We start from the raw sequence: 65,598 nt of genomic DNA, 5'->3' as shown, positions 1-65,598 counted from the left end.
CTCAGAGGATGGGGGTGAAGGCTGTGGGGTGGGGCTGGGAATGAGGGGTTGAGGCTGGGAGGGGGGCTCAGGGCTGGGACAGGGGTTTGGGGTGTGGGAGGAGTCAGGGCTGTGGGTGCAGGCTCAGGTCGGGCCAGGGATGAGAGGTCTGGGGTGCAGGAAGGGGCTCTGGGGTTGGGGGGTGCCTCAGGGTTGAAGATTGGAGTGCAGGCTTACCTTGAGTGCAGTCAAGGGTGCAGAGGCAGGATTCCTGACTGTCCTGGCACCGTGGACCATGCTGCGCCCCAGAAGCAGCCAGCAACAGGTCTGGCTCCTAGACAGAGGTGCACAAGCGGCTCCGCGTGGGTCTCACCCGCAGGCACCGCCACCCCCAGCTCCCATTGCCTGGGAATCGGCCACTGGGAGTGCAGAACTGGTGCTCGGGGCTGGGGCAGTGCGTGAGCAGCCCCGCCTAGGACCTGCTGCTGGCCACTTCCGGGGCACAGCGTGGTGTTGGAACAGGCAGGGACTAGCCTGCCTTAGCCAGGCAGCACTACTGACCGGACTTTTAACGGCCCCGTCGGCGGTGCTGACCAGAGCCGTCGCAATCCCGTGCCTTACGTTCCACGACCCAGTACTGGGTCGCAACCCACAGTTTGAAAACCACTGTTTCACAACACATCCCTCTGTGGTAGGGGAGTATTATCATCTCCATTTTACAGATGGGGAACTGAGGCTAAGTGCCCAGTGTTACACAGAAAGTCTGTAGCACAGCAGGGAATTGAGCCTCTGTTTCCCAGAGTCCTAGGCTACTGCCCTAACCTGGGAACCATGAGGGTGATGCGTCCTAAAATAACACGTAAGATGAATGATCTTTTGAGAAATATCAGTATAATCCCTCTCTCTTTCACATAGGTCTTGTCTTCATGACACTGTAGTGCAAATTAGAGAGATGTAATTTCTAGAGCACTCTTATGTGTTGTGCTCTAACTGCCCTGTGTAGACCATGTTGGCACAAACTAACAGGTACCTAGTTCATGTTGATGTCGTCTCTTTTCAGAAAGGACTACATTCATATGCTTTAGTTACTTTTTAGTTCATGCCAGCATGGTCTACAGGGGGCAGTTAGAGCAGAACATAGGAGTGCTCTACAATTCACACCCCTCTAGTTTGCCCTGCTAAGCCATGTAGACAAGGCCTTAGATGCAGATAGAAGCCCCATTGGCTGCAGGTTCCTGTGATTGGAAAGTCCTAGATCAGTTACTTTGGTTTCTCAACATTTCTTAATTTTTTTTTAAAACTCAACTATAAATTGCTCCCTAGCAACCGGAATAGATTAGGTGACATTGTTACTTATATAGAGCAACTACTATTGAATGGATGGAATGAAGTATCTGCCCCATCTTTGAGAGGTCAGTCTCATCTAGGGCTAAGACTACAGGGAAAGGAGTTGCACTAATAGAGATCATATCCTTTGGATAGATGTTAAACTAACCTGTATTTGGCACGTCTATAGTCAGAAGAACATAAGAACGGCCATACTAGGTCAGACCAATGGTCCATCCAGCCCAGGATCCTGACTTCCGACAGTGGCCAATGCCAAGTGCTTCAGAGGGAATGAACAGAACAGGTAATCATCAAGTGATCTATAGATCCATAGTCACCATCATAGTGTTTAAAGTTAGGCACCTAAATCCCTAGTTACTCCCTCCGAAGTGGCCTGATTTTCAGAGGTGCTGAGTACCAACAATTCCCATTGACTTTGAGTGCTCAGCACCATAGAAAATCAGCTCACTTTTATTTATGTGCCCTAATATGGATTTAGGTGCCTAATTTTAGGCACTTGTTTGAAAAATTGATCACAACACGAGGGGTGCTGGAACAATTTTTATAGTGGAGGTCCTGAAAGCCATTGAACCAAACTTTGTAAACCCTGTATATAATGGAATCCACTTCAAACCAGGGGGTGTGGCAACACACACACACCCCTAGTTCCAGCACCTATGCACAGCACAGAATGTACAACACAAAGAACATGCATGATGCAGAACTATCAGAGTAGGATCCTTACCATTTCCTCCCCTTTTAAAAAGATATAACAAAACATCTTTTTGGTAATATGCTGTGATGTTTTTCTGGAGGTGGGAGAATAGTCTGTAGTCTTAATGGAACATAGATTCATGGACTGAAATATGATCCTGTATCTTGATTTGGTATTTCCAAGAACATAAGAAATATGTTTAAAGGAGAACAAAGTTGAAATTGATATAAATTGGTGTGACTGGGGTCCCAGTGCGGGCCAGCTGAGGTCACTCAATTAGGGTGAACTGTAAAGAATGGGGCAGACAAACCCCAAAGCTGGTGGATAATTCAATACTTAGATTTACCAAGCCAGCATAAAACAGCTTCTTTATTACCTCACTGGTTGTTCAGAAACCAACAACACAGTTCCCTCAAAGCAACCGAGCCTCAGGCCTCCATCCAGGTACCCAAGTCAAATATGATGAAGATTTTTGAAAATCTTATTTCATCATATAAAAGAAAAGGTTCTACCAATCCCAAAGGATTGGACACATGACCTCCCAGGTTATTGAATATTCCAGATCTTACCCGAATACCCATATACAGCCAATTCTTATTAACGAAACTAAAATTTATTAAAAAAGAAAAAAGAGAGAGTATAGGTTAAAAGATCAATATACATGCAGATATGAGTTCAGTTCTTGAGGTTCAGGTACATAGCAGAGATGGTGAGCTTTGTAGTTGCAAAGAGCTCTTTTAGAATTTAGTTCATAGGTTATAGTCCAAGGTCCAATATCATATTCAGGGCGGACCAGTCAGCACTGGGATACCAATCTTGTGGCCTACGCTTCCCCTGCATCTGAAGCATCAAGCAGATCTGAGATAAACAGGATCAGGACCCAAGGGTCTTTGTATACAGTGTTCTAGCATACAGTCTTGGGTAAACAATAGGCTTTTGATGTAACCTTCTGTTTTCTGAACACCACCAGTAATTAGTTACACAAATTAACATAGGGCAATTTATTCATTAGGCAGTCTATCACAGATTTCAAAGGGACATATAGACAATGACATTATTTCACCCAAGATTCATCTAAATGTTAATATTCCCTCCAACAAAAAATCTTCAGAAACAGACTCCAACAAGAAACGGCAGAATTGGAATTAATTTGCAGACTGGACACTGTTAAATTAGGCTTGAATAAAGACTGGGAGTGGATGGGTCATTACACAAAGTAAAAACTCTTTCCCCATGCTATTTCCCCCCCTGCTGTTACTCACACCTTCTTGTCAACTGTTTGAAATGGGCCATCCTGATTATCACTACAAAAGATTTTTTTTCTCCTGCTGATAATAGCCCACCTTAATTAATTGGTCTCATTATAGTGTGTATGGCAACACCCATTTTTTCATGTTCTCTGTGTACATATATCTTCCTACTGTATTTTCCACTGCATGCATCAGATGAAGTGGGTTTTAGCCCATGAAAGCTTATGCCCAAATAAATTTGTTAGTCTCTAAGGTGCCACAAGTACCCCTCATTGTTTTTGCTGATAAGGACTAATACAGCTGCCACTCTGAAACCTAACAATATAGGTTTGCATTTCAAAGTTCTAGCCTATTTAGCATGAATGGCCCTAATTACCATTTCTAACATATCTTTAACGGTTGGCTTTGGGTTAGTTAGCCTGCAAGCTGTTTAACCCTTTCCGGCCATAAGTTATATTTTGTATAAGATTTGCTGCAATTATACAGCAGTGGTAGCAATAATGATTTGCATGGTTATATTTTAATTAGACAATGTCACAACTGGCCATCCAGGGGCAGCGCTGGGGGGTGTGTACTTGTGGGGGCTATAGCCACCCCAAAAGTTTGCCTTAGCCACCCTGTAGCAGCTGCCACTTTCCAACCACCCAGCTCTGAAGGCTGAGCAGAGAGCATGGATGCTGCTGACTGGGGGCCCAGATCCAGTGGCAGCAGAGAAGTAAGCCAGGGAGGAGGACCCTGGGGGCCCCAAGAGCAGCCTTGGTCCATGTCGCCACCTACTGGGGTATTCTATCCAGGGCTGGTGGAGGGTCAGGACTCCCTACAGCTGCCCAGACTGACCAGCTCCAGAATCGGGCTCCTGGGCCCCACCCCCATGGTCTCTACTCCCTAAGAGCTCTCTCAGCCCCAGAGCCAGCTCCCCTGCCCAGGCAGCTCCTACCTGCACTGCCTGGCTCCGGCTTCTGGCCTCTGAGCTGGCGATGGGATGGAGTCATGGTGGGAGCAGGGCTGGTGAGGGGGGTGGGGTGTCATGTTGAAGGGGAGCACAGCCCGTCAATTTTCTGTCTGGCCCACCTCAGCCCCCTGACCTGGAAGAAGTTGGCATCACTCCTGTGGCCATTAACAAGTTTAGGTTTGAAATTAGATGAAGGTTTTTAATCATCAGAGGAGTGAAGTTCTGGAACAGCCATTGAAGGGGAGCAGTGGGGGAAAAAATCCTAACTGGCCTCAAGAATGAGCTTGATTATGGAGGGGATGGTATGATGAGACTGCCTACAATGGCATGTGGCCAGTTTGTGACTGGTAGTAGCAAATATCTCCAATGGCTGGAGACAGGACACTAGATGGAGAGGGCTCTGAGTTACTACAGAGAATTCTTTCCCAGGTGTCTGGGTGGAGGGTCTTGCCCACATGCTCAGGGTCTAACTGATCATCATATTTGAGGTTGGGAAGGAATTTTGCTCCAGCTCAGATTGGCAGAAACCCTAAGAGTTTTTTGTCTTCTTTTGTAACATGGGGTCACTTACAGGTATAAGCTAGAGTAAATGAAGGATTCTCTGTAACTTGAAGTCTTTGAACCATGATTTGAGGATTTCAGTAACCCAGCAGAGGTTAGGGGTCTATTACAGGAATGGGTGGGTGAGGTTCTCTGGCCTGCGATGTGCCAGAGGTCAGACTAGAAGATCATGATGGTCCCTTCTGCCCTTAAAGTCTATGAGTCTGAGTCTAAATGTGTGTATTAAAAATGCACTTGAAATAAGGCTGGTTATGATAATGATGACTATTACCTGTTACTCTCATAAAAATGCCCATAAAAATGACAGATGATAAAACTGTTCTAAACAGCTATCAACTATTTGATACTATAATTGCAAATTTTATACGCTCTTACATTTATTTAAATCTGTGTTAAAATCCCCACTTTTCTCCATATTACAAAACCATGTTGACCTTGCATAACTGATAGTTTGTAGGAACAAGCTCCCAGACAGAGGCCTACAGAGAGCTGGGTGGTCGCATGGTACTTAATACTCTTGTTTCTGGCTCCTATCTTGCATTAAAAGAAAATTTAGATTATATTTGAGATATTTAGATCCAAAGAAAATTTTACAGCACAAATGTTCCCAGGGCTATTAAATCTGCATAGTATTTCTTCATGTTAATTAATAAAAATAGCCAGGTCATATCCAATGAGCTTCAGTTGTTTGTATTCCATTTATTTTAAAATAAATAATTGTTTATGTGCTGAGATTTTACTGCCCTATTTTCAGTCAGAAATTAACTTTCATGACATACAGTTTCATAAATAATTTTTTTAAATGATGTGTATGTATGTGTGTCAGAATGATAACCACAATATTTATGGTTTTGCCTTCTTAAATGGGAAAATATCTTTTATAAAATTAGCTGTGTGTCAATGCAGTGCCTACCCGCTAACTTGAGGAAGTGAAAAAAGGACTAATTCTAATGCATCCATTTAATGAACATCAGAAAGAAGCAGAATATTGTAATCCATTAAGTTTTCAAACATAAATGTTTGAAATACATTATTAAAAACGAAATAAATTCTTATTCACAAAGCTTCCAGTACAATTTAAGGATAGATGCAGAAAGCAATTATATTAAAACAACATGGTTTGAATGTCATTATAAGGATGTTTGAGTGCATGAAAATTCACGTTTAACTTAAAAAGCAAACATTTGCAAGTCATAGTTAAAGATCCGCAAGCAACTTTAATTCTGACTTTATATCACTGGCCATCATCTAGCTCTCAACCAACAATCCCTTTGTCCCAAGTACAATTCCTTTGATGACATCCATGTTTCTGATATGGATTGCAAGACCTTAGTCACCACAGTGTAAATAAAGACTAAGAACTAGAGTTAATAAGATTACCTCAGTAATAGAGTTACAGTATTTTGGCTCCAATTCATCTAGGAAATATCAATAATTTACCATGCTACATTTATATAATAACTACCACCATCATTATAAAAGGGCCACCAGTCTAAACACTAAAAGAAAAGGAATGCTTGTGGCTCCTTAGAGACTAACCAATTTATTTGAGCATAAGCTTTCATGGCTCACGTCATCGGATGCATGCAGTATTTTCCACTACATATATCCAATTAAGTGAGCTGTAGCTCACGAAAGCTTATGCTCAAATAAATTTGTTAGTTTCTAAGATGCCACAAGTACTCCTTTTCTTTTTGCGGATGCAGACTAACATGGCTGCTACTCTGAAAGGAGTCTAAACACTATTTACATTGCTGATTGAAAGCAAGAAACAGAAACATTTGACTCTTTTGTATACACTCAGGAACCAGCGCCATCTCACAGCAACCATTCCACTATAAATGAAAGAGCCGAATTTATATCTTCCACCAAAATACCTATCGATTTGAACAACCTGCGTCTTTGTAATCTCTTGATATGTTTCAGATACTGTATCATAAAAGAGGTAGATGGTGGGAAGGGATACTGTACAGGGCCAGGATTAAGGCTATGTGTAGCTAGGGATGACTTGAAAGTGTTTGGAATTGAACCTTAACCATGAATTTTTAGACTTTAATTAATTAATTATTTTTAAATGTCAGTGTTCTACTTTTTTAATCTATCTGACATCTCTCTACAAACACATCTGTGATATAGTAGTGGTATGCAGTCTGCAGGGTCTTTTCTGAGGAGAAACTGCCCTGGTCCCTACTAGCCTTTATCCTGGGGATGACTGAGGGCTGGTTCTGGCATGACCACAGCTTCAGGACCACTGTAAATTGCACCTGTCTGCACTGGCCCTAAGGGGGCATTCTGCCAATTGAGAACTGATGGAGTGCAAAGACACGCTGGCTATGCCCCCAATCCTATGTCACCTATTCACTAACCGAGGCTGGGGTAACAATCCCTAAGAAGTTGTCTTTATGGCCCCTTTGCACTGTCGGAACATTACCCAAGGTACTCCCTCAGATACGTTCAAGTCCCACTGGAGCACTCCTACGCACATTTACACACACCTACATACAACCACAAAAGGAGAAGTAGCTACAACTACAGCTCACTGTGCCTGACATAGTTTGCTTGACAAACACTGAATAGAAGGATGTTGTATACTACTGCGGAGATTACTATATAGATATAGAGCAAGGTTTTTTAAAAAATGGGTGCCTATAGTTAAGCTCCTACAGTCATATTTAGGTCATATTTGAAGACATGGGAGCTTCATGGGAGGTCTTTTGAAAATCAGGCTATTTGTCTAAATGTGGTTTTAGGAATTTAGCTTTAAACAGTCATTTTAAAAAACATCGTGGCCACAATTGTTAGTTGTTAAGTTATTGTACTTTTCTAACCTAATAGTACTGAATGCCAAGATTCCCTTCTGGTCATTGGTTTGGGATACAGTAGTTATTTTTGACCTAGTAATTCTGCCTTTGCTTTCAGTGGTACAGTTTAGTAATGCAGAGGTCTGCATTTCAATTTTCTTCTGTCCTTCCTTAGTTGAATAACCCATAGGCGACACAAAGAATGATAATTTCAAATAAAATCAATTATATAAAACCACGGCTATTTCCTCAGGCTTCTTTTTCCTTTTAATTATGCTTTAATTTCAGAAACTGAATGTAGGAAAAAGTGGTTAAGGAATAACAATGTATTGACATTTGATAAATATGGAAGAATTAATTGGAATGTGACTGCTTTTAGCTGATGTTGATTTTCCTGGAACAATCTTGGGATAATAATGTCCTTGGTGGAGCTGGAAGAGCATGATCACTAAGCTGTACTGTGCCTTGCTCTCTTGCTGTCAAGGTACTGGTACCTTGTGAGTAAGGGACCCCTAGATACTGTCCTAATTGATGGTTGGTAGCAATATGAAAGGCATTGAGATTTCTGGGCCACTTTAGTGGTCACCCGTTGGCACTATGCACAGTATTCACAATATGCGTTGGCCTGCTAGTGTATCCTTCACTGAAGAAACGGTGGCAACAACAAACCAACTCTTTTTCGCTGTCAGTATCCGATCTTATGTAGGGCACGTGCCAGATGAATAAATTATCTGTGGAGTATCCAACAGACAAACAATTGTCACCTTACTAGGCTATCCAAACTTCTCTGCTAACCTGATATGAAATATCCTTCTGTAGTAAAAAGTGGGTTTACTGTTTTATATTAACCTCCACCACAATAGCCAAACTGGCTTTGTACATCAGGGGGAAAACATGGGAAGTCCCTCTATGGTTGCTTCTAGGGCCACAGGCTCAGGGCTCCTTAGTTGACACTGAAAGCTTATTTATGCCCCTATTTATTCTTTTATGGGGCTCCAGGATACCGGGAGACATGGCTTCCCTGTTACCATTCTCCTTGGCTGGTCAGTATTCCTTTCAGCACTTGGGTTTCAAATTTTAGGTCACTGTAAACCAGAGTCAAGAAATCCTTCCCCAGAGTTTTGGTCCGCCACCTCCTCTAACTCATAGCACTGGGAGCAAGTGGATTCCACTGATCTTCTTGCTTTTAATAAACTACTGGACCAAGCCCATGCTCAGCCCAGCACAGTCATGGACACTAATCTCACTGCTGTAAAGGCAGCCACTCCTGTATGTTGGATTTTGGCCATGTTGTAAAGTTTAATATCTCATAGATAACATAAGCTCTCCACATTGTTCTGGGACTGCTACAATTACTAAGCCTCTCTGCACTAGAGTTATGTTTTCTCACTGCAACCACTCCATGAAGATCATGAGGCTTTGGGCTTCCTGATTCCCTCTGCAGTTTAAACACTAAAACAATCAGTATACATATGGATGTCCCCTTGCAAAATGATCCAATTTCCCATGGAAGGAGAAACAAGATAGAGCCAAAATTTTAACTGATAGGCTCTTCTCCATATGTATAGAAATGCTTCTGGGGGCCCTTTTACTCCTTCTCAATAATTCTTTATGTTTAGTGTTGGCAGGGATAACATGAAATGAGTGGTTCCTTCCTAGTCTCTTGTGGTCTTCCATTCTGATTCCCTTTTTTAGTTGATTTCTTAACAATTTGCCAGCTGTATATTTCTTAATGGGGCATATGACTTGATGCTCTGGTGGACAGGATCATTTCAAACTTTTATGTAACACTGTTACTGTCTGAGAGCAAGGAGCTGAATTCTAGGTTGGAATCCTTAGTTCTAGAACTACCAAGTCTCTACCAAGAATGATGTTCTTCATTTGGTTACAATCTTTCTCATGATGGCAAGTTTTAATGGTCTATGTGCAACTTGATCGTCCATGGTCAGGTTGGGACTCCATCTTTCGAATGTCACAAAGAAGGCTTTATTTCTGACTATTCCCACTCTTTGCAAGAACTGTCTCTGTTATTACTAAAAAAAACAGGAGTACTTGTGGCATCTTAGAGCCTAACAAATTTATTAGAGCATAAGCTTTCATGGGCTTATCCATCTTCATTTTGGATACTCCATGTAAGTCTTGCTCTATCGAGCAAGTGGCAAAATCCCACTCCCTAACACCCTATGTGATAGATCAAGTGAAATGTAGCAGATAGGAGACCAGTTCCTCCTGGCTTGGAAAATAAAATGCCTGTTGGAACCATACATTCTATTGCTCAGACATTAACAACAATGAAAAAATGTTTTTCACGGTCTAAGAGGGTTTGCACAGCAGAAGATCAAACTCAAAATAAATCAGGCCAAGGAACAGAAAGAATGCTCTGTCCAGCTGAAAGAGGTTTTTTTATTCACTCACAGTTTCTGCTTTCCCAAAGAAAGGTTCTGACTTCTAAGGCAGACTACATCATAATTCCAGGTTCCCCACAACACACGTCTTTTAAATACCTTTGGGGAATAAAAGAATGTTCTACAAGTGGGTCCAGACACACTTTCCTCATGGATGGGATCCCAGGCAAACCCTCCACAAGAAGCATACAGATGTGGTGTTTTCATTGTTCAAAAATCGATCGACCGTTTTCTTACCAGCTGCTGGTTGGGGTGTATAGAACCTATCACATTTGAGTTCAGATCTGAACTTCCCCAGAATTCAATGGGGTTTTGACCTGCTGTTGCAGTCAAAGTCCACCTTGGTTTTTAACATTCTTGAAATACTAGAGGGAGGATCAGTAGCATGTTTGGAGTAGAGCAGAGCAAAGACCTTGAGAACCACACTAGTAATATTTGATATATTATATCTAAACACAAAGTAATGGCTGCGTGGCTCATGGTAAAAAATGATTAAAATAAAGGAACGTAGGTATGAACAGAGTATATTGCTTACATAGAAGATTCTTTTTTGAACTTAGTCGACATCTGCAAGAATTTTAAAGCAAGATTAAAAGAGAATGCTATTGTTGGAATTCTTAAGGGTCTAATTGTAACTTATGAATGTTTTGGTTATCTTGGGTGAATTGGTTCTGGGATGAGGTAATAAAATAGATTAAATAATGTTTTGGAAATTGACATTACTAATGACCCAAAAATCAGTTATCTGGGAACTGGCAGTCTAAATGGACTGCATACAAAGTTCTTTTTAAGAACAAGAGCTGTAGAAAAGATCATGATACTATAATAAAAGAAACTAACATACAGCTAGAATGTTGTAGACATCTGCACTAGGCTAAGGGAACTGGCAAATTTTTCCTGGTTATTGGACTACGATTGTTTCCAGTCTATGAAAACAATACTATTCACACATCTAAAAAATCAAAGATAGATTAACATTTTAATGTAATCTTTGAATGAAAAGCACAATGAAATAGGAAACCATGTAATACAACAGGATGTCAGATGAGTATCAAGATCTGAGAAACCAGAACTGAACTCTATGCGTCTTGGGATGTTCATTAAAATTATCTGGTTCTAACTTTTGCTACTGTAAGAGTAATTTCAACAAGAACTAATTTTTTGATTGTAAGGAGCCATGTACACCCTTGAGCCATTCACACAATTCTCATGGATATCAATGACACAGTGATGTGTAGATCAATTTATGATGTGGCCCATAATCTTTTTAGAAATATGATATTTATAAAACACATTCCTAGTTCTGTTGAATTCCCCTATAAGTCCATTGTCTTGGGAGCTACACTAGCTACAGTATTAAAATAGCTGATTTGTCTGGCAGCTACAGGTGTAGTACAATGAAAAATATTATTAGGCATGTAGCATTAGGCATTAATTTTACAAAGAATAAACAGGAACCATATTGAATGGCAACATCGGTTGAATGATCAGCTCTGTAATGTCTTTCAGATCCATCTGCTGAACGTGCTTTCATTTTTATGTTATAGACATGTTGGGGTTTTGCAACACTTGAATTCCTGAAGATATTACGAATGATAATGGAAACAGTACTAGCTATATCTCCTGTTGTATAGTTTTGAGAGCATCAGCCTTTTGACTTGTCTGGTTCTTTATTTTAGACACTTCCCTCTAACAGATGTTTCAACACAGCCCCCTCAAATATGCTCCCTCTTTTCCATCACTGAATCTGGTGTGGCAGACTGTGTACAAGCTTCTGTGTATCAATGTACAAAATCTTCCAGACTTCTGACATCTTTAGCATTGTACATTGTTCCTACCTATGCTAGTGAGGAAATAATTGACTGACGTTTTTCTTTTAAAGAAAATTTGTGTGGCTTATCCTCTGTATGTCCCCACCTAATTCCTTCCCCATCCCCCTCCATTGCATCCCCACTACTGTCTTGGAGTCAGATTTTCAAACCTGGATACAATGGGCATGTCCACAAATGTTCACAGATCCGATGCACCAGAAAGTGCAAGAGTTTGTTTACACAAATCAGCATTTGTGTCAGGGATTTCTCTATACGCGCCCATCCCCACCCCCCGAATCCCCTCCCCCCCTCAGTTACATGCAGTGTTGCCAATTTAGTCGTTGGTTGGAAATTTGAATTGAAATTGAAACATTAATACACACTTTAAAAGCATATACAGTATATGATAAAATACTTGTACCTGAGAAAGCATAATAGGTTTGAAAAGTATGAACAAAGACTAGCTTCCTCATACAGCTGTTATTTATGACAATATCAGCACATTTGTTTCAGCTATATTGGCCTACCTAATAATTTCAAATTATTATTTATAAGCAAGGTCTGAATGAGCTCTCCCCTGACAGTGGTGATGGGCCAGGGGTGGGTGGAAAGGCTTCAGGACCAGATTGTATTTACATGAACACACCTACTCTGCCTAGGTATCCAGCAGACAGAGTTTGTTGCCCAAGTGATCAATTTTGGCTGGTGTTAGGTTACAAATCACTCAAGTATTAAATGTGGGGGTTATGAAATGTTGTTATCCTTATTGTATGAGTAAAGGGCAGCAGAACCGTACTTAGCCTGCCTGAATGAGGGGGTCTCCCTCAGTGCATAATTTGTGTGAGGGTTGCCAGGGCTGAGCCCCAGCACCTCGAGGCTGGGCAATTCAAAGCCCTGGGACCTTTGGGTTTTCACATCAGTTATGAAAGTAACAAACTTGCTTGAGCCCCGGCACCTCTTTTGTTTCAAATTAAGCCCTGGTCACCCTCAACTGAACTGCACTCCCTAAGCAGGAGGTTTGGATGCCATATCCTAGTGAAGAGAGAGAGAGAGGGTGGGACACAAGTGTTTTGCTTGGTGGTGTGGGCTCTGCCTAAGAGTCACAATATGACCTGCCCCTCTCTCCTGATTGGAGATAGAGCTGATTAGGCTCCATAGAGAGTCTTTTGGTTTGTTAAGTGACTGCTAGAGCTGAAATCACTGATAATCAGGTCTAAGGGCTTTCTGAAGAGGAAATCTCAGTGAGTACTGAGGAGAGTTCCTGATTCTCTTTGACAGGTTTCAGAGTAACAGCCGTGTTAGTCTGTATTCGCAAAAAGAAAAGGAGTACTTGTGGCACCTTAGAGACTAACCAGTTTATTTGAGCATAAGCTTTCGTGAGCTAAAGCTCACTTCATCGGATGCATACTGTGGAAAGTATAGAAGATCTTTTTATACACACAAAACATGAAAAAATGGGTGTTTACCACTACAAAAGGTTTTCTCTCCCCCCACCCCACTCTCCTGCTGGTAATAGCTTATCAAAAGTGATCACTCTCCTTACAATGTGTATGATAATCAAGGTGGGCCATTTCCAGCACAAATCCAGGGTTTAACAAGAACGTCTTGGGGGGGGTGTAGGAAAAAACAAGGGGAAATAGGTTACCTTGCATAATGACTTCGCCACTCCCAGTCTCTATTCAAGCCTAAGTTAATTGTATCCAATTTGCAAATGAATTCCAATTCAACAGTCTCTCACTGCAGTCTGGTTTTGAAGTTTTTTTGTTGTAATATCGCAACTTTCATGTCTGTAATCGCGTGACCAGAGAGATTGAAGTGTTCTCCGACTGGTTTATGAATGTTATAATTCTTGACATCTGATTTGTGTCCATTTATTCTTTTACGTAGAGACTGTCCAGTTTGACCAATGTACATGGCAGAGGGGCATTGCTGGCACATGATGGCATATATGACATTGGTGGATGTGCAGGTGAACGAGCCTCTGATAGTGTGGCTGTAGCTCACGAAAGCTTATGCTCAAATAAATTGGTTAGTCTCTAAGATGCCACAAGTACTCCTTTTCTTTTTGCGAATACAGACTAACACGGCTGTTACTCTGAAACTTGTCATTATGCAAGGCACTGCATTTAGCTGTATGGAGTGGAAATCTATCAACTGCATGAAAAAACTTGTACAGATACAGACAGACATCATCTTCCTTTCCAAATGTAAACAGATGGACAAAAGGACTGAAGGTAAAACATCCATTACAATCTACATACCACACAGACTATGCTGACAGCTTGTGCCACACGCTCTCAAAGAAACTGCGGAACCACCTGATCAACATCCTCTACAGCAAACAGGGAAAGATAAAGAATGAGCTCTCAAAAATGGATACTCTCATAAAAGTCCAACCTTCCACACAAACTTCCTCGTGGCTGGACTTTACTAAAACTAGACAAGCCATTTACAACACACACTTTGCTTCTCTACAAAAGAAAAAGGACACTAAACTTTCTAAAGTACTACATGCCACAAGGGGCCACAGAAATGGTTCCCTCAACCCACCCAGCAATATTGTTAACCTATCCAACTATACTCTTAGCCCAGCAGAAGCAGCTGTCCTATCTCAGGGCCTCTCCTTCTGCCCCTCCACCCCCACGAACATGATACAGTTCTGTGATGACCTAGAATCCTATTTTCGACGTCTCCGACTCAAGGAATATTTCCAACACACTTCTGAACAACATACTAATCCACAGAGACCTCCCTACCAACACTACAAAAAGAAGGCTTCTAGGTGGACTCCTCCTGAAGGTTGAGACAGCAGACTGGACTTCTACATAGAGTGCTTCCGCCGATGTGCATGGGCTGAAATTGTGGAAAAGCAGCATCACTTGCCCCATAACCTCAACCATGTGGAACACAATGCCATCCACAGCCTCAGAAACAACTCTGACATCATAATCAAAAAGGCTGACAAAGGAGGTGCTGTTGTCATCATGAATAGCTCGGAATATGAACAAGAGGCTGCTCGGCAGCTCTCCAACACCACTTTCTACAAGCCATTACCCTCTGATCCCACTGAGAGTTACCAAAAGAAACTACAGGATTTGCTCAAGAAACTCCCTGAAAAAGCACAAGATCAAATCCTCACAGACACACCCCTAGAACCCCAACCTGGGATATTCTATCTACTACCCAAGATCCATAAACCTGGAAATCCTGGGCGCCCCATCATCTCAGGCATTGGCACCCTGACAGCAGGATTGTCTGGCTATGTAGACTCCCTCCTCAGGCCCTACGCTACCAGCACTCCCAGCTACCTTTGAGACACCACTGACTTCCTGAGGAAACTACAATCCATCGGTGATCTTCCTGATAACACCATCCTGGCCACTATGGCTGTAGAAGCCCTCTACACCAACATTCCATACAAAGATGGACTACAAGCTGTCAAGAACACTATCCCCGATAATGTCACGGCTAACCTGGTGGCTGAACTTTGTGACTTTGTCCTTACCCATAACTATTTTACATTTGGGGACAATGTATACCTTCAAATCAGTGGCACTGCTATGGGTACCCGCATGGCCCCACAGGATGCCAACATTTTTATGGCTGACTTAGAACAACGCTTCCTCAGCTCTCGTCCCCTAACGCCCCTACTCTACTTGCGCTATGTTGATGACATCGTCATCATCTGGACCTATGGAAAAGAAGCCCTTGAGGAATTCCACCATGATTTCAACAATTTCCATCCCACCATCAACCTCAGCCTGGTCCAGTCCACACAAGAGATCCACTTCCTGGACACGACAGTGCTAATAAACGATGGTCACATAAACACCACCCTATACCGGAAACCTACTGACCGCTATTCCTACCTACATGCCTCCAGCTTTCACCCTGACCACACCACACGATCCATTGTCTACAGCCAAGCTCTGCGATACAACCGCATTTGCTCCAACCCCTCAGACAGAGACAAACACCTACAAGATCTCTATCAAGCATTCTTACAACTACAATACCCACCTGCAGAAGTGAAGAAACAGATTGATAGAGCCAGAAGAGTTCCCAGAAGTCACCTACTACAGGACAGGCGTAACAAAGAAAATAACAGAACGCCACTAGCCCGTCACCTTCAGCCCCCAACTAAAACCCCTCCAACGCATTATTAAGGATCTACAACCTATCCTGAAGGATGACCCAACACTCTCACAAATCTTGGAAGACAGGCCAGTCTTTGCCTACAGACAGCCCCCCAACTGAAGCAAATACTCACCAGCAACCACATACCACACAACAGAACCACTATCCCAGGAACCTATCCTTGCAACAAAGCCCGTTGCCAACTGTGCCCACATATCTTTTCAGGGGACACCATCACAGGGCCTAATAACATCAGCCACGCTATCAGAGGCTCGTTCACCTGCACATTCACCAATGTGATATATGCCATCATGTGCCAGCAATGCCCCTCTGCCATGTACATTGGTCAAACTGGACAGTCTCTACGTAAAAGAATAAATGGACACAAATCAGATGTCAAGAATTATAACATTCATAAACCAGTCGGAGAACACTTCAATCTCTCTGGTCACGTGATTATAGACATGAAAGTTGTGATATTACAACAAAAAAACTTCAAAACCTGTAGTTCATCCAAGGATTCCTGGAGTCAGGGAGAGGCCCCCAGGGCCTAGTCTGTCAGCCTGGTGCTTGGCCCCTATCTCTAAAATTACTGTTTGAATTATAGGAACCCCCATTGGCCCCAACTGAGATTGGGGTCCCATTGTGCTAGGCAGTGTAAGAACACTGTGCTGCCCCCAAAAGCTTATATTCTAAGTATGTACTTTATGTACACAAATACTTGGTTAATTATCAAATACGACTGACAGCTCAAAACAAGTGTTTTACCCTGACTTTATAACAAAATATTTCTTTTAGGAATATGTCTGACAATATCCAAGGATATCCCAGGCAGCTAAATTCTGACCATTTTTTTTCACTTTATGACTGGCCTTCAGTTCTTTCGGTTTCCAATCATCAGCATTTCTGAAACGGGAGCTAACCACAGCTGCTAGAGTAACCTCTTTTGGCCACAAGAGTCTCTCTGCATCGAGAACAGAAACCGAGAGTGAGCTTTGTGGGTGCATTGTATGCTGCCACCACCTTTCCTTTCTCATAGTGTAAGGCTAGAAGGGACCCAGAGATCTTGTAATCTGACCTCCTGTATCGCACAGGCCATTAAATTGCACCTAGCTGCCCTGTGTTGACCCCAGTAACTTGTGTCTGACAAAAGCATAACTTCCAAAAGACATCCAGTCTTGATTCAAAGACATCCAGACATGGAGAATTCCCTCAGCAGTTTATTCCGAAAGTTAATTATTCTCACTGTTAAAAAATTGTTTCCAATTTCTAATTTGAATGTGTCTGGCTTCAGTTTCCCACCATTGGTTCTTCTTCTGCCTTTCTTTGCTAGATTAAAGAGCCCTTTAATACTCAGTATTTTCTCCCCATTAAGATACTTCTATACCAGGGGTGGGCAAACTACAGCCCGTGGGCTGCATCCGGCACACCAGCCATTTTAATCCGGTCCTCAAGCTCCCGCTGGGGAGCAGGGTCTGGGGCTTGCCCTGCTCTGGCACTCCAGCCAGGGAGCAGGATCGGGGACTGCTCCGTATGGCTCCCAGAAGCAGCGGCATGTCCCCTCTCTGGCTCCTATGCATAGGGGCAGCCAGGGGACTCTGCTCTGCATGCTGCCGCTGTTCCAAGCATCACCCACGCAGCTCCCATTGGCCAGGAACCACGGCCAATGGGAGCTGCAAGGGCGGAACCTGTGGACAGGGCAGCATGCAGCAGAGCCGCCTGGCCGCGCCTCCATATAGGAACTGGAGGGGGAACATGCCACTGCTTCTGGGAGCTGCTTGAGGTAAGCGCCACTCAGAGCCTGCACCCCTGAGCCACCCCCCCGTGCCCCAACCCCCTGCCCCAGCCCTGATCCCTCTCCCACCCTCCGAACCCCTTGGTTCCCAACCTGGAGCACCCGCCCGCACCCTGAACTCCTCATTTCTGGCCCCACCCCAGAGCCCTCACCCCCTACTGCACCCCAACCCCAATTTCATGAGCGTTCATGGCCTGCCGTACAATTTCCATACCCAGATGTGGCCCTTGGGCCAAAAAGTTTGCCCACCCCTGTTCTACACTGTAATCAAGTCACCTCAAAGGGCTTATCTTCACTACAGGGAAATCGACACTGCTGCAATCAATGCAGCAGGGATTGATTTAGCAGGTTTAGTGAAAACCCCCTAGATCGATGGCAGGGCACTCTCTAGTTGACCCTGGTACTTCAGCTCGCTGGGAAAAGTAAGGGAAGTCGTCTGGAGAGCATCTCCCATCGATGGAGCACAGTGAAGACATTAGGGTAAGTCGACCTAAGCTACGTCGACTCCAGCTACGTTATTCACGTAATAAATGTAATGTAGTAATGTAATTTAGGTCGATTTACCCCGGTACTGAAGACAAGCCCTCAATCTTCTTTCTGATAAGGTAAACAGATTGAGCTCTTTAAGTCTCTGATTGTGAGGAATTTTCTCCAACCATCAAACCATTTGGCTCTTTTCTGCATCTTCTCTAGTGTTTCAACATCCTTTTTAAAATATGGCAACCAAAACTGTATGCAGTATTCTAATTTCGGTCTCACCAATGCCGTATATGGCAGTGAAATTACTTTGCTGCTCCTGCTCACTATTCCCTTGTTTATACATCCAAGGATCACATAGCCCTTTTGCCACAGCATTGCATTAGGAGATTTGAATTGTATTCAGTTGCTCATCCACGATGATCCCTAAATTCTTTTCAGAGTCACAGTTTTCCAAGAGACAGTCCCTCTTCTGGAGTTATGGCCTACATTCTTTGTTCCTAGATGTGTAATTTTGCATTTGGCTGTATTATAAGGCATTTTGTTTGAATGGGGCCAATTTATCAAGCAAATTAGATCACTCTGTATGACTGTCCTGTCCTTATCATTACTTACCAATCCACTAATCTTTGTGTCATCAGCATATATTATCAGCAGTGATTTTATAGTTATTTCCAGATTAGTGATGAAAATGATGAACAGCATTGGGCCTAGTACCAATCCCTATGGCCTTCCGCTAGAAACACTCCCATTCTGTGAGTAAGTGCTTGTTGAGATGTGGCAGCCAGTTTTTAATCCACCTAACATGAGCTTTTTTGATATTATATAGTGCTAATTTTTCCATGACCCTTCCACAGTTTGATGAATTAATAAAAATTTAGAAAATGATGGTCTACTGCATTTTAGATACGCAGGATTCCAGTTTGTACAGAACATAATTAAGGAATCCAGGCCTGAACCAAAGTCAAATGCAATTAGTGGAATAACTAATTGACTTGAATGGGCTGTAGATCAAGCTCTGTATCCCTGATTCAGCAGGGAATTTAAGCACACACCTATCTTTTAAGTACATGAGTAATCCCATCCCCATGTGGCGAGGCATGTAAACATGTGTTTTGATGTTAGTTGGATGTAAACATGTGCTTAAGTGCCTTGCAGGATCAAGGCCTATGTGACCTGATTATATTTTATTTAAAATGTGAGGAGAACAGTATCTCTCTTTCTGTAGGACTAAAATAAGTAGCTAAATTAAGCTTGAATTTGCTATTTTGGTTTATACAATGTTTTTGATTTAAATGGTTGTCTCTGCAATAACAAAAAGATGGTAATCTCTACCCCTAGGAGTTTATTCTGGGGCCAGTCCAGATTACTGTTAACAAGGAGTCTGATATTGATGACCATACTTATAGTGATGTATTTATTCTATATATGTAGTGCCATGAAATTATTCGAATATTGATATACATATTTGACAGCCACTTGGGTGTTTTTTTCTTTCTTGGTGGTTCTTGTACCACACTAATCTGTTTTCTTTTACAAATCAAATCTTTTTCAATCAATAAAAAACTATTTTTTATAAAAATGTAAAGAATGAGCCAAATATGACTACCAAACTACATTTCCTAAAGGGGCATTGTGAAGGCTCACAAGCCCCCAATTTAATCATCCTTTCTCCAAAAATTACATTTGTGCTTCAAAATATGTCCCTAAAGAGTGCAGGGGGAAGGGAGGTGGGTAAAATAAGTCTGCAACAATCTTAAAATCCCAGCTCTTAAACTGGATGGACTCAGATAAATGGAATGCCTTACGGTTTGCTCATAAGAGCCGACACATTAGAAAGAGACAAGAGAAGGTTTAAAGTTCACACCATGCTCAAATCACGAGTGTTTGTGTTATGACTGCAACAATCCCAATGTCCTTTTGTATTTCCTGCTTCTGTGTTTTATCTTTATAGAATGTTAAACTTTTGCCATCATTGCAATAATTAATGAGAGTAGAAATGCCTTAAATAAGTAGGTTCTGGTTAATCTGGGGCTATATTTTTTTTCTGTGGCAGTTCATTAAGGTTAAGTCTAAATAAAAACAAGGAAATGTTTCTGTGCCATCTACCCAGGAACTGAGCAGGCACCGAGCCAGAACATTTGCCTGGACTTTCATTGCTGCAGTTACTATCAGGTGCAAGCTGCATCTAAAGTATTTGATTTTCCCTAGCGAAAATCTCAACCTTACCATTTGAGAGAGTCAGTCCTAGTTTTCTACTCCTATTGTAAATAGAACTTGTTCGTTGTCGTGAATGGAAGAGTTATGATCCCATTTAGTAAACACTCATTAAAGATGGCTTTTTTCTATTTCTCCTCGACAGCTGTATTCTATCGGTTTGCTAAGGTCTTTTATTCTATAAGGGTTACACTAAGTATGGTTAAGAAGAGAATCTAATCACATCTAATTCTGGTTTCCCCCACCCACCTACCCACCCCTGGTACAGTGACGTGCCAGTGTACCTGAAGGAAGGCTAGTGGTGTTTGTGCCACTGTCCTCCCTTTTGCGGTTTTGCTGGGAAAAAGCAACTTTACGTTATGGTTGTGCCTCAATGGGAGGTTGCCTAGGGGATCAGCACATCCCTTAGCTGCAGTGGCCTCTTCCCCATTCCCAGCCAGTGCTGCTCAGTTTTGATGAAGGGAGAGGATTCTAGAACTTTATATGCTGTTGCAAATCTCCTCTGGATGGGTGCTGTGCTGCCATAGCCCAGGGTTAAATCTAGCCTATTGTGTTCACTGAACACAATATCTGAACACTGAACCTGTAGCTGCCCAGTGACGTGCTGGAGAGGTCTCTCCAGGGCTCCCTGCCACGAAACCAGGGGTGGGCAAAATTTTGGCCTGAGGGCACATCTGGGTATGGAAATTGTATGGCAAGCCATGAATACTCATGAAGTTGGGGTTGGGGTTTCGGAGGGGGTGAGGGCTCTGTCTGGGGGTGTGGGCTCGGGGGTGGGGCCAGAAATGAGGAGTTCAGGGTTCAGGAGGGTGCTCCAGGCTGGGAACTGAGGGGTTGGGGGACAGGGGTGGCTCAGGGGTGCAGGCTCCAGGCAGCACTTCCCTCAAGCAGCTCCCGGAAGCAGTGGCATGTTCCCCCTCCAGCTCCTACACGGAGGTGTGGCCAGGCGGCTCTGCTGCACACTGCTCTGTCCGCAGGTGCTGCCCCTGGAGCTCCCATTGGCCGCGGTTCCCGGCCAATGGGAGCTGTGGGGGCAGCGGTTGGGGTGGGGGCAGCATGCGGAGCAGAGCCCCCTGGCTGCCCCTATGCATAGGAGCCAGAGGGGAGACATGCTGCTGCTTCTGGGAGACATGCTGAGCGGCCCTTGATCCTGCTCCTCGGCTGGAGCGCCAGAGCGGGGCAAACCCCAGACCCCGCTGCCCAGTGGGAGCTTGAGGGCCAGATTAAAATGGCTGGTGGACCGGATGCGGCCCACAGGCCGAAGTTTGCCCACCCCTGCACTAAACTAAAGGGAGGGTTGGGATTATTTTCATCGTTCTAATGGAGTTCCTTCTCTGGGTACTGCTAAATCATCGTTGCCAGGAATGCAAGTTCTCTTTAGGACTCACAAAACTACTCTGGAGAACAGTTATTTTTTTGCCTTTAGAATGCACCAGATTGCACCAAATGACAAATATTGTTAAACAAATTTCCCAAGGGAGTGGAGGAATCTCCCCCCGCCCCTGGGTCTACCTACAAGATATTAACATGTATATATTCCAGAGCAAATTTCACAGGTTGGGTGCTGTGCTCTGGTGTCCATACATCCAGTATATTATTGGGGAAAAATGTGTACATATACCCAGCAAGCGTACATAACATTAGTAAATTAATCTATTCCTTAGTCCTCCTCTCTGCAAACACTCACACCACCGGAACACAGGGGGTTAGCAGAGAAGCAGAGAGAGAAAACAGCAGGAACCTACTGGCACCACACCACTATATCAGTGCCAAATTCAAGAGCCTTTTTTCTCTTGCTTTCTTCTGTGCATGTGCTATGCAACTCTCAGCCAGACCCTAGTTTGGTATTTGAGAAGTTTGAGAAAGTACACAGTAAGATTGTCTACTTGCTCTATTATTGTTTATCAGTTGAACATCTGTCCCTCCAACTTTGGGACCATGGAAGATTTTCCTGGAAACACACTCAGGAAGGTCTCACTGGAGCATGCTTGCATATTCACTTCCTCTGCATGCTCTCTCTCTCGCTCTCTCTCTCTCTCTCACACACACACACACACACACACACTTTCCTTTTACTTACTCATGTGCATCATCCATGACTACCCACCCATACAACCACAAAAGCAGAAGCAGCTGCAACTGAAGTTACATACATTACAATAGGGTAGCAGTGACTTGTATACCAAAATGTAAATTATTTGGCAAATACGTCAGCTATTACGAAGTTACAAAATAGTGGTGTTAGAACCACTGGATACAAGTATCTGCTGAATCTCCAAAATTTACATCTGATTCATTCTAAGGGTATGTCTACACTACGAAATTAGGTCGAATTTATAGAAGTCGGTTTTTTTGAAATCGGTTTTATATATTCGAGTGTGTGTGTCCCCACAGAAAATGCTCTAAAGTGCATTAAGTGCATTAACTCGGCGGAGCGCTTCCACAGTACCGAGGCAAGCGTCGACTTCTGGAGCGTTGCACTGTGGGTAGCTATCCCACAGTTCCCGCAGTCTCCGCTGCCCATTGGAATTCTGGGTTGATATCCCAATGCCTGATGCGGCAAAAAACATTGTCGCAGGTGGTTCTGGGTACATGTCGTCAGGACCCCGTTCCCACCCTCCCTCCCCCCGTGAAAGCAAGGGCAGACAATCATTTCGCGCCTTTTTTGTCTGCTGCCAGCCAAAGATGTAAAGGATCGATGGAGTGGGTCAGAACAAGACATAGACCAGATTTGTTTTGGACTCATTTTCCTCCTCCCCTATCTAGATCACACTGCAGTCAGTCACAGAGAAGGCGCAGCGAGGTTAATCTAGCCATGTATCAATCAGAGGCCAGGCTAACCTCCTTGTTCCAATAAGAACGATAACTTAGGTGCACCATTTCTTATTGGAACCCTCCGTGCAGTCCTGCCTGAAATACTCCTTGATGTACAGGCACACCCTTTGTTGATTTTAGCTCCCTGAAGCCAACCCTGTAAGCCGTGTCGTCAGTCGCCCCTCCCTCCGTCAGAGCAACGGCAGACAATCGTTCCGCGCCTTCTTTCTGTGCGGAGACGCCATACCAAGGCAAGCATGGAGGCCGCTGAGCTCATTTTGGCAATTAGGAGCACATCAACCACCACACGCATTATCCAGCAGTATATGCAGCACCAGAACATGGCAACGCGATACCGGGCGAGGAGGCGACGTCAGCACGGTCCCGTGAGTGATCAGGACATGGACACAGATTTCTCTGAAAGCATGGGCCCTGCCAATGCATGCATCATGGTGCTAATGGGGCAGGTTCATGCTGTGGAACGCCGATTCTGGGCTCGGGAAACAAGCACAGACTGGTGGGACCGCATAGTGTTGCAGGTCTGGGACGATTCCCAGTGGCTGCGAAACTTTCGCATGCGTAAGGGCACTTTCATGGAACTTTGTGACTTGCTTTCCCCTGCCCTGAAGCGCATGAATACCAGGATGAGAGCAGCCCTCACAGTTGAGAAGCGAGTGGCGATAGCCCTGTGGAAGCTTGCAACGCCAGACAGCTACCGGTCAGTTGGGAATCAATTTGGAGTGGGCAAATCTACTGTGGGGGCTGCTGTGATGCAAGTAGCTCACGCAATCAAAGATCTGCTGATATCAAGGGTAGTGACCCTGGGAAATGTGCAGGTCATAGTGGATGGCTTTGCTGCAATGGGATTCCCTAACTGTGGTGGGGCTATAGACGGAACCCATATCCCTATCTTGGCACCAGAGCACCAAGCCGGCGAGTACATAAACCGCAAGGGGTACTTTTCGATAGTGCTGCAAGCTCTGGTGGATCACAAGGGACGTTTCACCAACATCAACGTGGGATGGCCGGGAAAGGTGCATGACGCTCGCATCTTCAGGAACTCTGGTCTGTTTCAAAAGCTGCAGGAAGGGACTTTCTTCCCAGACCAGAAAATAACTGTTGGGGATGTTGAAATGCCTATATGTATCCTTGGGGACCCAGCCTACCCCTTAATGCCATGGCTCATGAAGCCGTACACAGGCAGCCTGGACAGTGGTCAGGAGCTGTTCAACTACAGGCTGAGCAAGTGCAGAATGGTGGTAGAATGTGCATTTGGACGTTTAAAGGCGCGCTGGCGCAGTTTACTGACTCGCTTAGACCTCAGCGAAACCAATATTCCCACTGTTATTACTGCTTGCTGTGTGCTCCACAATATCTGTGAGAGTAAGGGGGAGACGTTTATGGCGGGGTGGGAGATTGAGGCAAATCGCCTGGCTGCTGGTTACGCGCAGCCAGACACCAGGGCGGTTAGAAGAGCTCAGGAGGGCGCGGCACGCATCAGAGAAGCTTTGAAAACCAGTTTCATGACTGGCCAGGCTACAGTGTGAAAGTTCTGTTTGTTTCTCCCTGATGAAACCCCCCGCCCCTTGGTTCACTCTACTTCCCTGTAAGCTAACCACCCTCCCCTCCTCCCTTTAATCACCGCTTGCAGAGGCAATAAAGTCATTGCTGCTTCACAGTCATGCATTCGTTATTCATTCATCACACAAATAGGGGGATGACTACCAAGGTATCCCAGGAGGGGTGGTGGAGGAGGGAAGGAAAATGCCACACAGCACATTAAGCACAGCACTTTAAAAGTTTACAACTTTAAAATTTATTGAATGACAGCCTTCTTTTTTTTGGGCAATCCTCTGTTGTGGAGTCGCTGGTTGGCCGGAGGCCCCCCCACCGTGTTCTTGGGCGTCTGGGTGTGGAGGCTATGGAACTTGGGGAGGAGGGCGGTTGGTTACAGAGGGGCAGCAGTGGCAGTCTGTGCTCCAGCTGCCTTTGCTGCAGCTCAACCATACACTGGAGCATTCTGGTTTGGTCCTGCAGCAGCCTCAGCATTGAATCCTGCCTTCTCTCATCACGCTGCCGCGACATTTGAGCTTCAGCCCTGTCTTCTGCCCGCCACTTACTCTCTTCAGCCCGCCACTTACTCTCTTCAGCCCTCCACCTCTCCTCCCGGTCATTTTGTGCTTTCCTGCACTCTGACATTATTTGCCTCCACGCATTCGTCTGTGCTCTGTCAGTGTGGGAGGACAGCATTAGCTCGGAGAACATTTCATCTCGAGTGCGTTTTTTTTTCTTTCTAAGCTTCACTAGCCTCTGGGAAGGAGAAGATCCTGTGATCATTGAAACACATCCAGCTGGTGGAGAAAAAAAAAGGGACAGCGGTATTTAAAAACACACATTTTATAAAACAGTGGCTACACTCTTTCAGGGTAAACCTTGCTGTTAACATTACATACATAGCACATGTGCTTTCGTTACAAGGTCGCATTTTGCCTCCTCCCACCGCGTGACTACCCCCTCAACCCTCCCCCCTCCCCGTGGCTAACAGCAGGGAACATTTCTGTTCAGCCACAGGCAAACAGCCCAGCAGGAATGTGTCCCTGAAGAAAAGCACCCTATTTCAACCAGGTGACCATGAATTATATCTCACTCTCCTGAGGATAACACAGAGAGATAAAGAACGGATTTTGGTTGAATGCCAGCAAACATACACTGCAATGCTTTGTTCTACAGTGATTCCCGAGTATGTGTTACTGGCCTGGAGTGATAAAAGTGTCCTACCATGAAGGACGAAATAAGGCTGCCCTCCCCAGAAACCTTTTGCAAAGGCTTTAGGACTACATCTAGGAGAACCGCAAATGCCAGGGCAAAGTAATCCTTTCACATGCTTGCTTTTAAACCATGTATAGCATTTTAAAAGGTACACTCACCAGAGGTCCCTTCTCCGCCTGCTGGGTCCAGGAGGCAGCCTTGGGTGGGTTCGGGGGGTACTGGCTCCAGGTCTAGGGTGAGAAACAGTTCCTGGCTGTCGGGAAAACCGGTTTCTCCGCTTGCTTGCTGTGAGCCATCTACAACCTCCTCCTCCTCCTCCTCATCTTCTTCGTCCCCAAAACCTGCTTCCGTATTGCCTCCATCTCCATTGAAGGAGTCAAACAACACGGCTGGGGTAGTGGTGGCTGAACCCCCTAAAATGGCATGCAGCTCATCATAGAAGCGGCATGTTTGGGGCTCTGACCCAGAGCGGCTGTTCGCCTCTCTGGTTTTCTGGTAGGCTTGCCTCAGCTCCTTCAGTTTCACGCGGCACTGCTTCGGGTCCCTGTTACGGCCTCTGTCCTTCATGCCCTGGGAGATTTTCACAAAGGTTTTGGCATTTCGAAAACTGGAACGGAGTTCTGATAGCACGGATTCCTCTCCCCAAACAGCGATCAGATCCCGTACCTCCCGTTCGGTCCATGCTGGAGCTCTTTTGCGATTCTGGGACTCCATCATGGTCACCTGTGCTGATGAGCTCTGCATGGTCACCTGCAGCTTGCCACGCTGGCCAAACAGGAAATGAGATTCAAAAGTTCGCGGTTCTTTTCCTGTCTACCTGGCCAGTGCATCTGAGTTGAGAGTGCTGTCCAGAGCGGTCAGAATGGAGCACTCTGGGATAGCTCCCGGAGGCCAATACCATCGAATTGTGTCCACAGTACCCCAAATTCGAGCTGGGAACGTCGATTTAAGCGCTAATCCACTTGTCAGGGGTGGAGTAAGGAAATCGATTTTAAGAGCCCTTTAAGTCGAATTAAAGGGCTTCACTGTGTGGACGGGTGCAGGTTTAAATCGATTTAACGCTGCTAAATTCGACCTAAAGTCCTAGTGTAGACCAGGGCTGAGACTGAAAATATTCATTCTTAATGGAGACTTATCAGTTGGAAGCGACAGAGGAGAAGAAAGACCTGGGTGTATTGGTTGATCACCAGGTGACTATGAGCCGTCAGTGTGATGCGGCTGTGAAAAAGGCTAATGCCTTTTCCTTGCTAATCTTTTCCTAGGATGCCTTAGATGATGTATTTCCATAGAGACAGGGAGGTGTTAGTACCATTATACAAGGCACTGGTGAGACTTTATGTGAAATACTGTGTGCGGTTCTGGTCTCCCATGTTTAAGAAAGATGAATTCAGACTGGAACAGGTAAAGAGAAGACCTGCTAGGGTGATCTGAGGAATGGAAAATCTACCTTACTAGAGGAAACTCAAACAACTTGGCTTGTTTAGCTAACCCAAAAGAAGGCTGGGGAGAGATATGATCACTCTCCATAAATACATCAGAGGGATAAATACTAGGGACGAAGAGGAGTTATTTAAGTTAAGTGCCAATGTGGACACAAGAACAAATGGATATAAACCGGCCATCAACAAATTTAGGCTCAAAATTAAGGGAAGGTTTTTAACCATCAGAGGGGTGAAGTTCTGGAACAGCCTTCCAAGGGGAACAGTGGGAGCAAAAAGCCTAACTGGCTTCAAGACTGAGCTTGATAAGTTTATGGAGGGGATGGTATCATGAGACTGCCTATAATGGCATGAGGCCCATCTGCGGCTGCTAGTAGCAAATATCTCCAATGACTGGTGATGGGACACTAGATGGAGACTGCTCTGAGTTACTACAGAGAATTCTTTCCCAGGTGTCTGGCTGGTGGGTCTTGCCCACATGCTCAGAGTCTAAATGATCATCATATTTGAGGTTGGGAAGGAATTTTCCTCCAGCTCAGATTGGCAGAAACCAATCTGTTTTTTGTCTTCTTTTGCAACATGGGGCATGGGTCACTTTCAGGTTTAAACTAGAGTAAATGGAGAATTATCTGTAACTTAAAGACTTTGAACCATGATTTGAGGAGTTCACTAAGTCAGTCAGAGCCTAGGGGGTCAGGAGTGGGTGAGTGTGGTTCTGTGGCCTGCAATGTGAAGGAGGTCAGACTAAATTAGATGATCACAATGGTCCCTTCTAACCTTAAAGTAGTTCTGCCTTTATTTTTAGTGGCAAAGAAGGTCATTACTCAATGTTCTTTGTGATTTCATAGTCTCCCTGAAAGTTATGCTATTAGGCCGCAATTTCCTGCAAACACTTATGCATGTGCCTAACTTTACTACTCATTGGGATAAGTCACGGTTGTAAAGCTAAGCATGTGTGTAACCGTTTACACGATCAGGGCCTAGATGGAGGATATTGCTGATTTTGTTTCTAAACCTGAAGTTTCAGAATCTTCCATTATCTCTATCAGTAACAACTGAGCAGGTCTGCCTGTGAACTTCAGTAAGCTGGATGGGTGGTATATCTCCCTGTGCTGAGGGTCTTTGGTCCCCAGGTTAATTTTGTAAGTGGGATAGGATACCTTTCCCCATGTGATCACATGACAATGTAGCTAACATGCTATTGGCAGTGCCAGATTCGGTTTTCCTTTTGCTTATTTAGAGCCCAATTCTGCAATGCAAGGTGATGTGCGCTTTCTGGGAGATTCTGAGCACCCTGAACTCCCAGTGAAGCTAAGGTGAGTTGAGTTCACTCATCATGTAACAGTATTGTACTCAGAGCTCTTTATTTATTATATTTACTTTATTTTCTATTTCTTGTAAACCCTGAACTGGACTGATTTTTCTGATTCTTATTTGTATCCGGTTTTTAGTAAAATGTTAATAAAACAATCTTTATTTTAAATATACATTCATTAAAACAAGATAAAGCATGATCAAGTATGTTTACAATATGCTGCATGTTTTTTTTTTTGCTTCATTCCATTCAGATACAAAATAATGTGCTACATTTTTAGATTAAGGAGTTTTGCTCATCTCTCACATTCATTATGTTGTTTAGACTTTTTTTAAGTTTAAACACACAAATCAGTTTTTAATTATAAATAGAGAGCATTTAGGTAAAAGTGTGCAAAAATAAAATATTAAAAGATTTTCTCTTATATTAGGATTTAGGTAAAAGATATATTAAAACATTTCCTGCTAGTTCTAGTATTAAGGTAAAAAGCATATAAAATCAGGTGTCTTTAAATAAAATTCTACCTTAAATCCTGATCCTTGAAATGATTTGGTATATTAGTAACTTTCTGCAAATGAGTCATCTCAATGAATTCAATGAGATTACTCACATGAGTAAAGTTACTCACATCCCCAAGTGTTTGTATGATCAAAGCCTCAATGAGGTGTTAAATATCAAATTAAAGATAGCATGTACACAGCGGCTCTATGTAACCTAAAGTAACATCTATAAAAGAAGTGCAGCAAATAGCAAAAGGAAAGCAAATAACATGCTTGGGCAAAACAAGAGAGCTAGTTATACAACATCAAGAAGTAAATGTGAAAGAGCAATCCTGCAGTGTGGGCTTGATCCAAAGCCTATTGAAGTCAACAGAAAGAATCCCATTGATTTCAATGGGCTTGGATCATGCCTTAAGAGACACAGAATTTTTTCCCCAGTATTATGGGATAATCCAGATAATTGATCTGGAGTGGGAAGTTCTTATGAAAAACATTTAAAATATTCTCTCAAGGGAAGAAAAAACTTCCTCACTAGAGTGGCGGGTCGTTGAGAGAGCAGTCTTGTTTTGAGGATGTCCTTTGCCAGGAGGTCTAAATCCAGATCCAAGTCTGAGAGAGAATACTTGCTGCAAAAACAAACAAACGAAAAGTAAAAGCTCACAAAGTTCCTTCCATAAATTGTGCTTCAAAATCTCTCTTCTGTACGGGCTTAATCCTGCTAAGTGTTGAGTGCTCTGGCTCTGAGCCAGGAAAGCACTCAAATACATGCTTAACTTTAAGCATGTTTGGAGTCCCCTTGGTTTCAGTGACCCTTCCACCCTGCTTAGTGTCGAGCATGTGCTCCAGTGCTTTGCTGAATCAGGGCCAGCACGATTACCACCTTGCAGGGTCAGGCACTACCTGCTGATTGGTCTTTATGAAGGAGGCAGTCATCGAGTCTTTCATTTTCCCCAGTAAGGGAACTTACCCAGCAAATATTACTCACTTGAGTAGTCCCATCAGTGTCAATGAGATTATTTATGTGAGTAAGGACTACTTATCCATGAAAGAGTTTGCAGGACTGGGCTCTACATTTCAAACATACTAGTAGACAGCTTTATCAGTATGAGATTAATGGTGTGAAAAAAGTGTATTTTGAGACGTTGTAAAAAGTTTAAGGCTATTCTACAGCAGCAGATTCTTTGCAGCTGTTGTAATAACTGGCAGTATAACTCAGAGCTTTCTCTGATTGAACTAGTGCCATATGCCTATAATTCAATTGCAAAAATATTAGCCTTCCGATGAAGTGAGCTGTAGCTCACAAAAGCTTACGCTCAAATAAATGGGTTAGTCTCTAAGGTGCCACAAGTACTCCTTTTCTTTTTGCGAATACAGACTAACGCGGCTGCTCCTCTGAAACCTTGAGCTCATGTCTTTCAGTAAAGGTTTTTTGTTTTTTTTAAACTATGTCTTGTTCACAGAGTTCAGAGTTTAAAATTGTCTAATAGAACTTTCTTGGTGTGCAAAACTAGTAGTTGTGATGATGCTGCCTGTGAGTATCTGTGTCATGGAGTGCATTCATTGTATGATAAATTCTCTGAAGCCAATTTTTCAGAGAAATGTTCTGGGAAACCAGGAAGTGAGGCAAGTCTTGTCCAGAAGTTGTGAGAAATCTGTGTTCCTCCTGTAAGCATTTTCTAGTGTATGCATAGCTGATTTTCAGCTTCTATACACCTGAATGGATATAATTGAGGTTCCTTTGGTGAATCCATCATAAAGCCCATGATGAGATGTTTCATACCTGGAATGTAAAAAACCCTAAGGCCCCAAATCAGTACTCCATGGTTACTCAGTGCATTTCAGGATCGGATCTCAATGCAAGACTGAAACATTGCAAACAGGTTCTCAACCCTGATGGTAATGTACATTGTTCTTAAAGGGTGAGGCCGAGAGGATAATAGAAACCAGGGGATGAACTGGAGGGTAAGAGATGGAATTCTCCAGTCTTCTTTTGCCACATCCACATTCCCAAATGACTGAGTAAGGCTTCAGGAGTGGCTGTCTTAAAGGATGGCTTCTAATCAAGCTATTTAAGTGTGAATGGAACCTATTTTAACTTCTCCCAGCAGGTTCCAAACTCAGAATGCACGTTTGGCCTGTCAAGTTGAGATCACTTGAGTATGTGAGAGCATGAGAACTACAGAAACAGAGTAAAAGGACCAGAGGTAGTTGGGGGACACAGAAACATTGTAGTGTCTGAGGATACTGAACTTTAGAAACCACTTTATTGACTAAACTAGTTTTCAGCTTCTTTGGATCAGAGACAGGCCATTCCTTAGAAGAAACCCCGAAAGTAAACTGTTGTATCACCTCTTAACAGATGGTATGTTGCTCCATAAGATCACAGCATTCTGGACAGTTTCTGCATGTTTCCTGTGGATAGTCACTGCCTCTGTCTTTTAAAAGGGAAAAATATGTGTCTTAGTAGCCAGACAACTTATGCCAAATGTTAATACTGTATTGTATGGTGGTCACCAAGAACGTTTAAGAACAGCTTCTACCGATTCATGACATGCTTAGCTGGTTTTCTCTTATGATTGTAGTCTGCCTTTGGGGTAAATTGGGCAAGCCTTCCTCATGTTTGAGAGCACAGTAGCTGGTCAGAATTTTCCAGATTTTGAAATTTAAACATCATTTCAAATTTTGAAAATTCAAAAATAAAAAGCAGGGAATTTTTTGCTAGATCTTTTGTAAAAAAATGTTCCCCATTTTTCTATGAACAGGTCAACACTTGCTTCCTGATTTTGCAGAGGCCCTGAGCACCTGCAACTTCCACTGAAGTCAATGGAACTCAGGGTGTTAATCCACTCAGCAATTCAAGTCCTAAACTCATTGGGGATGGGACAATGCCTTACTATTAGGTACATATTATGTTAAACACATTGTTGCTACTCAGTAGATAATACCGTAATAGTAGTGTATCTCTCATCAGACATTGACCGTGCTTCTTGTATTGGGAAGGTGGCAGTGCTATTTCTTTTTTGGTGTCTGCACAACGTGTCTCAGGTGGCCTGGGACCAGGATTTTGGTCTGCTGCTTCTTCATTCTGGGCCAGGTACTGACGGGGAGCATGACATGAATGCTGATCCATGCCCCCTTAATATTGGATATTAGAGCTGTTACTAGTTTTCAAGGACTGTTGTCGGGATCAGTTATTGTTTGTAAAAGCTCTGAGATCCTCGGATGACAAGTGTTGTATCCTGACAATTATAAAGCATTTTGATTAACATCTGACTAATGGCTTTACTGGTGATTTCCTAGTCCACATGTGAGTTATAATGCAGTGAAACCAGAGAGAGTGATTGATTTCTGTGGCGTGCACAAATACTGCGACTGTGTGTATACTCACTTGGAAGTCCATTAGCCCTGGTCCTTAACCGAGAACTCTACATAAAACTCCCTGCAAACTTTTGGGAAGTTCAGCTCTGGATCCAAATTGAATGATGTGGGCTTAATCTCTAAAGATGGATCTAAATCAGAACCCAGGCTCTTCATTCCCTTCCCATCTCTCTTCCCCCACTTCAAACTTTTGAGAGATTCAGATCCAGATCCAAACGTTATGATGTGAGTCTTCTCTACTCCTTAATCAAAATGAGTGAGGTTTATTTTGACCGGAGGAACTCTGCTTCTTCCACAAGCTGCCCCTGTTGTACACCAACAGTTCAGGAAGTGAGAGGTTAAAGAACCAGCAAACAGTTCTGGTTCTGTTGTATGGCACTGCAGAGAACACCATTCCCAAAATACACAATAAACATCACTATAAAAGGACCCAGTTACTAAACACAAAGGAGACATGATGTGAAGAAAAAACAATCTGGGGAGGGACTGGATTTTCTGTGTACCTGAAAGAATCGCGAAGCTGTCTCTCTGTCTTCTTTTTCCAGCACCAGATTATCCACAAACATCCAGAAGAATGGCCTCTGACTGCTCTCTGTGGGTTTCCCGTATTGTAGGATGCGGTGATATTGATAGAAGTACCAAGCTAGGGGTGAAAGGGATGAAGAGAAAGGAAAGGGAAGAGTGACATCAAAAATGAAAGGACCAAATAGCAGAGGCATGGCTCTCATCCTGTTCTGCTCTGACTGTGGGACAATGCAGCTTTCAAAGAGAGATGCTAAGAGCCTCTCTATCACTATAGCACAAAGAGCAGTGGAGGAAATTTGAAATGAGACCAGAGAGGATAAAGTTTTAACAAGGATAAACTTTTCCATAACTTCAGTTTGAGGCATCACCATTTCTCATCTCCATAATGTGCAGCATGTAAGCAGAGGGACAGATAACAACTATAGGGATCCACTTCAGACCAGGTGCAACTTCATTGGCTTGAATAGGCACTTGCTTCTACTAGGTCTGAATTGGATCCCGGATCCGCATGGGACAGAGGCAAATTTGAGTTGGAAATGAATGATGTGCCTTGTAGTTACCAAGGGCCAGCATCTGCACATTACACGGAGGCTCTAGTAAGGGGCAGTGCGGAGCTGTCCAGACTGAGAGGGAGCACTGGGGGGCGCTTAGCCCCAGGAAAGGAGAATGCCTCCTGAAGCTCCATGGTGTGCAGGGGAATGTGGACACTAATGCACCTCCTTCAAGAGGTGCCACAGAACGATAGACTCAAGGTCAGAAGGGACCAGCGTGATCATCTAATTCTCTCCCTATGAAGCCAGTAACCACAACTGGACAATGTGTAGGGGGACAGAGCTGCTCCTCACTCTGTTTGGAGCATCAGGACCTCTCTCTGGGGTAGAGATGGCCCAGCCCTGTGCTTTCTAGAATTTCTTCCCAGCCCTTGCATAGGCTGTACAGCCCTTACAGAGGGGGAGGCTCTTCACTGCACCCTCTGCCACTACACGCCTGTATAAGGACCAGACTGGATGTGGCCCCTACAGTTGAGATTGTACGGTCACAGGATAGGAGTCTCCTAGGAAATGTCTCTCCTTTCACAGGTGATGAAATACAGCAGATTTAATACAGTTTAATGAAAACGATTGTGCGTGCTCTCTCTCTCAAATGTTGGGAAAGTTCTATGGCCTGTGTTAACCCCGGAGGTCGGACTAGATGATCACGATGGTCCTTTCTGCTGTAGCAGCACAAAGGGGCTGTAAGCCCCAGCTGATGGCTAGCCAGCAAAATTCACTTTAACCTGCCCCTCCCACAGCCTGCTGGATAGGGCACATGTCAGAGGATGGAGGGCTGCAGTCAGATTGCACAGCGTTGGTGAAATCCCACACTGCCATAGCAGTGGCTTGATGGCTGGTACAAGCCTGTGAAATTCAGAGCGATCTTGAGACTGCTGTAAATTACTCAGGGTGCCAAACTGGATCTCAGCATTCCTGGGAATCGGGGGAATAGACAAATGTTTTACAGCTGCCTTTTGCCCTGCCCCCTGTCTCCTCAGATGTACCACAAGGAGCTTTGATGCAGTTAAAGATCTAACTGTCAGACGGATAATTTATATATCTTTTTATACTCCACTGCACCTCTTACCAGGAGGGTGTTCATAGGAATTTCCAACCGGAGGAGTGGAACCAAATATGAAATCAAAAGGACCCCATTCTTTTACCTAATAAGATGTACAAGTTTCAGAACTCCTTGTTTATTTTAGAAACATTTATTCTTATTCTTATTATGATGGCTATTAAAATGTAAGCATTTGTTTACAGGCACTCAGACACTACGGTGATGGGTGTGGTATAAGAACCTGAATAGAGCAGGACCTGACATGAGCTGTGGCTACATCTGAAGAGTTCTTCCCCACCTAGATAGCTCAAGGCAGGCCTCTCTGGGGACATCATCAGGAGTCACTCCCAATCACAGAGAATTCGGCGTTGTTCTCTTATTAAGCCCTGGAGAGCTTGTATTTAATGATTAAGTTAGCATTTAGTCATTACATAGCTCGAACACAATAGAAAACTGGAACTTGCTATTGAGTGTAGCCTGCAGTCCAGAACCCCAACTTCCAAGATGGAGTCTGACCTTTGGTCTCCGCGGCCACACCCACCACTCTTACATAACAATAGCAGTTTTTCCACACAGATTCATCCTTGTACTAAAGACAGAAAAAAGAATTATAATTGATCATTACCAACCGGTCAGTAATGCTGTGAAACCAGATTATGGAAGGCCAAATTTTCAAAATGTAACCTGTATTTGTGCACATGAAATTTTGCACTCAAGTCGCTTGCATGTGGAGTTATGACTTGTGCTTGCAGCTAATAGAAAATACATGCATATGGTTCCAAAGACAATGTGTCATCAGACACAGTGGTGAGGAAATTGCATATTCAAAGGATGAATGTCATCAGCTGCACAAAAATCTCCATCCTTCTTTTAAAGTGGGCATGGAGTTGGCATAATCTGTCAAAGACTGGCAAGGGAGAACTAGTTGTGCAGACCAGACTTTGCAGTACAAGACCACAATATGAAAAAAAACTTAAACAAAAAAAGGGAACTAGGAGTTTAGAAAAGCGACTGGTAGTGCAATGAGTGGTCAGGTTTTGAAATACTAAATATGGTTTGGGTTATGCTATTTATCCATTACTGAAATTGCATAATGGCAGTGAACTTTCAGTTTGAACAGAATTAATACCAGAGTGGCTTGGATTTCTCTAAGATTTCATTCTGAAATTCAGTTGTTGCAAAAGAAAATATTGCTACAATCTCAGGTGCCATATCTCAATTCTTGGAGCAAGGGAGGTTTTCTGTCATTTTACTGAATCCTTGTAGCATGTACATGATTAAACCATAGTTGGAGACTCTGCTATTCCATTGCCAAGCTTTTTTCACATTATACAAAGCTTGGTAAACAGAGCCAAATTTCCACTTATCCCCCCTCCTCCCCGACTGAGTAAGGAGATTTTCCAGTGGGGACATATGTAGGGCCCTACCAAATTCACGGCCCATTTTGGTCAATTTCAAGGTCGTAGGATTTTAAAAATCACAAATTTCAGCTATTTATAACTGACATTTTACAGTGTTGGAATTGTAGGGGTCCTTACCCAAAAAGGAGTTGTGGGGGGGAGTCACAAGGTTATTGTAGCGGAAGGTTGTGGTACTGCTACCCTACTTCTGTGCTGCTTCTGATGGCGGCGCTGCCTTCAGACCTGGGCGGCCAGAGAGTGGCGGCTGCTGACTGGGAACCCAACTCTGAAGGCAGAGTATGGTATGGAATTGACACCCTTACTTCTGCGCTGCTGCCTGCAGAACTAGGTCATCAGTCAGTAGCTGCCACTCTGTGGTCACCCAGCTCTGAAGGCGGCAATGCAGAAGGAAGGGAGGCAGGGTACGGTTTTGCCACCTTTACTTCTGCGCTGCTGCTGGTGGGGCGCTGCCTTCAGAGCTGAGCGCCCAGCCAACAGCTGCCGCTCTCTGGCCGCCCACCTGTGAAGGCAGCGCAGAAGTAAAGGTTGGCAATACCATGATCCCTCTTAAAATAACCTTGTGACCCCCCCTGAAACTCCCTTTTGGGTCAGGACCCCCAATTTCAGAAATGCTGGTCTCCCCCATGAAATCTGTATAGTATAGGGTAAAAGCATACAAAAGACCAGATTTCACGGTCCGGGACGCATTTTTCATGGCTGTGAATTTGGTAGGGCCCTACTCATATGCTTCTATTAGGGGCAATAGAATTATTATTATTTATTCTTTGCATTGTGATACTGCCCACAGGAACCAATCAGGCCCAGGCCCAGACCCCAGTGTGCTAGGTGCTGTACATATGAAGATATGATACCCACTTGAAGGAGCTTACGGTTGAAGGGCCTGATCCAGTGCCCATTGAAGTCAATGTAAAAATACCCATTGTCTTCAGTGGGCATTAGATCAGACCCTAAGAAAAGAGTCTGTAATCTAAGAATCCTCCACTCATACTCCCCAAGCTGGATCCAGTGTGCAGAGCAGCTCTGTCATCGCTACTGAGGCCTGGGGTAGTGCCTGATGACCATTATGTGCTCCCTTCGAGACTCAGCTTTCAGCAGCTGGATCCCCTTTGTAGACACACTGTCCACATCCCAGCTTCTCTCCTGCCCAGCTGTGAGCCCCATCCTGTAGAAGCCCTGGTGTGATGAGAACTGCTGTACAGCACAGTCTCAGTTGAGAAGAGAGGGATCCCCTGCTCTGCCTCACTTTGACCTGCCTGCCTCCCTCCCCTGGAATGATGAAGATTCTGCTTCAGTTTAGGTCTTGCCTGGCTGCCCCCGGCAGCATTCCCCTAGAATTGTCACAGCAATCAGTTAGGTAAATTCAGCACGGCGCACTGTTAATTCAGTGACATTTTCTATGTTGTACTTACATCTGTCCTCAGAACATTGGTGACATCATCTAAGTATGTCAGCCTGCCATCCCCCAAGCTGCTGCCCAAAAATCCAAGATTTTTCATCTCTGAAGAGCGGACATCAGAAATACAGACAGTGTTAGTACTAGGAACTAGTTCCCTCACTATGCACCATACTTCAGCACATGCCTAGCTTTAAGCATGTGACTGGTGGGACCAGTGTTTCAAGTTTAGCACATACTTAAGTACCTTGCTCAGTCAGGGTCCTAGCGAGCAGTGCAGTAACTGACATGTAATCAGGTAGCCCTTCCAGTAGAGAACAGTGTTGGACATTTACAGCTTCCTAACCTGACAAAGTTGGAGACAGCTCAAAATCAGGATTGTAAACCTCATATCGAGCTATGTAATGCTGCACTGAATGTCCCCACATGGCCTACAAATAGCAGCATGTTAGATAAACAACATGGGTATTAGATTGTTCTGAAAATGACACTATTTCTTTTAATGAAAAATGTGGAAAATTTTGACTTTTTTTTCTGCTTTACAGGTTTCAAAATGGATTTTTTTTTCTAAAAGTTTTCATGACATTTTCATATACAAATGTTTAGCAAAAACCACTGGTAAAATCTTTTGCTTATGAAGGGTATATGGTAAACAAAGTGATCGGTTTGTTGAAGACAAAAACAAAAACGGTTGTTGAAATAAGATATTTTATAACGTTTTGGATAAACAAATTTTTTAGCAAAACATTAATAGTTTTTTTGCTCAAAGGTAATTTTTTTTAAAAAAGCCAATTTTTGACAAAACAGCTCTGCATTAAACAATTTTTGACCAGCTCTATCAAACAGGATGATGATACCTTTGTGTGGGTCATAATGAATCATGATGGGTAAAATTTATCCCAAGTATGGGCCTCATTTGTCCCACTGGACAATGGAGTCACATCAGGGATGAATTTGGCCTGATATAGTAATAGATTTTTAATATGTTTGTTTTCAATCCTAAACCATCTATGTACACTTACCCGTGGTAATATTATCAAAAAGGGAGAGAACATTGATTGGCTTTCGTTCCCATGCGGATAAAGGCTGATAAATCTCAAGATGGTTCTGTCATAAATAAAAAAGACCCTTGTTTGTAGAACCCATTCAGTTGTGTGAATACTCAAAGTTGTACATTAAAAATAATAAAGCACAGATGCTGGCCTGTTTAGGGAGTTTGACTTAGCAGGACTATCACAGTGTAGGCAGGGGACTGTGCAGCCTAGAAAACTCCTGGTCAGGAGAGAGAGAGACAGGGATCTTTGCCTAAGAGAGTTGACATTTGAGGAGCCTGGAGCCTAGAGTGAGAACTGTTGGTGGGTCACGGAGGGGGAATACACACGCAATTGCCCTGAAATTGTGACACTATTCCTTTTTTAATTAAATGACCCACCCAGCATTGCCAGCAACCACTCCTCTCTTCAGTATCCAGTCAGGATCCCAAAATCCACAGAAGGGCATAAGGCAACTAATTGCAATGAAAAGTATTTCAGAACCTTGGAGACTCCTGGATTCTGATTAACACATTAGGAAGTAATGATTTATACATTGCAAATAAATATCCCGTCACAGTATATTGTAATTATTCTGTTACATAAAATGAGTTCCACTTCATTTTCAAACACCATCCAAATTGTCTGATACGGGATCATTTGCTGGAGAATTTAAAGCAGGATGCGATCTGAAGTATGTTTAGATAATCTGCCATGTGGCAGGTAAAATTTAAAGGGGCAGCACCCAGTACACGCAGTACAAATTTCTTATCAAACCCTAAATTGATATGCAGTGTAGAAAAATCTTAGTATAGTCTAAGACAGTGGTTCTCAAACTTTTTTTTTCACAGACCACTTGAAAATTGCTGAGGGTCTCGGTGGACCACTTAATGATTTTTTCAAATGTTGTTTGTACCATTAGCTAACTATTGTGAAGTGCTTTGGATAAAAGCGCTATATAAAAAAAACTTAATAGTCATTAACGTTTTTTTGTTCTACAAATAAAAGCATGCAACTCATATTTTAATATCAGTAGTCTTACCTTCCTAATGTGATGGATGTGCCCTCTCTCCCCTGCCACAGCAGCCCTCGAGCTGGGGCTGGGAAGGAAAGGGGTCTCTCCCTGTCTCCCCCACTGCAGCAGCCCCCGAGCTGGGGCTGGGAGGACGGGGGTCTCTCCCCCACCACAGCAGCCATAGAGCTGAGGCTGGGAAGGAGGGGGGTCTCTCCCCGGCAGCCGCAGCCCTGAGCTGGGGAAAGTTGCTTCTTTCTCTGGCTGCCGCAGCCCTGCACATCACAAATCCCCCCCACTCTCTCTTCTCACCTCACTGCCCGTCCCACCTGCCCCCTATTCCCCCCAAGGCCACCTCCTCACCTTACATGTGCGTCTTCTCCAGGGTCCAGGCACCTAATTAGTGGAGCCAGGCCTGCGTGGCTCCACTAATTAGGTGGGTGGCCCTTCATTCTCTCGGGTGCAGCCGCCCAGGTACGCACCTTAGAGGGAACTATCCGTGGACCACCTGAATGGAGTTGATGGACCACTGGTGGTCCATGGACCATAGTTTGAGAACCTCTGGTCTAAGATTTCTGTGGTGATTGTTGACTGATGCAGAACTCAGTTCTTTCAGTATTTAAGGTGGTACTTAGACACTAGGGTGATTGGCACCTTATTAAAACCTATGGTAGGAAGAATTCAGATTTTCGGCAGTATATGTCCCCAAATATTTTTATTTTTGCAAATGTCAGCCTCGCATCCCTTCTAACAGTACAGCTGATGGGGCTCTGCTTCCACCTGCTGGAGGCAGAACATATCTGACGGGTATGCTGACTGTTTCCCCTTGCAGAAGTGATAGATCTCTAAGGTCAGTTTTTTGTGTCTCCAACTGGCTGCAAGAAGAAAATTCCAGCCACCACTCTCAACTGGCACAGAAGAATAAATGATATGCTTAAAAATTCCAAAGCTGTTAAATTCTAATCGTATTTTGGTTATGACAGGAGCCTGATGCAGTTAATATATTTTATTTGTTTTAGTACAAAGAAAAAGAGTCCAGCGCTCATAAGTGAATCTAGCTCTGAATACTTTGCATGAATTCTGTATCAATTAATGATTCTGTGTGAACTAAAATGATCATTCTTTTGTCCTATTTCGATAGCACCTGTGTCCTGAAAAAAAGTGCCACATATACTTAATGATCAAGAAGGAAAATATATATAATGGATCACAATGAACATATCTTATTTTTTCCTCTCTAACTTTTAAAACCTTAAAAAAAAAAAAAAAAAAGATTGTCAAGGTATTTTACATAATTTTTCTCCATAACCTTCTTGGAAGCTGCTTCCTTACTAAAGTGTTTCTTCTTCAGTCCCACATACACACTAAGGCCCAGAACCTGCAAACATGTAGCAATCTGTGTAATTTTGCTGATGTCCGTAAAGTCACGCACACATACATACGTATTTGCAGAATCAAAGTCCAGTGTTAATTTAGAATGCAGGGCTGCTGGGTATTGATTTAATTTTTTATAAAAAAGAGGATTCAAACATTTGTTTTGAAAACATAAGCACGTGTTGGAGCTCATTATTAAGAGAGACGGGAAGAAAGACAGGTTTTAGAGTAGCAGCCGTGTTAGTCTGTATCCGCAAAAAGAACAGCAGGACTTGTGGCACCTTAGAGACTAACAAATTTATTTGAGCACAAGCTTTCGTGGGCTACAGCCCACTTCATCGGATGCATAGAATGGAACATATAAGAAGATATATATATATATATATATATATATACAGAAAACATGAATTTAGCCGTATGGAGTGGAAATCCATCAACTTCATGAAAAAACTCGTACAGATACAGACAGACATTATCTTCCTTTCCAAATGCAAACAGATGGACATCATACCAAAAGGACTAAAGGTAAAAAATCCATTACAATCTACATGTCACGCAGACTATGCTGAGAGATTGTGCCACACACTCTCAAAGAAACTGCAAAACCACCTTATCAACATCCTATACAGCAAATAGGGAAAGATTAAGAATGAGCTCTCAAAACTGGATACTCTCATAAAAAACCAACCTTCCACACAAACTTTTTCATGGATAGATTTTACAAAAACTAGACAAGCCATTTACAACACAAAGGAAAAAGGACACTAAACCACCTAAACTGCTACATGCCACAAGGAGCCACAACAGTAGTTCCCTTAACCCACTCAACAATATTGTTAATCTTTCCAGCTATACTCTTAGCCCGGCAGAAGAGTCTGTCCTATCTCGGGGCCTCTCCTTTTATCCCTCCAGGCCCACAAACATGATACAGTTCTGCGGTGACCTAGAATCCTACTTTCGACGTCTCCAACTCAAAGAATACTTCCAACACACCTCTGAATAACATACTAACCCACAGAATCCTTCCTACCAACACTACAAAAAGAAGGATTCTGCGTGGACTCCTCCTGAAGGTTGAAACAACAGACTGGACTTCTACATAGATTGCTTCCGTTGACCTGCACGGGCTGAAATTGTGGAAAAGCAGCATCACTTGCCCCATAACCTCAGCTGTGCTGAACACAATGCCATCAACAGCCTCAGGAACAACTCTGACATCATAATCAAAAAGACTGACAAAGGAGGTGCTGTTGTCATCATGAATAAGTTGGAATATGAACAAGAGGCTGCTAGGCAGCTCTCTAACTCCACATTCTACAGGCCATTATCCTCTGATCCCACTGAGGATTACTAAAAGAAACGACACTATCTGCTCAAGAAACTTCCAGAAAAAGCACAGGAACAGATCTGTGCAGACACATGCCTAGAACCCTGACCAGGGGTATTCCGTCTGCTACACAAGATCCATAAACCTGGAAATCCTGGATGCCCCATCACCTCAGGTATTGGCACCCTAATAGCAGGATTGTCTGTCTATATGGACTCTTTCCGCAGGTCTTACACTACCAGCACTCCCAGCTACCTTCGAGACACCACTGACTTCCTGAGGAAACTGCAGTCCATCGGTGATCTTCCAGAAAACACCATCCTGGCCACTGTGGATGTAGAAGCCCTCCACAGCAACATTCCACACAAAGATGGACTACAAGCGATCAGGAACAGTATCCCCAGTAATGTCACGGCAAACCTGGTGGCTGCCCTTTGTGACTTTGTCCTCACCCACAAGTATTTCACATTTGGGGACAATATATACCTTCAAGTCAGTGGCACTGCTATGGGTACCCGCATGGCCCCACAGTATGCCAACATTTTTATGGCTGACTTAGAACTACGCTTCCTTAGCTCTTGTCCCCTAATGCCCCTACTTTACTTGCGCTACATGGAATCATAGAATATCAGGTTGGAAGGGACCTCAGGAGGTCATCTAGTCCAACCCCCTGCTCAAAGCAAGACCAACCCCCAATTTTTGCCCCAGATGCCTAAATGGCCCCCTCAAGGCTTGAACTTGCAACCCTGGGTTTAGCAGGCCAATGCGCAAACCACTGAGACATTGATGACATCTTCATCTTCTGGACCCATGGAAAAGAAGCCCTTGAGGAATTCCACCATGAGTTCAACAATTTCCATCCCACCATCAACCTCAGCCTAGACCAATCCACACAAGCAGTCCATTTCCTGGACACTACTGCGCTAATAAGCAATGGTCACATAAACACCACCCTATACCAGAAACGTACTGACCACTATACTTACCTACATGCCTCCAGCTTCCATCCAGGACACATCACAGGATCCATTGTCTACAGCCAAGCTCTAATATACAACCACATTTGCTCCAATCCCTCAGACAGAGACAAACACCTATAAGATCTCTAATAAGCATTCTTAAAACTACAATACCCCCCTGCTGAAGTGAAAACACAGATTGACAGAGCCAGAAGAGTACCCAGAAGTCTCCTACTACAGGACAGGCCTAACAAAGAAAATAACAGAACGCCACTAGCCGTCACCTTCAGCCCCCAACTAAAACCTCTCCAGCGCATCATCAAAGATCTACAACCTATCCTGAAAAATGATCCCTCACTCTCACACATCCTGGGAAACAGACCAGCCCTCGCTTACAGACAGCCCCCCAACCTGAAGCAAATACTCTCCAGCGACCACACACCACACAACAAAAACACAAACCCAGGAACCTATCCTTGCAACAAAGCCCAGTTCTAACTCTGCCCACATATTTATTCAAGTGACACCATCATAGGACCTTATCACATTAGCCACACCATCAGGGGCTCGTTCACCTGCACATCTACCAATGTGATACATGCCATCATGTGCCAGCAATGCCCCTCTGCCATGTACATTGGCCAAACCGGACAGTCTCTATGCAAAAGAATAAATGGAAACAAATCTGATGTCAGGAATCATAACATTCAAAAACTGGTAGGAGAACACTTCAACCTCTCTGGCCACTCAGTAAAAGACTTTAGGGTGGCAATTTTGCAACAGAAAAGCTTCAAAAACAGACTCCAGTGAGAAACTGCTGAGCTTGAATTAATATGCAAACTAGATACCATTAACTTGAGTTTGAATAGAGACTGGGCGTAGCTGGGTCATACACATATTGAATCTATTTCCCCATGTTAAGTATCCTCACACCTTCTTGTCAACTGTCTAAATGGGCCATCTTGATTATCACTCCAAAAGTTTTTTTCTCCTGCTGATAACAGCGCATCTTAATTAATTAGCCTCTTACAGTTGGTATGGCTACTTCCACCTTTTGATGTTCTCTGTATGTATATATATCTCTTCTTACTATATGTTCCATTCTATGCATCTGATGAAGTGGGCTGTAGCCCATGAAAGCTTATGCTCAAATAAATTTGTTAGTCTCTAAGGTGCCACAAGTACTCCTGTTCTTTTTTTGGGAAGAAAGATAGGTCAACGGTTGGGTCCGTGTCAGCCTTGACTCCTCCATCCCTTTACTTTTCTATTAAAAGTTAATGGAGACGCTCCTTACAGATTCCTGATCATAGAAGCACTTCAGTTTCACACGCCATCTCTTCTTCCTCTTCAGCAACCCATGTGAACTCAAGGGGAGGCACATGAAACACAGCCAGGTATTCGTTGCTTTAACTTTCTCTGCAGTACCAGGACTTACAAGAACATCCAGACACTCCAGGCAATAGCACCTACACATATTAAATAAGAAGTCAATTCAGTGTTTAAACAGGTCTTTCCACACATTCTATGCTAGCCAGCGGCTCAGTTTAACTGGTTTGGTTCTTTTCTGATTTTTAAAATCATATTCAAGAGAATTATCTTTTTCCTCAGAAATGTTTCGCTGAAGATGCTGGTACATTATCTGCTATATGCTAAAGCACCTTAGCAGTGTAATATCCATGAATGATCCCCTTCTGTGTTCCTGGCCACACCTTTAAAACAGTCAAAGTTGAGGTTGATTCAAAGGAACAATCCCAGTGTTTATGCAAAACTCAGGGTACGGTGAGACTGGAAGCACTGGGAATTTAGTTTGTTTTCAATCAAATGACCAGCCATGCTAGATATGTCCAGTAAAAACCCACATGCTTTTTATTTTTATACCAAGTCTAAAGAGCAAATCAAGCTCCCATTGAACTCAATGGAAAAACAATCCCCCACCCCACCCGCGACTAATATGGGAATTAGTTGGGGCCTGAATGCATTACAAGGAAGCTCCTGTTTATGTGGGGCACAACAACTAGGGAATAAGCTTTAGGAATGAGACAAGGGGTGTTTTTGCAGGGTGGGGAAAAAGGGGACATCCAAGCCAGGACAACCTTGAAGATTAAAGTTACCTCAAAATGGGGCAGCTGTCTGTTAGCGAGAAGGGCAAATATTTGGCTATTTCCCCTGCCAGCTGTGCTCAGAGCATTGACATGTTCTTCACTCTGCTGAATCATCACTTGTAGAAGTACATCCTCCATCTCCGGGTGGCGATGGACATGCCAAAGGCTAACCTTAACTCTGGGTGCTGATGAGCTTGGCAAAAATGTTATAGGGTGAAATCTTAGCCTGAGGGAAGTTAATGGGAGTTTTGCCACTGACTTCACTGGGTACGACTAGAGTTCAAAAAAACCCCTGCAGCAGCAAGTCTCAGAGCTCAGGTCTACAGACTCAGTCTTGAGCTATGGTGCTAAAAACAGCCCCCCCCCTTTGCCAGGTCTCAGAGCCCGAACTCCAGCCCGAGCAGGAATGTCTATGCTGCTATTTTAAGTGCTGTACCACAAGCCTGAGTCTGTAGACCAGAGCTCTGAGACTTGCTTTTTTTCCTTTTTGCAGTGTAGAGGTACCCACTGTGGGCAGGATTCACCCATGTGTACAGCTGGTGATTTGTAAGGTGCCACTGTTGTACCTCTTCTCCCTCTCCTCCCCAGTTAGCCATGTTCAAATAAGCTGTTTTCTTACTCTACTAGAACATAATACATGTGCAGACAAACATTATGACAAAGTGTCTTGAATAATCATGTTTCCTTGACATGTTTGTTTGCAGAATTTCATTTCTTTATTCACATTTATAACAGGGTTTTTAAGTGATGAGTGTTTCTTTAATCCTTACCCTGCTGCTATCCTGTGGATAATTTGTGTTGAATTACTTGGGGAACTACAGGTGATTTAAATGTGTATGTGAGTGCTGGGCATGTCAAAACCTGCACACCCAGACCAATATAAGGTAAAACAATGATAGGAGGTGAGCACAGTGCAGGTCCTGATCTAAAATCCGACATCCCAGCACCCCAGGCTTATCGGAACTTTGTAGCTAGCTCCAACCTCAGTGAACTGAAGCAGAACCCTGCACGCAGACCCGCCCCATCAAACTTTGTGGAAGTTTAGAACTGGATTTGACCCCTGTGGCTTAGGGTATGTCTATGCTGCAGTCATTGGGTGTAGCCATACTGAACTAGCTTTAATTTGCCTAGCTGAGGCCCCAGAGCAGTGAAGCCGTGGCAGCAAGCACTTCAGTGTGGGCCAGGCCCACAAGTCATTACCCAGGGTTCTGGGCCAGTTTTTACTGCCTACGCTGACACGTGCAGCTGCACTGTTCTGGCACCGAAGTTAGCTAGATTAAAGCTAGCTGGAATATGTCCCCTCGAGCTGCAAACACATGTTGTCATTGCAGTCTAGCCATATCCTCAGGCCTACCCCTACTCTTTACCTATTACAAGTTGGATCATCGCACATTAGCAGAGTCTTCCCTGAGCAGCAGATCGTACAAAAAGCTTGAAAGCCATCCTCATCATACAGGAAAAATGTTTCCAGAAAGTTCTCCTTATAAAACAGCAAACTATGGTTAGTTGCAAAAAATAGGTTTATTTGATAAAATGAAACAAGCATACTTAGCTGTGTTTGCTTTGCACATGAACTTCATTCTTGTGTTTTTAATTTTTTTATGTGGCACCATTACTGTGCATGGTGCTTTGCAAAGAGATCGTAAGTTTCCTGCCCCAGGAAGCTGAATGTACAACTGAATGTAGACTAAATACTGACAAAGGTGGTGAAGAATAGGATGTAACATGAAAGCAATGTGATATATTAGATAACTTTAGCCATATAATTATAATACCTAAGTCTTACATGGTGCTCCTCATCAGTAGATCTCAAAGGGAGGCAAGTATCAATATCCTCATTTTACAGATGGGGAAACTGAGGCACAGAAAGGGAAGTGACTTTCCTAAGGTCACCCAGTGGGCAAAACAATAATATATCAGTTCTAATTTTTATAAAGTATTATTTTTATTCGTGTATGTAAACTCTAGTGGGAACCAAATTAAAGGACACTGAGTTGAGGCATGTGTGTGGCTGGTTAGTGACACTTTCTTATACATTTAGGCCAGAATGGGACCATTCTGATCCCCTAGGATTTAGAACCTCACCCAATCATTTCTGCACCAAGCCCATAGCTTCTGTGTGAGCTACAGAATATCTTTTTAAAAGTTGTGCCATCTAGATTTAAAGCCTTCAGATGATGGAGAACCCACCACATCCTTAGGTTAGTTGTTCCAATGGTTAATTACCTTCACTGTTCAAAATGTCCACCGTATTTCTAGTTTGAGTTTGTCTAGCTTCAGCTTGCAACCATTGCATGGGTGCTGGAACTCAGGGTGCTGGGGCCGGGGGGAGCTGCCACACTCCCTGTCTTAAAGTGGTTTCCATTATATACAGGGTTTACAATTTGGTTCAGTGTCTTTCAGCACCCTCACTATACAAATTGTTCCAGCACCTCTGAACCACTGGATGTCAGTATCCCTTTTTCTGCTAGATTAAAGAGTTATCTATGATCAGAAATCTTTTGCCATGTAGGTACTTACGGACTATGACCAAGTCACCTCTGACCCGTGTCTTGGATAAACTAAATAGACAATGTTTCTGAAGTCTCTCATTGACTTCAGCGGATCCACTTCCAGCTGATAATAATAGGCAGGGGGGCTGCCTTATTGAGCCATATGAACTACCAACCGTGCATGGAGTACAAATTCCTCCGTGAAACAAGGGATGCTGGGTATGAATCTGGAAGCTGCCACAGCAGATGCAGATTTCTATAAAACACAAAGAATGTCCTATCTCAAAATCTAGTATTGTTTAATTTCAGCCTCTCTCATCTATTTCTTTTGGACAAGATGCAGAATTTTCTAGACATTGCTCTGAAACCTGAGAGGCTAGGCGTTCCCAGATTAGTAACTCCTATTATTACATGCTCAGCACATCTGTTAGAAATGAAAAACAGTGACAAGAATATTCTTTAATGATCTCTAAAGAAGAGTTTTAAGAATACGATCCTCATCTGCACAGCAGAAAGTATAGGAAAAGGGCCAATGTTACTAATAAAGCCAGAGGGACATTGTGTTTTTAATACAAACTATTTTAAACATGGTCAATACAAGAATCCACTTCCAGCTGAGATAATTTTCACACTACTCCTGTGGACGTTGCCTATGAGCCACTTCTGTCAAGGTCACGTGCTAGAGACCTGCCAACACTTCCAAATCCACCGGATTTGTTCTTAAGGGCTAGATTTTCAATGATGCTCTCTGACGTAAAGAAAAACATGTACATCATCTCTTTTAGCCAGATCTTGCTTCAGATCTCTGTGCCCATTCAGCTTTCATTTTCTTTTTCAAAACTGCCAGTTAATGTAAATTTTGCTGATAGTTCTTGTGATGAGTCCATTAGATGCTGGTCTAAGCCCACCAAATCATTTTCTATAGGCCAGGAAACCACCAAATGTTAATGTCTTTCAGGCACTAATAACCTGCGGCAGATTTAAATTAGTGAACCAGAAGTGAGGATGGCTGTAATCCCAGTCCTTTAGGGCAGCCATTGTATGCCAAATTCTTTTAACGTATTTTTGTTTACGTTTGATTACCCCATATTTTTGGATATTGCTTTTAAGTTGGACACCTGATTTTTATGTCATATTGGTTAACATGCAGTGTGACATGGCTAAATGGCCTATTGGTTTTAGGTAATTTAATTTGATTACTCACCTTCAATACGCCTTTGGTTTTCATTTACTTCATGTGCAATAAAATCTGGGGAAAAACAAAATGTAATACTAATTGTTTATTTCTTCAAAAACTGGAAGAGCAACAATCCTTAAGAGTTGGCACAACCTGTATTTTCTGCTATACAAACAAAAGGGTTCCCTAGGGATTTATGAGCCAGTCCTTCAAGCCCTCCCCATGAAGAACTCCCATTCGAGTCCCTGTGAGTTTTGCATGCAGCTGGCTTTGAGGATCAGTCCTATCGTTTTGCTCCTCTGTTTCCTTTTTGTAGATCAAATAACTTCACTGACTCATGTCCACACAAGTGTAAGATTGTATGCTGCTTTAGTAGACACACACTCTGCAGGTCAAGCTGCTGCAATGTTTTAAAGAAACAGGCTAGAGTAGAAGTGTCAACCTATTGTGAATTCCTTCTGAAAACACTGATACCTCTGTTGGGGCTTGTGGGTGTAGCAGGCATTATTTCTTCAAGAGAGTCAAGACAGATCACATCAGAAGAAGTGCTTTCTTCGTCTTGCAGCTCTATCGCTTGAGGGGGGAAAAAAACCATGCAACCGTAAGTTTCCTGGACAGTAACTCCACTTTTAGCGATATTGTGATTTTCTAATCAAGAAACACCACTATAGCCAGGTGACACCACTGAAGGTTTGCGACTTCTATTTCCATACTTTTGGAAACACCAGTCTAGCCCACCCACATTCACTGAATTCTTCAAACAGCTGGGAAGATAGGTATTTATACAGCTGATCCATGCACAGTTAGCTGAAGTGGGGGGAAGATCATTTATTATTCTAGTGTGCAGAGTGGCCCAACCCTCCCTCCTATGGATTGAAGTGTCTCTTGTGTCTCCTAGAAGTCATCAGAGCATCAGGCATTCAGGGCCTGGGCAGCCCCCGCTGCTTCCAACCCCTACCATCGCCTGGACGGTGTCACTGACAACCCCCTGGTTCCAAAGGCATTGCAGCCTCAGGCGGGCTCCAGTCATTTCCTTTGCTCACTTATTCCAGAGAAGCTGGGCTCCACCTCCTCCAGGTCCTCTGCGCTGTCTGTGTCCGACAGGACCAGCGCCGGCTCTCCCTGGGCCATGCTGTGTCTATATGGACCATACGCAGGTCCGCCCGGCAGCAGTAATGGCACGTAGGTGCGCCGCCCGCGGCGACGAACGACAAGCTTGTCCAGCGCTACCAGGCGGTGTGCTGGGCGCGGCTCGCCGCGCGGGGGGCGTGGTGAGTGAGTCTCTTGCAGGGGGGTCTGGTGGACGCTCCAGGGAGAAGGTTTTGTGCAGCGGGGGGGAGGGGGGGAGGGAAGGGGAAGCTTTTTTTAAAATTAATTTGCCAAGGAAATTCCAGCCCTGAGAGATCGTAGAGATTATATGAACTATCCAGCACCTAAGGGGCGGGTGTGTGTTTTGCAATGCTGGCTGCGTCAAGCCCAGCCTCCCCGTTTTAGACTTAAGTTCATGCCAGAAGAGCAGCAACGTTCTTCAGTTTTTCAACCTGTGGTCAATTTCAGTTACAGACTGAAAACAAAATAAGCAGCTTTTAAAAGAAATGTGTGTCTGTGTTAGAATTATCCTGGACTGTATTTCATGTGTTATGCACAGGCTACAGTCTCTCATATCTTGCTTTGTATACACACAGTACTATAGCTGGTGCACAGTACTGTCTGCATGCATATATATAACACAGAAGTATATATCCAGTGTGGTGTATGTCTATCTCACATAAGTATCTATCTGTGTTACAAACCTGTTATAAAATTAAATAATTTATTTTCAAAACTCCACAAAACAGTTATTTTCAAAAAAGTTTAATATATATATATAGTTTATAAAAACACTGACAACCAAATGAACTTTGCTGTTAGTCTAATTTTATGATTATTCCACATAAATACATAAATATATTGGGAGATTTTTGCTTTGGATGCACATAACAATTTTTTTAAAGGTAACAGGACAAGGGTCTGAGCTGATGAAAAGAAACCTGGTTGCATTTGTGTACATAACTATACCCCTTTGCTAATTGAATTAAGTTATTGCTAAGTGAGATGTTTTTGATTGAAGGTGTTAGTGTAATTCTTGCCTTAGTAAGCCACCAGTAGTGATATTGGATACCGAATGCCCTTTCTTCACAGAACTAGAAAAAGATAAAGATCAAAAACGTCAGTAGAAAGGGCAGATACATCCCTGCTATTGGTAAAAACTAAGGATTGTGCATGAGGATAAAACATATGCTGGGACACTAAGGCTGCAAATAGATGCATCTAAAATCCACATCACCAATCCTTACTCAGCAACTCCAATGTCTAAATTAATTGCCTGCTAACTGACTTAATTTATGCTGGGATAGTGAATGTTCTGGTTTGTTTATTGTTAGTTTTTCTTTTCATTAGCAGCTATCATAATAGAAAAATGAAGATGCTTAATGATGGGGGTGGTGGAAATGGTTCAACATGTTTAATTTATTAATGTAGGAGGATTCTGTATTTTCTTGAGGCAAAAACTTTAAGGACAAATTAGATATATGGTACAAAGAAGAAGCATAGAACACACTATTGAAGACATACAAGACCTGGATTTTATTGTTTTTAATTGATCAAAGCTCCCACTGATGTCAGTGGGAGTCTTGCTTGGCGATGGCAGAACTTGGCCCAATCTGTAGATAAGGTCTCTCTGTTGGTGTGGTGGTTGTCTTTAAATATTAAAATAACCTTCTTGTTTTATTTGAACTGCCACACACTTAAAATAAATGAGATCTTACTTTTATTTTCATTTAAAATATCTTGGCCTCCTTTCCCACTTTCCCATTCAAATTAGGCACTGTTAAAATCAAAAACATTAATTTGTGCTGAACTATCAAAATGTATTGTTTTACTGTTAGTGTGAATTAATTTATATTTCTGTTGATTTAGGTGAAATACAATACCAATAACCTTTAGTTATCAATGGGCTTGACTTTTGTTGTGTTGGTTTACTTTCTTTAATTTCAATTATAAAACAATAAAGAGAAAAATACCTGCTAGATTAATGCCTTGTGGTGGGGTGGTGCCCCACTCCCAGGCAAGACTGGGCTGAATCAGGCCTGAGAGGCTGCGCAGACCTGCAGCCAATCAGAGAAGGCCTGAGGAGAGCCAATCAGAGCAGGGAAAGAGTCAGCCAATCAGGGCCAGGCTAGGCCCTATATAAAGGCTGCCCAGGACCAAAGCAATCAGTCTCTCTCAGATGGGAATGTCTGTCTCCTGAGCTAAGGAGACCAGCACCCTGGATAGCGCAGGCTTGGGGGAGCAGAAGAGAGCTCCAGCCTGATACCTCTCAGACTGTGGGCCCTGACCAGAAGGGCCTAGAGGGTGCAAGGAGTCAGAGGGGAAATGACCCAGGGAGGATGGATAGTTGAGGGGAGAGAAGGAGGGCAGAGAGGCTGCCACTAGAGGGTCCCTGAGTTGGGACCCAGAGTAGTGGGTGGGCCTGAGTCTACTCCCCCCTTTCCCCCTTGTATAGCACCTGGCTGTGGAAGAATGGCCATGATAGACTGGAGCTGGCCCTTGAGCAGAGGGGCTAGACCTTTGGGGCTGTGGTTGGCCACTGTGGCAGGAGAGAACTGGGAAGACTGCTGTTAACCCCCCTGGAAGGGGATAAGGATGGACTAGGGTGCACTGCCGGAGGCCAGTGTCCTGAAGTGGATGTTGCCGAGTGGGGAGCAACGTAAGTCCGGATACCAATGCGGGAGTAGACAACGGATGGGATGCCACCGGCAGATGGCGCTCTGCAATGGACAGAGTTAATTCCTAGACATGCCAGTGGGAGGCGTGGTGGTGGTGAGTCCCAACCCTGTCACATGCCCTAAGGAACTAAATAATTTTCAGGAGGAATCTGAAGCAGAAGTAGTATCTTTCCCTATCCACCAAAGAGATGGGCCATTCAGAGAGGGCCCTGATCTAAAAACTTCAGCTCTGGATTAAAACTTTCTCAAAGTATGGGTATATTTGGGTCTGTGGTGATTTGGTTCAGCTCTTCATAGAGATGGGCAAGCAGCAAAGTTCAACTCCAGATTAAAATTTCCACAGAGCTTTGAGGTTTTGGGATCTAAGCCTTTAGAAGCCCCATCTCTAATGAGAAGGCTTAGCCAATGAAGTATTTTGATTCACTAATTCTTAAGTGACTCTCAGGACTGAGGTTAAAGTAAGGTGGACAAACCCCCTCTCCTCTCCTTTTCCCAAACATGGGGAAAAGTCCGCTCCCTCAGGACTCCCGCTCCTGTCTCCTCTCCCCTGGTTGGTAAAGTAAGGACTCTTCAGGCAAGAGAATCTGAACAGGGAGCAAGATGTAGCTTCACTGAGACGCTTCTTAGACTACTTGGCTTCTTACCAGCAGCATGAGCAGATGAGAAGAGGTGTCCTCTGTTTGCTTCTTCTGCACAAAGATCTGTCTCCTCAGCAGCTCCCTCTTCCCTTCAGAAGCAGAAGGGAAGGGGAGCCTCTGTAGCAGGCTCTAAGGGGAGAGAAAGATAGACAAAATATCCCCAACACATACTATCTCCTCTCCCCAGTCTCTCTTGAGGAAAAGGACGTCATGGCCAAAAAAATAGCTCCCGCTCTCCTGACTTTCCAGAGATAAGTGGGAAGGTGAAAGGGAGAATGTGCAACCAGATGGGTGTGAGTGGAGAGAGCAGAGGAGGGAGAATAGAGCAGTTAGGGGACAGGAAGGGGGATTATATATAAGTAAAGGAAGAAGATGGTGGGAAAGTGAGTGGGAAATAAAAAATAAAGTCACATAGAAAGACTGATGCCAAAGGAGTGCAGTAAAATATTACATTGATATTTGATAGGGATGTCAGGGGACATCAACTGTGTATGAAGCGGGGACCTGAGAGCTGTTTTGCCAGGGAGATAATCACACGAGTTCAGTGGTCTTATGGATCAGAGAGAAGATGCCTAATCTTATATAGTGGCGCACTAGAGGTTTGGGTGTATATTTGTAGATGTTTTAGCAGATAGTGACATACTGGGTAAACTATTATTTTTTTTATACAATGTTTCTTTTGAACTTAGTCTTCTAAAATGCTAGAAATTACATCCAATATTTCCAGGGAGTGATTCCCAGACCCACCATTTTTATTTTATTTACACCATGATGTTTATAATTATTGTTTTAATTACTTTTAGTCCAATGGCTCCCAAAAATGCACTAGGTGCTGATAACATACCTCCATTACCCAAACAGCTCACAATCTAAGACAACAAACACCTGAAAGGTGGGGGGGGGAAAGGAACACCATCAAAATATATTATCATTTATTATTTGTATTACTGTAGCACCTCGGAGCCAAGCATAGGCCAGGACCCCACTGAGCGAGGTGTTGCACAAACACAGAACAAGAAGATCGTCCCTGCCACAACGTGTTGCATCTTTTTGACCCAGGCAGCTAGTCAGAGTTCAGGGCCCTGGGCATGTTCCAGTTGGAATTAGAAATTGATGAAGGCTGGTGTTATCTTTGATGCAATCTTGTGTATTTACAAGGAATGTACAAAGCCCTGCTTTTCTGAATGCAGAAGGAACCAAGAACAAAAGGAGCAGTTTCTTAGCTTACAGCCCCCAAACCTCTTTAGCAACACCAGACCCAAAAGCCCCCTCTCTAGCTTTTTCCAGGGTCACACTGTGCTTACAGGCTCCTACTTGGCTTTCTTGCCTCTTTTGCTCTCTTTGTTCTTAGTTTCTAGGTGTTCTCTCTTCTCTTTCCCCTGTGCCCCCATGTATACTGCCCTCTTCCCAAAATGATAATCAACCTGGGTTCTCACACACATTTAGTCTTAGGCGGGGGCTTATGCTTACAGTTATATTATTGAAGGGTGAGTTCACACCTCTCAATCAGCTGTTAACTCAACCCAGAGTATGGTTTCACCCAGCTCAGAATATGTATGGTTCTTATTTATTATTTGTATTACCGTAGCATCAATTATGGGCCCAGACCCTTCTGCGCTAGGCATTATAAAACACAGAACAAAAAGACAGGCCCTACTCCAAGGAGTTCACAAGCTTCAATTTTCACACAAAACACTTTCATTTATTTCTTTTTATTACATTACTGTGTCCATTCAGCTTCTCCATCCTGACCAAATTTCAATGACAGCATTTATCGGGATCAGAGCATCAGGGGTTTGCCCTTCCACAGCTCCACACATTGCTTTCACGCCTGCACACACACTGTACTTAGTTGGCTAGGAGCATCCTTGGGACAAGAGTTCATTTCAAACACAATTTTTCTGTTGTCCGCATTCTCTTCCCATGTTGCATCACCATACACTCATGACAACCACCAGCAAAAGTGGTGAGCTTCCCCTCCCATTCTGCTCTACCTCAGCCACTGCGTGTGAATACCCAAATACCCAGGGGCCAGATCCTGCCATCAGCCTTTTAGAATGCCCCCATTGACTTCAGAGAGGAGTTCTGCTTAAAAACTGATGGCCTGATAGGCCCCTGTGTATTTAATATAATTAAAAGTTGTTTGTCTAAGCTAAGGAGTTTTATTACATTCCCTTTTTTATTTACCATAGTAGAATAGCTAATAATAAGCAGAGGGAAAGCTTTGAATAACTTCCTGCCTGGAAGTCTTTTAGAAATCTCATAAAAAGAGCTGAGCACATTTAACATGTGTGACACGAATACGCTGTGAGTATAAGTTTATGGCACCATCATCTGAATAAACTCTCTAACGTATGTGTCATGCATGGATCACTGTAACGCACCAGAATTATATCAAAATAAATGACTCTGCCAGGGGGCCAAGATTTCAGCCTATTTAGAGTTGAGTATCAACGTGTTAGTTTTATTATATTTTGGGACTTCTGACAAAGAGCAGTGGGGTAAATAATTCCGTGTCCTTGTCGGATCAGTAAACAGGGTGTGTAGAGAGTAGAGGACTTACAGCTCTGTATCTGTTGGTTTTATATTTTAATCACCTGGAGATCAGAGAGGGGCGTACGCAGCTGTAACACACAACAAATATGGTATCCAAGGTTGAAACTTTACTTTAGTTGCCTGACGGTCTAGTATCCGCTTCCTGATCATGGCTCAGAGTTGAGGATGGGACCAGATTAAAGTAATTTGCAGTTATAAGGTTTAGGCATACCATGACACAGCCTCCCCTTCTGTTTGAAGCGGTAGGGGTCCTTCTCCTTTTTCAGGCTCCATCTACCTTAAGCTGGGACACGATTCCCACCTGATGTAGGCATACCTGTGCTAGTTCTGCTCAAGCTACTGTGCTCAAAATAGGAGTGTAGAGAGGGTAGCATGGGCCACAGCTTGAGCTAGGTACCGGAGTACATACCTGCCTGGACCTCTGCGGTACTCTGTCAGCTAGCTCAAGCTGCTGCCCATGCTACCCTGCTATTTTTAGCTAGTGCAGGGCATCTATGTGAGCTGGGAATCACACCTACCTAAAAGCTACCCTGATAATATAAAAGAGCTCTTCTCAAACTGGGGTCTGTGGATCCTGGGGTTCCCCAAGAAAACTCCAGCGTGTCTGTGGACCCTGCTGATCAACTCCTTTCCCCCCCACCTCCGGGGCGATGCTAGGGAGGGGCAGGAATGGTCACATGCCCCTCCCCAGGCACTCTGGAGGGGGCACATTCCGGAGGTGGGGAGCTGTCCCTGTCCTGTCCCACCCACCCTCCCAGTTACAGCTGTGCTCAGGTACCTGCCGAGGAGAGGAGCTCACTGAAGTCACTCTGCTTGCCGCTGCCTGCCCAGTGAGTGAAAAGGGGCGCAGTGACAGGGCAAAATGGGAGGGCTCGGGCCGGGAGGAAGGGGGGCCACCTGGGACACTGGGGATGATCATCATGGGCAGGGATGGGACAGGGAGGCAGCATAGGCCAGCGCTGGGAGTCTGTTTGGGGGGTGGCTGCAGCAAGAAAGAGAAGAGCCATGTGGCCTGGATGGGCGTCTGGGGGAGCAGCAGAGCCAGGGGCTAGCGATGGTGGGGGTGTTTGGAGGAGAAATAAACCCATGGGGGATTTCTGTGGGAGACTGGGGGAGGCAGCATCAGGGCAGGGGGGGTGAGGATTTCTAAGCCCTTCAGTGCTGTATGTGCATGATTTGGTGTCTAGGTCAGTCAGGCACTTGTAGCCCACACTGAATTCACTTTGTTTCAATCTTTTTTTTTTTTTCTTTTTTTTAAAAAGAGAAGCACTGAGCTCCTCTCTGGCTGGTAGGAAAAGAGTGGGGTAGAGTCTGTGTAAGTAGTGGTAGCCTGGGGTGAATGCTTGCTCACTCCATTACCCTCCCAGAACCCCAGGTCAGAATTAAAATACCCTGGATTTCCTCCCTCAATTCCCACAGATTTTCTGTTCATGCCATCGTGTCTGTAGACAAGTGAACTTCACCTTGCTAAGGCCCCTACTACTGGGATTGAAAAGAGCAGCTCAAGGCCACCATGGGCTGGCTGAGATCTCTGGGCTGGAATATAACTGCTTGAGCGCTCTGGTTGGATGTTCAAATGGTTTGAACTGGGACTTTCTAACATGTCCAGTGCCCCTTCTTTGCTTCGTTGCCCCTCTTCTGAATGGGCAGGTCTAAACTGGGAGGATAGGCAGTGTTTAAAAACGTGTTTGCTAACATGCTTGAACTATCATGTTTTTCAATAAACCTATTTCCTAGTCTAGACAGGGTGGGTCAATGCCATATCCCCACATTCCATACTTCCCTCAGGTATAGGCTTTAAAAGAAATTGCTCTATCATATAGTAAACAGGGCTGTGGGTGTGTTCCAACAATGTGTCTCTCGGTTTTCATTTTTCACCCTCTCTCATAGTCTTGGGACAGAAGCAGCTGCTGACTGTAGGCTCCTCTGAGAGCCACAAACCCCTCTCCTGCTTTTGCTGGGTGTGTGATTTGTATCTAATGCTGGAAGAGCTGTAAAGCATGTTTAGCTGATGGACTCCTTTCACGCTATTCCCTTAGCAGCACATTCGGAGGTGGCACCTCGTTAGATTGGTTTGCTGTAGGTCTACAGCGAATGCACCCTATTCCCAGAGTAGCATTTTGGTGGTCTTGCTCTGTAACACGAGAGCCACTTCCAGCTCACATTGCCATCAATGCTACTTTCTGTATTTCCGATGTTTTCACTGCAAAGAGTTTGCCAAGAAAGGATAAGGACAAAGTGGGGTTAGCTGCTCTCTCCCACAAGGTGCAAAGTACACAACAGGTGTGCAGTAATCCTGAGTGTCCCCTTACTGCACCCATCCCTGCAGTGGCTGAGTGTTACATGGATACATACTTCAATATTATTTCTATTACAAATGTGGATACCTAAATTTATAAGTTACAAGCTCTGAAAATACTGTATACAGAGTGGGGTATTAGAAGGTGTGCTGTATTGTATACAATGCAGGGTTGGAAGGTATGGCATACTGTTGCACTTTGAAAGCTAGAGGTATAATTAATCTGTTGTTATTCCACTGACTACAATGAAATTACACAGGGGTAAAATTGGCCTAGTAGATTTAATTCTTTGTCTGTACTGCTGCAAAAATATCTGATGGCTTACATTGTTCCAGAAATCCTCAGCAAACATACACTAGTTATTGTTTCCTGCACTTTAGTATAACAAACTAAAATGAAAAGAAAAGGAGGACTTGTGGCACCTTAGAGACTGACTAACAAATTTATTTGAGCATAAGCTTTCGTGAGCTACAGAGGAATTTAATGCTTAAGCCATAAAGCAAGCAGGTCAAATGTATAACTGAAGTGACTGAGCAACGCAATAGGTGTCCTATTGGAACTGAGCACATGCTGTCCTAACCTTCGCAAAGCACATTTCGAATGTGTCTCTTGAGAAGGTAAAATACAAAGGTATATTTTAAAATATATACCAGGTGTCATTTAATTACATCAAATGGTACCCTGGCAGATAAATTGCACAATTGCTATCGTTGAGCGTTATGAAAAAACAATGCAAAAACCCCTAATAAATAATCCTCATAATACATAACATGGCCCTTTAGCCAGATAGCAGCTTGTTCATAGGAGTGCAACAGGCAGCAGAAGAAGCCTTGGTAACAGCCACTGAGTGGGACAGACCACTGAATCACTCTGTTTAGCAAATTACCGAGTAAGTGACCCAGCACAGTCATAATAAACAAGCATGAGTCGTGCCCGACAAAATGTACTTTATTCATTTATTTGACAAGCGCAATTTTAATTAGAATAATAGTTCCTAGTATGGTAGTAAGTGTTTTGTAGTGTGCATAGTAAAAGGCTTTAAAAGCAGTGAGATGAGAGCATGCAACAGTGAGATGCCTGCTAAAAGAGGGGAGAAATCTTTGAGTTTTTTTTTTTTTTTGGCAGTGAGCAAAGTGTGGATTAGCAAGATTGGTAACTACGGTACAAAAGCTGGGCTGCTAGGGAGAACTTGGTGTCTGGTGGAGAGATGCAATAGATCTCCTCTGCTCCCAAAGCCAAACAGAAAGTAGCAGGTCAGTGATGACAGGAGACAAACCTGATCTGAGATGATCACATCATTATCCATCCCTGGTATTACAGACCTAAAGGGACAGCTCTCTGCAACAGAGTGAACCTGAAACAGCCAAAGGAATCTCCCCAGTGGCAGTGATGGTTCTGCCTTCTGCATCTGCCACCTACTGTGCCGGAACCCACTGTGTGGCATAAGGGAAAGCAAAGGCTTCTTGAAGGCAAGGAGGAGACAGAGCATGTGAGGGAAGGGGAGGAAGCAGAGCTAGGCTCTGATATACCCAATTCTCAACTGGCTTAAGGTCCTTGGGGGATCTTTCCACTTGGGCACAGTGGAGAATTAAGCCCAACTCTCAGAAATAGACCAAAGTACTGGATCACTGAAATAAGCGTCTTGGCCTGGTATCCCCATTTATATAGCTGCTGTTACAGGAAAACAGGCTCTTACATTTTTAGCCCATGGCTGGTCTTTTAAAATAAGTAATACAGAAGTAAAGGTGGATCAGCTGTCTCATTGGTTTGATGGGGATATAGCAACTCAAGGGCATAAAATTCTCATTCACTTTAGCAGGGTTCAAAGCTAGCTAGATAACAAATCAATGACACATTTTTGTGAATTGTCTGAGCTAGACCTTGCTAATTTGCTTCTAAGTCCCCATTCTATTGTGTAGCTTAGGGGTCCCTGAAAATATTTAAATCCAAATGGGGGTCTTGGTTGCTAAAGTTTGAGAACTGCTGCGCTAGGAAACGTATAATAGCCAGAGAATGGCTTTAATATTAGAACGTGCAGGGGAAAATCCATTCACCCACATTCATTCATGCTCCACAAAATTGGCTAAATACGTGTTATAAAATGGACAGGAAGCGAACGCTCCATTTGATTACACAGAAGAGAAAAATCTCACTATTTTTAGACAATCTAGCGCTGATTAAATATGTTGGATGGGCAAACTGAGAGACTGAAATCATGTATTTAAGTGTGGGCTCTGGTCTTATGTCTTTGACCTCCATACCAACAAGGGTACCAACTGGGGTAATGGATATTGTGTTGTGGACACCATGAACTGGACTGAGATCAATAACTCGATTCATACAATCCAGACAGACATCTGACGATAAAATATTTTAGTTAAAACTAGGACTGTCAATTAATCACAGTTAACTCACACGATTCACTCAACAAATTAACTTGATTAAAAATTAATTGTGATTAATTGTAGTTTTAATCACACTGTTAAACAATAATAGAATACCACTTTACATTTATAAAAAATATTTTAGGATGTTTTTCTATATTTTCAAATATATTTATTTCAATTACAACATAGAATACAAAGTGTCCAGTGTTCGCTTTATAATTTTATTACAAATATTTGCACTGTAAAAAGGTAAACAAAAGAAATAGTATTTTTCAATTCACCTCATACAAATACTGTAGTACAATATCTTTATTGTGAAAGTGCAATTTACAAACATAATTTTTTTTAACATGACTGCACTTAAAAACAAAACAATGTGAAACTTTACAGCCTGCAAGTTCACTCAGTCCTACTTCTTGTTCAGGAGAGAATGCTACCTGCTTCTTATTTACAATGTCTCCTAAAAGTGAGAACAGGCATTCTCATGGCACTGTTGTAGTCAGTGTTGCAAGGTATGTGCCAGATGTGCTAAACATTCGTATGCTCCTTTATGCTTCAACTCATAGATTGCACTTTTGTTTATCTTTTTTTACAGTGCAAATATTTGTAAAAAAAAAAAATAATATAAAGTAGCACTCTACACTTTGTATTCTGCATTGTAATTGAAATCAATATATTTGAAAATGTAGACAAAAATCCAAAAATATTTATAATAAATTTAAATTGGTATTCTATCATTGTTTAACAGTGCGATTAAAACTGCAATTAATTGTTAACTTTTTAAATCTCACAATTAAATGTGATTTTTTAAATTGTTTGATGTCCCTAGTTAAAACTGACCTTGAATCCAAACCAATGACCTAGAAATGAAGTGCTCCATATTCCATATATTAAATAATTAAACAATAAACTATACATTTTAGTTTATGAAGTGTAGATTAGCTGATATTTTCCCCATCAGAGTAAAAAGAATTAACAATAGTAATACCTAGCTCTTAGCTAGCATTTTTCATCAACAGATCTCAAAGTGCTTCACAATCTTTAATGTATTATCACAACCATCCTGTTTTGTTTTTGTTTTTACTTAGACATTTTTACTACATAAGTTAGGAACAGACAGGACATGAGAGGGCAAAGAAGCAAACACAAATGTTTATTATTGACCTGGTCCAAGGTTCTGTCTTTCACTTTGAAAGAGATGTGTCTGGAATTAAGAAAGCTACTTTCAGGTGAAGAAGCACCTTTGTAACAGACATGATCACTGAGAAACTGTTGGAGGTAAAGAACCCAAACCATATTAGAATGATATAGCCATATAAAATTTTCATATGACAAATGAAATCTATTGTAATAGATAATCTAACACTGCAAATAATATAATTAACTATTATCAAAGGATTTAGTTATATGAACAAAAATGAGACTGCTCTTTTGCACCATCTAGTGACAGTGAGACATGCACAGTTATACCCAAGCTCCCAAATCTTTCACAATATTTCTATTACAATATTCAAGATTTCACTGGTTTGTAGCAGAATGCATTGAACTATTCTTGCCTTTAAGGCAAATCTGTAAAATATCTAGTAAGAATGTTACCCTGGTATTAGGTTAGTGTAACAAGGAGATCGTCGTTTGATTAGACAATTCTACCCTGGAAGCAAAGCAATAACATTATAATAAGGGGAATTTCACCTGAAAGGTTCAATTAGTGAAGAAATTATTGTCATTTTAATAGTATATATTCTTCCCTGAAGGCAGGAATACATTACTATAATATGATTTCTTTAGTAAAGGTAGTTTCTTCTTGGGGCTCCATGAATTCAGATCAATAAAACTTTGTTTTTAACTTCTCTTGATAGAACTGCCTGCTGTTAGTACAGGGGTCCTATGAACTGCCAGTCCAAAATTATTCATACATTTTATAATCTACATATATAAAACAGTATTGAGAGCTTAAAAGATATGCATAATATATCAGTTTGTATTATGGAGAGGCAGTAGCCCCTTTTTAGTTAAATTTGCAATCAGCTTCCATTCAAACCTACTTCTCATAAGTAACCTTTACTCAGGCCTGGTCTACACTACAAGTTTGTCAGATTTAGCAGCGTTAAATCAAATTAACCCTGCACCCATCCGCACAACGAAGCCATTTTTTTTCAACATAAAGGGCTCTTAAAACCGATTTCTGTACTCCTCCCCAATGAGGGGATTAGCACTGAAATCGACATTGCCGTTTTGAATTAGGGTTAGTGTTGTTGCAATTTGAAGGTATTGGCCTCTGGGAGCTATCCCACAGTGCACTATTGTGACTGCTCTGAACAGCACTCTGAACTCTGATGCACTGGCCAGGTGTACAGGAAAAGCCCCGGGAACTCTTGAATCTCATTTCCTGTTTGGCCAGGCGAGCTCATCAGCACAGGTGACCACGCAGAGCTCATCAGCACAGGTGACCATGCAGTCCCAGAATTGAAAAAGAGCTCCAGCATGGACCGAATGGGAGGCACTGGATCTGATTGCTGTATGGGGAGAGGAATCCATGCTATCAGAACTATGTTCCAAAAGACAAAATGCCGAAACATTTCAAAAAATCTCCGAGGCAATGAGGGACAGAGGCTACAGCAGGGACGCAACACAGTGCTGCGTGAAACTTCAGGAGCTCAGACAAGCGTACCAGAAAACCAAAGAATCAAATGGACACTCCAGGACAAGAGCCCCAGACATGCCACTTCTACCATGAGCTGCATGCAATTCTAGGGGGGGGCCACCACCCCACCACTGTCCATGGACTCCGATGATGGGGTACTCTCCTCCATGCCTGAGGATTTTGCGGAGGAGGAAGATGAGGAGGACGAGCTTGAGGAGAGCACATAGCACACTGTTCTCCACGACAGCCAGGATCTTTTTATCACCCTGACTGAAATACCCTCCCAACCCAACGAAGCCGAAGAAGGGACCTCTGGTGAGTGTACCTTTTAAAATATAATACATGTTATAAAAGCAAGCGTTTTTAATGATTGATTAGCCCTGAGGACTTGGGATGCATTCGTGGCCAGTACAGCTACTGGGAAAGTCTGTTAACATCTGGGGATGGAACAGAAATCCTCCAGGGACATCTCCATGAAGCTCTCCTGGAGGTACTATAAAAGCCTTTGCAGAAGGTTTCTGGGGAGAGCAGCCTTATTCCATCCTCCATGGTAGGACACTTTACCACATCATGCTAGTAGCAAGTAATCTGGTATCATGGTCCCGGTGTTTGCTGGCATTCAAGCAACATCCATTCTTTATCTCTGTGTTATCCTCAGGAGAGTGATATTGTTCATGGTAACCTGGTTGAAACCATGGCTGCCTGCAAGCTGAATTTTGTTGCCTGGCACTGCGTGTGTGATCTCTAACACCAAAGCTGCAGGCACTCAATATAAAATGCAAAATGCGACCTTGTACCAAAATCACATGTGCTATGTAACGTGAATAGTGTTGTTCACCATGAAAGAGTATAGCCATTGTTCTGTAAAATGTATCTTCACTCCCTTTTTTTCCCTTCAGTAGCTGCAAATGTTTCAAGCCTCCCTCCTCCATCCCAAAGGCTATCTCAGATAAGGTGGTGGGGAAAAAAAGCACACACGATGAAATGTTCTCTGAGCTCATGCAGTCGTCCGGCACTGACAGAGCTCAGCAGAATGTGTGGAGGGACACACTAGCAGAGTACAGGAAAGCAGCTGATGAAAGTGAGGAGAAGTGGCGGCAGGAAGATCAGAGGAGGCAGGATACAATGCTGGGGCTACTGCGGGATCAAACGGACATGCTCTGGCTTCTGGTGGAGGTTCATGAATGGCAGCAGGATCACAGACTGCTGCTGCAGCCCCTGTTTAACCACACTCCCTCCTCCCCAAGTTCCATAGCCTCCTCACCCAGATGCCCAAGAACACAGGGGGTGCGGGAGGCTCTGGGCACCCAACCACTCCACCCCAGTGGACAGCCCAAGCAACAGAAGACTGTCATTCAACAAGTTTTGAAGTGGCCTTTTCCTTCCCCCCACACCCCACCCAGGCTACCTTGTGAGTTATCTCCCTATTTTTTATAATCCATTAATAAAGAATACATGTTTTTTAAATGATAGTGACTTTATTTCCTTTACAAGCAAGCTGTGATCGAAGGGGGGAGGGCAGGTGGCTTACAGGGAATTTAGAGGCAACCAAGAGGATGGGTTTTCATCAAGGAGAAACAAACAGAAGTGTCACACAATACCCTGGCCAGTTATGAAACTGGTTTTCAAAGCTTCTCTGATGCGCAGCGCTTCCTGCTGTGCTCTAACAGCCCTGGTGTCTGGCTGTGCGTATTCAGCGGCCAGGCAATTTGCCTCAACCTCCCACCCCACCATAAACATCTCCCCATTACTCTCACAGAGATTGTGGAGCACACAGCAAGCAGCAATAACAATGGGAATATTGGTTTTGCTGAGGTCTAAGCAAGTCAGTAAACTGCACCAGCGACCCTTTAAACATCCAAATGCACATTCTACCACCATTCTACACTTGCTCAGCCTATAATTGAACAGCTCCTTACTACTGTCCAGGGTGCCTGTGTACGGCTTCATGCACCAGGGCATTAAGGGGTAGGCTGGGTCCCCAAGGATAACTATAGGCATTTCAACATCCCCAACAGTTATTTTTCTGGTCTGGGAAGTAAATTCCTTCCTGCAGCTGTTCAAACAGACCAGTGTTCCTGAAGACGCAGGCGTCATGAACCTTTCCCGGCCATCCCATGTTGATGTTGGTGAAACGTCCTCTGTGATCCACCAGTGCTTGCAGCACCATTGAGAAGTACCCCTTGCAGTTTATGTACTGGCTGCCCTGGTGGTCCAGTCCCAAGATAGGGATATGCGTTCTGTCTATAGCCCCACCAC

At 43.4% G+C, this 65,598-nt stretch overlaps 1 protein-coding gene across 1 annotated transcript; it reads right to left on the bottom strand.

The window, feature by feature from the left end:
* Window positions 1-29,744: 29,744 nt before the first annotated feature.
* On the bottom strand, window positions 29,745-50,178 carry DNMT3L (DNA methyltransferase 3 like). The gene is made up of 12 exons (XM_073328424.1): window positions 50,091-50,178; window positions 49,522-49,620; window positions 49,075-49,119; window positions 48,047-48,126; window positions 46,746-46,858; window positions 44,571-44,742; window positions 38,596-38,680; window positions 37,590-37,678; window positions 34,787-34,862; window positions 33,145-33,284; window positions 31,613-31,698; window positions 29,745-29,889 (listed from the first exon to the last, which is right to left on the bottom strand). Exons 1-12 carry the CDS (start codon window positions 50,176-50,178, stop codon window positions 29,745-29,747), a joined length of 1,218 nt encoding a protein of 405 aa, XP_073184525.1.
* Window positions 50,179-65,598: the final 15,420 nt, after the last annotated feature.

The sequence above is a fragment of the Lepidochelys kempii genome, chromosome 1 (assembly GCF_965140265.1).
Source record: "Lepidochelys kempii isolate rLepKem1 chromosome 1, rLepKem1.hap2, whole genome shotgun sequence".
Lineage (NCBI taxonomy): Eukaryota > Metazoa > Chordata > Testudines > Cheloniidae > Lepidochelys > Lepidochelys kempii.
This window is presented reverse-complemented; position numbering and strand designations above follow the sequence as displayed.

What these genes read in the sequence shown, in the direction of transcription:
- DNMT3L (XM_073328424.1), bottom strand. Translation starts at nt 50,178, where the DNA reads ATGGCCCAGGGAGAGCCGGCGCTGGTCCTGTCGGACACAGACAGCGCA. An exon ending in GCCCAGCTTCTCTGGAATAA is followed by an intron (nt 49,621 to 50,090) that starts GTGAGCAAAGGA and finishes TCCCCCCTCAAG; the next exon opens with CGATAGAGCTGCAAGACGAA. An exon ending in AACATACCATCTGTTAAGAG is followed by an intron (nt 29,890 to 31,612) that starts GTGATACAACAG and finishes TTGTTTTTGCAG; the next exon opens with CAAGTATTCTCTCTCAGACT.